Source organism: Lepidothrix coronata, unplaced genomic scaffold (genome assembly GCF_001604755.1).
Source record: "Lepidothrix coronata isolate B3197 unplaced genomic scaffold, Lepidothrix_coronata-1.0 Scaffold196, whole genome shotgun sequence".
Classification (NCBI taxonomy): domain Eukaryota; kingdom Metazoa; phylum Chordata; class Aves; order Passeriformes; family Pipridae; genus Lepidothrix; species Lepidothrix coronata.
Window position 1 is genome coordinate 536,998 of NW_016690376.1, and position 71,646 is coordinate 608,643.

At 47.5% G+C, this 71,646-nt stretch overlaps 1 protein-coding gene across 1 annotated transcript; it reads right to left on the bottom strand.

Moving 5' to 3' along the window:
• Positions 1-22,074: 22,074 nt before the first annotated feature.
• DACT1 (dishevelled binding antagonist of beta catenin 1) lies at positions 22,075-33,029 on the bottom strand. Its single transcript, XM_017831736.1, has 6 exons — positions 32,924-33,029; positions 32,250-32,557; positions 29,893-30,025; positions 28,131-28,286; positions 23,906-25,810; positions 22,075-23,423 (listed from the first exon to the last, which is right to left on the bottom strand). The coding sequence occupies exons 1-5, from the start codon at positions 33,027-33,029 to the stop codon at positions 23,952-23,954; spliced, it is 2,562 nt and encodes an 853-aa protein (XP_017687225.1). The 3' UTR covers positions 22,075-23,423; positions 23,906-23,951.
• Positions 33,030-71,646: the final 38,617 nt, after the last annotated feature.

Below are 71,646 nucleotides of genomic sequence, written 5' to 3' on the forward strand. Positions count from 1 at the left end.
CAGATTTAAAATGATGCCTGATAGGGGAGTTACAGAGTCGTGACTGACAAGGGCAGTACAGGGAGCATTGTTTGGGCTGTTGGAGCCTTCTGGCTCTCCACTGTTGTATTTTGATAGAGCTGCCCAACAAAGTCGGGCAGGACGTATGTCCTTCCCATCTTGGCGAGACTGAAAAGCAGCATCACGTGTGTGAGAGGCACCAGGTTCAGGCTTAGTCTGACTGTGAGCTTCTCCCCAGCTGAATCTGCAGTGTCTGACAAGGGCCAATGCTCCACGTCACGCTCTCCTCTTGCAAACAGCAAGAAGGTCGGGTGTGCTTTTTCCAGAAGGCTTCTTTCTCCAAAGCCACTATTTTTCCCGTCCTAAAAAGGTCTGACTTAGTCACCTCCCTCCGGTTTTCCATCACATAGTGGCAAAGCCTTTGAGGCTGAGCAGGACTTAGGAGTGACACAACACCATGATGGACTCTGCCACAGCACCTGAGCATGGCAAACTGCTGGGACCCAGCTCCCACATACTTATCACCACACTTTCTCTGGGGTTGGGCCCAAATTTAGCAGCAGAATAGACAGACACACAGACCGCAGACTAAAGACCTCAGATCCAGAAGCGCTGGCCACAGTCCACCTGAAATCTATGTCCTTTCTAATTCTCATGGATGTCAGAAAGATTTATGCAGAGAGATCTTATTTTACAGCCTCTGTCTTCTGGTGTGTTTGCTCTTTCAGCGCTCTGGCTTCAGAAGCTACTGCACCCTCCCCAAACCCTCTCTTACCCGTGCTGGAGGGCTGTAAATTGTAACAGCCTGCAATGCATTCAGCTATGGTCCTGTCCATCATCTGTGCGTGGCATTAACCCTCTGAAACTTGGTCACCCAGATCTGCATTTCCCAAGCTTTGAATCCTTATCCATTGCTAAAGCCCCTCAGACAGCCGAAGAATGAGGCGCGGATGGCAGCCGGCATTTCTAAAGAAAACTTGATGGCTTTCTGACACCCGACACATGCAATTCCCAACAGAGTTAATTGAAGCTAATTCCTCAAAGGCTGAGATGAGAATATCCCCATAAATTATGTTCCTGCTTCATTCCAGACATGGACGGCATGAATGCATTACACGCAATCCCCCAATTTACAGTATTAAAACAGGCAAGTCAATCAAGGAGGCTGAATAAAGTCACTTGAAAGCTGAAATTCATTTTCATCCTCGCTCCATCTGTACTGTAACTGGAAAGGTTGATTTTTGAGGGCATCTTTCATATTTCCATGCACAGCAGGACCCATTCAGTGAGAGAAGGGCCTCCTCTATGGATGCGACGTGTTGGGTACAGCAGGGATCCTTCTTGGGGGATTTTTCTGGGGTGCAAGTTTTCAAGGCCATTATTGGGGCAGCTCTCAGAGAAGCCTCTAGAGACCTCTGAGTTTCCAAGACAGAGAGAAAAACATCGTAGGACGAAGGGCTCCATGTCCCTGCTGTTGACGCAGAAAAGCCGGGGCTGGTTATCATAGAGGGCACACACAGAGATATGCACATATAAATCTAACCTATAACACTGCTACTGCCAATCTGCTCTCATTAATAGAGAGTTATTTTTAAGTCCTATGCTTTTTGGACACAGTCCTAATGACAAGTTATTTTTAAATGGCACTTTAAAAAAAAAAAACAAAAAAAACCAACAAAGGCACAATTTGTGTGCCATTCATGTCACTCTTCCAGGGTTTGAAATATCACTGAATTGTACTGGAGGGATTATGAAAATTAAAACCAGATTCAGTGAAAACTACCCAGCTTCTGTGCTGCTCAGAATCAGAAGGACTGAAAATACACTTCTGGGAACTTTTATTGCCTTGCAGAAGCTCTGGAGATGTAAAAGCTGGAAATTTCTTGAGTTGTGGTCTATACCCCGTTGGTTATATGTTGGAAGAGGCATGAGTGCTTCATGTCAAACACTGGGAAGATAAATACCCAGGTGAAGCAAAGGTGAAAAGCTTAGCCCCGATTAAATAGCAGCCCTGTGACAGAACTAGGATCTTCTCAGTTCCACCGTGGTTTAACCCCAAAGCCCTGCTATGACTTGGTATACACTACAGAATAAGACTTCAGTATCGTATGTCATGTTATAAATGAGCTGTAGGGCAACACTACTATATACTTTTTCATTTATAAGGTATTTTAGACATGCAGTATTTGGCAATTAATATTTGCACCAAGTTCAAGCCCAGCCATGGTGAACCTGCAGTAATTGTGGCTGGGATCCACAGGCTTCAAGGGCTCAGAGAGATCTGAACGACTGCCTTGCCTGACCTTCTGTACATGTATCACAGTTTCTGCCTCAAGCCCATAACTCCTGACTGAGCTATGACCCATCCCCAGGGAAATGCGCAGACTCAACATAAAGACTTAGAAGACGGAAAATCCAACTCGTCCTTGAATTGCTGTTCCAAGGTTAGCTGCCTTCCTTGCTCCGAGTCCTCCAGCTCTAATTGAGCTGACTCTCATTTCCCCTTTAACCTTTCCCGCTAACATGAAGCATCACCTCCCATTAGAAATTTTCCCCATACACAGGTCCTACAAGACCACAGTCAAGTCATCTCCTGACCTCTTGGATCAGTTAAACCAGGGGGGTTATTCCACAATAATATTTTCACTACTGGCCGCACTGTAGCTCGGTACATGCAGGGATGTTGCTGCTCTGTAATGAGTAGTGGTTACCACAGGTCAGCTGAGGTTGAGTAAATGTCCACATAAATGCCCTTTGCCCAGAGCTAGCACAGGATTGTCTCGATAACACAGCTCAAGAACAGCGATAAACTCATTTGTATTCTTTTCCTCTCGTCTAATTGCTTTGGAGAGAATAATTCATGAATGAAACGCCCGACTCAGGAAGTGTTACATGCATTGAGACAGCAGCCCAACTACATTTAAATAAAGTAATATTTACCCATAAGGAAATATAGTGGTGATTTAAACACAGTTTTTAATGATTAAATGGTAAAAATTGTGTTACCAGTTCAAATTCACAGAAAAGAACCGACTTCAGGGAAATTCATTTTCATTTCTATAAATGAAAGGTTGGGAAAATATTGTTCATCAATGATACATGAGCAATATAATGTTCTGTTCCTCTATTCTACCCAAGAGATCATGTTAATCCTTTTGATTTATGCACAGCTCCTTAACTAATACTGTAACAAATGGTATTGACAGTTGAACTCACTTCTGTAAGAAATTCATTGTATTTGCAGCACCCGCAGTAAGAAATGCCTTCACACTCCTGACAGCAGACCTAAGTAAAATTAAAGAGCTAAGAACAAAGGCTGTAGAAAAATCAGAAAGGCATAGCTGATTAGGAAGTGTGACTTGCTTATATGGGAGTAATTTTTGTATACATCTAAGGCAGTATAATGCACATACAAAAGGGAGGAGGGTGTCTTCAGTTTAAACACACGAATCTTCAATTCTTTGCTTCCCAATGCAGAGCTGCCTGAGCTACTGACCATCATACAGTGCTGGCTTTGAAAAGGTTGGCAAAGACCTGAATCAATTTAATCTTATTAAAATACAGAGCAGTTTAAAGATATTATCCCCAGTGGCTTACTGATGGCTCAATTGCTGCTACAATCTATGTAAAGGCTTCGAGTGATGAAACTCTATTAGTTCCTGCCTTGTCTCTCCTTTTCAAAACGGTTTCAGAGGTTACTGCTATCACTGGCTCATCAGTGCTCAAAGGAAATACTTTCAGAAGCAGAACTAGAAATGTCTCCTCTTGCATTACCAGTATGTAATTAGGGGAAAGCTGCATTCCTTTCAGCTGTACACACAGAGTCGCACAAAGCGTTTTCTAGAAATGGACTCAACTAAGGTCAGACAACAGCAATCAGCAATAACTCACTCAGGAGCATTCAAAGGAATTAATACTGATTACAGGTTATTTAGCCATTCTTCTTATTAAAAAAAAAAAAATAAAATGAGAAAAACCCCCTCTCTTGTTAAGAACAGAGCACCTGGCACGGCACAGCACTGCCAGCCTGCCACAAAGCGCCGGCGATTACACCCCTGCCGAGCGCGTGCAGCAAATCCACAGCATCAGCAATAGCTCAGGATGAGGCACCAGCCCAGAACCAAATTCATACCACTTAAATACCGACCTATGATTATTCTCAGGCAACAGCACCAAAAGCAGCCTAAGGTTTGATTACTAAATGAGCATTATGTCACGCAATTGCACGGCAATAATTATAATGGCCCTGAGCTGCCAGGGCTATGGCAACTTCCCGCTAAGCAACGTGCTTTAGGAAGAGAGAAAATATGGATTATATTGTAAAAAATGAACTCCTCTCCTGCTTGGGGAGTGCAGGAGAGGGAGAGGTGCCTGTGCTATGCACTACAGCTACTGTTCACTTGGTCTGGCGACACTGAGCTCACACGTGGTGGAAGCTCAGCAAGCACAATCAGAAGGGTAAATTGTCAGCTTTCATGATTTTGAAGTGTCTCCCAGGCAAACTACCTCGTAATGAAACCACACTCGCTCTCAGCTACACTCATAGCCCCACACAATGGGACCACCAGCAGCTCCAACCCGTGGTAGAGGCTTGGCTTTTGAAAGGCATTTCTTCAGTTGTCTTTCAACAAGTGCTCAGTAATTTGTGTCCGAACCCCACTATTTATTAAAGTTGGTTCAGGAAGGAGGATTCAATGCCTGCTTCAAATCAGTCCCCCTAGAAATGGTCATTTTGGCTCATAATGAAAACAAAGGATTCCCAGTGCTGGGAAGGCATAGCTCAAGTCAGAATAATCACCTGTGAGGTGATGAAAGAACAGGAGTTTTTCTGAGAAAAGTGGGGGATTTCCAGTCCAGCACAGTCATCATCTCTCTGCTCCATGGAAAGCTTTTTAGTCTGCAAGGAGAGGAACAGCTCAGCACAAACAGTAAAACAAGGAGCAGGGGGATTGGAACAAGATGATCTTTAAGGTCCTTTCCAACCCAAACCATTCCACGATTCTATGATTCTATGCTCGCTCCCAGCACATCATGACATTGTCTGGAAAACTTGCAGAGGAAGGTCCTGTTATAGAAAATGTTTATATTTTAGTGGATGGAAGAAAGAAAGTGTCAGCCACAGTGTTTACAAATAAAGAGTTGCCCAAAATATTTCACTCCTTCAGTTTTATTTTAAAAGGGCTGGGATGTTGCAGAGGGCATGTTGCTGTTTTTAAGGAATGCTACCTGTCCTGCAGAAATGCAAATGAAAATTTAAAAAGGAAGGGAGTGTGAAACAGTACTATCAGCCATCCGTGGGATTTCTCACATTGATTTTCCTCAGAGCTCAATAGTCAGAGAGGGAACAAACATGGACGGAGAAAATGGGGAGATATTTTATCAGCAAAAGTAAGCACAAGCAGCATATGGTGGGGAATCAGATGGTCTGAGGTGTGAAAGATGTGTCTGTGAAGCTAAGGACATCTGTGCTGGGGTCCACTGACCAGCCTGCAGGATGTGACACTCCCAAGTGAGGGGGAATGGCAGGAAATTAAGCCCAGAGAGTTTCCTGGCTACACCACCGTCACCTCCACACTCAGAGAATGACCTGAGCCAGATGTGGGCAGTCACCTTGGGATAACATCATGAGTTACCAGTGATACACAGTGGCAGGTAAAAGCAAAGCCATACCGGTGTCTTGTGAGATTTAAAAAAAAAAAAAAAAAGAGGGGTGGGGGGGAAATAGAGATTAATTGTGCTTCAGGTGGAAATATGCTTTGTGGAACTTCAGTAAAAGGGGTCTTTCTGTATGAGGGCTGCACTCTGCTCATCTCCCCATATTCCAGAAGCCTTAATGCATCTTCTTTGCTGATTTTCATTTGCATCTCAAGGTCAGCCTGTTCAAGTCTCTGCTGCCCCACTCACCCACGGGGTAATTCTGCAGTTAGTGTTCTGACTGCTTTACAGTCCCTAATAAAATTTAGATCATTCCCTTCCTTACCTCTGTGACAACATGGCAATCTTCAAAGGACTTTGCACAGTGTCATAGGACAGTTGCAGTGCCCAGCCAGACCTGGAGCTGGGATCACCCTCAGTGAGCTCAGCTGTGTGAGCAGCCCCCGGTTATTCTTCCCCTCTGCTGCCGCCCAGGGATGACCCTGCACTCCTGATTCTGCTTTTGCTACAGAGGAGTGTTTGAGAAAACAAGCTGTAGAGTGTCCCAGACCTCCCAGCTCTGGATCCCATGCCTTCCACAAAAATCTGGAATTTCCAGATGCGTTGTGACGCTGCTGCAACATCCTTTTGCAAGACAAGCGCCCAAACCCAGATCTGAGGCAGATCAAGGAATCTCCCTTGCACAGATGCCTCTTTCCAAACACCTAGTGCTATCGTCCAAGTCTTTCAACTGAGTCCAGCGTCCTCTTGGTGATTACCCAAGGCTTTGTTAGACATGCAAATGAGACACTCATCTCCGATCTCCTCAGATGAGGACTTCATGATGCGCTGCTGCCTTACAGTGACAATGAGAGACTGTTTTTTCCTCGTGCTGGAGACTTGCTGAGTGTGCACAGGAGGGCAAGAGCTCAGAAAGCAAGGTTTTGAGGAGCTGACAGCATTCCCAGGCGACAGCACACCAGTTCGCCTGTTCAGCGAAACCACCATGGAGAGCAGTGAGGAGCGGGCAGGCAGCCAGCAGAGCCTCCTGTGCTCGTCCTCACCTTCCTTTCATCCTGCAACCTCGCCTGCCCTCCTAAACAAAGCCATAGGCTTCAGTCTGAGGCTGGCTGCCTGTTCATTCATTATTCCTCTGGCCTCCAAAAAGAGCCTTCGGACACTGGTACAGCCCAGAGTAAGTGCAGTCACCACTTCAGAATCAGCATCTAACACACCCAGCAGTATCTCAAACACCGTATTCTCCCAATGCTTGTGCTAAGAACTAGTTTTCCAGTTAATTGCTGGGAAATGTTGGCGTTTTGAAACATGCTCCATAATGGATTATTGCAATCAAGTTATGGGCATGGCACTATTTAGTAGCATTTATCAAGTGTTGTGATTTCAAATAGGTTAAACATTATCAATGAATGAAGCAGGTTAGTTAATAGCCTGGACCCATTAAATAATCACTCTCTCTCTGTATTATTCATTCCCCTACACCAACATTTTGTGATTCTAAAACATTTTGTCAGGATGAAGGTATTCTGAAGGAATGGGAAAAGCAAGGATCAAGTGATAGAAGAGGGATTATAAGAAAAGAGTAAGAGCTCAGGGTAACTCAGGCAACTGGCAGCTCAAAGACTGCCAGATCCATTCAGGAAGTCCATTTTTGCAAAACGGCTTCCTGGGATAGTGCCTTCACAAGGGTAAACAGCACTGGAAAATCCACTGACCTGCCAGAAGCCAAGGATATGCAGCTCTGGCCCAAGGTGATGAGAGAGCCTGAAATCCCAGTTCTTCTGCATGGGCAGCAAGAACCCAGCAGCTCATTTCAGCCCTCAGCATGGCACAGCCTGGTCAGCACGGTGCTACACTACATTATATGCCATGATATATTATTAGTGTGGACTAATAATCCCTCCTTGATGCAGCTCTATCCTGCTCATTCCAGAGCCACCTTCAGCTCTCCAATGCACGGCATCACCTTGCTCCAAAAGACCGAGACCAAAATGCCAACACCTACAGAGTCCAGGATGGGCTCCCCCCTCCTGAATTTGAACATTATTTCCACATGCTGCTGTGTTTTGCTAAGCCATTCTGCTCACTTCCAGAAGGATCCCACGGGGTTCAGGAATTAGCCTGGGGCATGGGAAAGTTGAGCTTCATTCCTTGATCTGCCACAGAAACCCCAAGCGCCACTGGGCATATCACTCAGCACCTCCACTTGGGTCTCCTAACTGTAAAATAGGGATAGGAACCCTGTGAGGGTGTTGGCAAGGAGATAAAACGTATTACCATCTGGGAGGTGCTGTGATGCTGTGATAAGAGGGGCCATGCAAGAAACTTAGATAAACAGTCTTAATACTCTCGGATTTTTCGTGCTTTCTCTTCTGCAGCTGATGTACTCTGCGATTTCACACAGCCAGCTTGAGTCCTGTTTGCTCACAGCTTCCTGAGCATCAGAGGTTTCCAGCCCAAATCACAGTCCTTCCCTCGAATTGCAAAAGGTTGTGCTCTTCACAGTTTGCAGCCCGTGTTTTAAAGGGGATAAGCAGAAAACTCCATAATGCTTCGACACCGGTGGACCTAAGGGTTTACACTTGGAGCACGAGAACATCTATGTGTTGTTTCCCAGTGCAGTCCATTAACCACAACATTTACCCTCGGAGCACAACACCAACTCAAGCCTTTTCCAAAAATGCTACATCTCCAGTGATTGCAAGCTCTAGTTTGCCCATCAGCACTCCAGCAGACTTTTTATGAGCATGACAGAGAATTAGAGATAAGTCAGTCCCCAAAAAAACAAGAAAAAGAAAGCAAGAAAGCCAGTCCTGTAAATACTTTCTAGGATCAGTGGTTTAAGCTTTCATAGACAGGGAAGAACTAGGAGATGACATGAAGTCACTGCAGGAAGATGTAAACAATCCATGAAAAAAACATTGCATTTCAAAAGATAGTGCACTTCTAAGGCCACAGCATTCTAAACAGAATTATCTGATGCCAGCACTGTTTATTTGGTGTCTGAGGTCTCACATGCAGGGCAGCCACAGCTTATCAGAGAAAAGTTGTCACCCATTTAGAGAAAAGCTTTAAGCTAACAAATTCTTTCACTCTGGAGATACCAACCCCATGCGAGAATGGGGCTGGCCATACTCATTTTCCACTAGGGAAAACAGTTACCAGCATCACCACCTCCTTCCTCGGGATTAACACCAATCAAACAGCACAGGGAAGGAATGGGTGAGCCAAGCAGGAGCCCTGACATCAGTATTCCAGTTGTATCCCATGCGCTAAACACTTAATAGATTGAACAACTTCAAAGCAGCACATTACCAGGCTGAATTAACCCCCACTTGCACCCTATTAGAGGATGCTTAGGAGACTTAAGAAGCGCTCAGGCACAGTTCAGCAACACAGTTGTCACACCTGCCGAGGTACACTGCCCAAAAATCCAGCAAGAAAATGGCGTGAATGATTTTCTCAATGTCTGAAACGACTCGCTGATGGGCCAGTGTCATTCTGCAGGTTCAGAGGACATCAAATACCCTTCTGGCCCTTTGAGAACCTGTAAATTACAGCTAAATAAGCCCTAGTAGCCTGATCCTTGACATTAACTACAGAATTGTGACGACACAGAAAGAGTCAACTCGTGTTGCTCAGCATTTACCGTGTGCCAGCCAGGAGCATGCTCAGATAATCCTGTCTGAGTAGTTACAAAAACAGCAGAACTCGGGAGAAAAGGCTCCTGTGAAATTTGGCACCGTTCCATCTCGCCAGCTAAATGCTTCCATCTGATATTCAAAACAGGCAGGTGGAAAATTATCCAGAGACACACCATCATGTTCTGCCTGAACAAATGCATGAGGGACTCAAATACCACTTTGGACAGTAAGTCAATTTAAATCTGTTTTCCTATTGATCCTCCAGTTTTCCTGGAAGATGCACAGGCTGTTTTGCTGTGGAAAAGACCTATTTGTCTAAGGATTTGGAGGGGGGTGTTAATTCAGGTTTTCCTCCTCACTCTGGGTTTTAATACTGGATTTTAAAGGAAGTCCAGCCTGCTTCACCATGTCAACCTGTCGTTCTATTCCACCTGGCCTCCTGTGCAAATAAAATCACCCAGTGGGTTTGTAAGGTCTGCTCACAGCAGCATTATAACTAATTACCCACAGAAGCCATGACAATGCCAAGCAGAGCATGCTCAGAACTGTGTCTCACCTGACATCCAAAAAACGGTCACACATCACAAACACTGATCCCCAAGGTCGCCTCCTCTCGCAGCAAGGTGGCTTATGCTCAATACATCACATGTAGTTCTCACACAGTGTGTTCTCCAGACTCAATACACCACCAGCCCCACAGGTTGCAAAGAGTCAGTGATCACGTCAGTGCTTCTGACACTGCAATATCCAGTAGAAAGATGCATTAGGATTTATTGTAAACAAACAGGTTTTGGTACAAGGAGCCATATTTCAATTACTTAAACCCTAATGCCAAACTTGCTCTCTTTCAGAAGCAAGATAATACAGCACTGACATAGTATATTATCCTTGCTTTTCAGTAGCCACAGATAAGTATCATTATGTCACTGTGAAAAAATGCACTCAATTATCCTACGTTGTTATTACTTAATCTGTGTTTCAAAAAAAGCTTTAGACTGAAAAGATGTTAGATAAAGGCTAAGTATTGCAGATAAAGGCATTGCTTCACTGAATATATGCTGTAAAAGCATGAGCTGTGGTTGAACACATTTAAATGAACCAGGCTCCTCTCAGCACGTTCCTGTGCTGGCAGAGTCACAGCCACGACCGGCTGCTTGCACAAGAAGGTGGTTGGAGCCCTAAGAGCAAAATGCAGAGGTAGGCTGGGGAAGGAACCTGCTCCATGTGGGAGAGAGCCTTTGCAGAGACTTCCATTACCCTCCCCAACTCATGGAGACTGGGTCTCTGCTAAGGTCTGTCCAGGCACCACACACATGACCAAGCTGCCATGGTGCAACTGAAGGGGATGGTCCAGCCTGAGGCTTTCCCAAATGGGAAGAGGAGCTTTGTTCAGAGGAGTGTGCCCTCCAGACCCTCACTCTCTACACAGTCACCAGCAAGAGGCAGTGGGACTCTTACTTTGGATGCCCATGTTTGGATTACAGCTGCAACCCCGTGTCAGCGCTCTGCACTCTAATGGCCCCAGAAAACGTGTCTGGGACCCTGAACTGATGACAAATTGATTGAAACCAGATGCTGTGAAAAATGCCTTTTCCAAGTTCAATGGCACATGAGTGGTCTTAGCGTGCCCCCGGATAATCTGACTTCTGTGCCCCAGTCTGCTGCAATAAACTAATTGGGAGGTTAATATTTTGCCTGTGCGCTCTGAACTCCTTGGGGAAAGGAGCTTTTTAATTGCATACACAGCCCATGACCTGGTAGGTTCTAAATCTCAGTGGATGATGTGCAAAGTTATAGTGGGACCTCAGCTGAACACCCTGAGCTCATGTTACTGTCTGGATTAGCAAAACTTCAGACTATTACATCGTCTGCAGTCTTCAGGCATTGCTGGGAGTTTGGTTTCCCCACTGAGCTAAGCTCTTTTTTGGCTTACAAAAAAGACAAGCAAAACACCGCAGGTACAAAAGCACGGAAGGAAAAGCAGCATCAAGCTCTTGTTTGGCCAAGCCAGCAGATGCACAGTGGCAATATTGGCTTTGTAGAACAACAGAGGTGGCCAGGGCATGCATGCCCAGGTCTCACCACTTTGCAGACCTCATCATAATAAATATATTTACACTGGATATGCCTAATTAACACACCCTGCCAGACCCAACCTTGCGCTCTTCAGCTGCACATGCAGAGCAAGACCCCAATTTGGTCAGCTTGTGGTCCCCAAGGCAGATAAAAACGACCTCAAAAGCCAAGTTTGATCCGTGGACTGCCATCAGATGGTCCCTGGGAAGATGATTGATTGATCCTGTTTACCTTTGGCACAGCAAGGCATTTAACATCAAGTTGGGAGAAGCTTTGTAGTTGTTATTCTAATGGGCTCCAAGACAGAACTATTTGTTTTGGAGCGTGATAAAACTTTTCAGACCACTGGCTCCCCAGGCAAGGCTCCGAAAGTCTATCACACAACTAAATATGCTGTGCAGAGTATTACCGAGAAAACCTATCCCTGTTATATTTCCTTGTCAAAATTACAGAAAGCCCAACAAATCCTACAGCGTTCAGCTCACATCTTCTCGAAAAACCGGGGGAAGAAGCCTGCAGCAAAGGTTTGGAAGAGGAGAGGTTGAGAGCAGACTCTCCTGGTGACTAATGCGGCCGAGATAAGCATCTGGATGCTCCCTAAAACATACAGTATCACACGCAGATTAAAGGCTCCTTCCGAGATTTTGCAAGCAGCCAGTAACTCCTACCCAGCCATCTGCCCAGAAAGGGCCTCCGACTTGTCAACCAATCCATTTCCCCCAGTGCCACAGGCTGGGCGATACCGATCTCTGCTGTGTTTTCTTACGAGAGCTTTGATGTACAATCTCCTCCCCGCAGCGGCAGCCCCCTCTAGGGAACAAAGCCTGGCTCTAGCCAGACTCCTCACCAGTTGTCCAGGTATTAGGTTCTTTTTTCCAGCTTCGGGGCAGCCCTATCACTAACCTTTTCCTCTGACCTTTTGCGGGGAACCTTCTGCTCGTGGCCATCTGTGTCTTCCCCCTTTTCCTTTAAAGCATTCACCTGAGCGTTTGCAGCAATTACACGCACACTGGTTTGCATCAGTCACAAAAGCTGTAAGCCTCCAATTAACCACCTCATGCCTTTTAATGATACAACGCTAAACAAGGAAGAGAATTAGAGGGAACATCCTCAGAAGTGGTTTGCAGCAGGACAGAGCCGTCTTAATTATTGTTTGTATGAGGGTAGCACCTAGGAAACTCAGCTAGAGGCTGTGAAAACAAATAGAGAACTGGGGGAATTAATTTAACATGGAGAATTTATAGTCTATAGGACAAGACAGAGTAGGTGGATGAGGTGTAGCGTAATGAGGAGAACACAATGATTTTCTAAGGATCAGAATAACCTGTCAGCATCCTTTACTCATCCCTGCCAAGTTCCTGTATCCTCCCTCCTAGACACCACTTCAAGAGTGTGAATGCTGGCAGAGGGATCAACAGCAAAGGCAAGAGCTTCTTTGACTCCCAGAAGACCCACGCTGCCAGCGCAGGGGAACGCGCTGTCTCTGTCTTCAAAAGATAGCTGGAGATACTGCACCTGCTCGGAAGGTTTCGGGCAAAACAGCATTTCAGAGGAATTCACCAATTCAGCAAAATCTCAGCAAGGTGAGTCAATTTTGCCCAGGTTCCCATGAAACTCGCACAGGGCTCCAAACATCAGAAACCTGCTGAGTTTCCTGCCTGGTCACCCATCTGGTTCCTCCACCGTTCAGGTTTCCAGGGCCCCGGGGCAGCCTGCTGCCAAACAGGCTGCTTAGCAAAAGGGGATTTCACTGCTCCCACACCTCTCAGTTTGGGGTATGCCACATGTTGGACCATCTCAGGGAGGAAACACCAGAGCATCCACAGATGGAGAGCCCATGAAACCCAGTGAAGTGCTCCAGAGACCAGCTCCTGACACAACCCACAGCGCGAGCTGCTGCACTAATTCCCTTTTGCAGAATTTCTACCTGGTTGTGTTCTGCTCCACTTTGGCAGGAATGCAGCCTAATTTAATCAAGATTAAACTTTTTCCCAAAACAGAATCTTTTTTTAAAGACCATTCCTAGCAGACACCCTCGCAGGACAGCTGTAGCCAGTTCCCTCTCAACAGCACATCAGTCCAGTTCCAGCTGCTCTCAAGTCAGGGGCAGAGAGTTGTGTGTCCTGTACAGCCCACCACAAACACTGCAGGGATACACAAATCAGCCAAATCTACATTGTCTGCTCTGGAAGACAGATTGTATGAACTGTCTTACAGTCTCATGAGCTCCTCTTGGGAGGAGAACAAGGTAAAGTCTCTGTATTTACCCATCAGCTACTAGCAGAAATATTTGATCTGCCTGAGGACTGCACAGCTGATCTTGTGAGTGACTACAGCATCATGGGCTGACCCCAGGGCTCAGAACAGTTCATCAGATTCACAGACAAAGGAAATGGGGGGAAAAGAGGAGATTCACTTGGAAAAATCACTTCCTTAAATAACATTTTTTCTACGATTTGCTAGAAAATATGGGGGACAGATTTTGGAAAGACAGAGATGAGGCAATACCAAGACAAAAGAGACTGAAGGATACTTAAAGTATACGAGACATTTTTTGTTCTGCTTCATGTAGCACTGGACATTTCTTACTGCCCATGGACCAAATGACAGCAGCAGCAGCCACTGTGCACAGACACCTTTGCTTACCCTGTTCAGCCACCAATAGGCCCCACTGGGAGCCTAAATTTATTTATACTATGGGAAACATGTTTCCAGAAGTCTGTTGTTCCCAAGACATACCCACAATGTGTTGAGCAAGCACCAAGGCTTCTCCTTGGGATGCAGCCGGACGTGCTGTGAAAGCTGAGAGCTCCCAAGCACACCGTGGGGAAGTTCTCCTGGGAAACATCTGTGGGAGACACTGACACCAGCTGAAAGGTTATGTGGGGCTTGAGCAACAAACCATCTGTCAAGATCTGCTTATTAGGATGTTTACTTACAAAATTGGCCTTTTCGTCGGTGCACCAGGAGCAGTTTCTGGAAGCAGCCCTGACCACCAAGGAAACGGTCTAAGAATCCATCAACAGGAACAGGAGTGGATCCAGCAGCCAGAGGAATCAGTTTCTAGCACAGGGACCAGCTGCACTTTGTCCATTTTGCCATCTCTCCTAACTTAGATCAGTAAATTATTTTGGTTTTTAGATCAATATCAGTGAGGGGAGGGTCCTCTGGAAGGACAAAGGGCCTTTTGTTTCTCCCTTCCCCATGCAAGTGCATTGAGTCTCTGCTACACAGTAGGGATGGTGATCTATTATTTTCACTTTTGTTGTTTCCTGTCTGTATCATGATGCTTGTGGTTGAGTAGTTAATAAAGGGTGGAAACCCAACAGAAAGAAAAGTCAGTTCTCCACTGCCTTTTTTTTTTAATACGAAATTATTTGTTTATTTCATATTTTTGTGATGGATCCACAACTTTTACTTAGGCCAAAGACATAAGGGCTGTGCTCTGAAGTCATGAGGAGCACCCCCACAGCCAGATGACTTCAGATGAGAGTCAACAGGACAGAGGACGAAAGTCAGAAAATCTTGTTTTAGTGGCAAAGATGAGGGAAGGGAGGAAGGCTCAGAGCGCTCATATTACCATGTTCATGAGCCCAAGCAACCTACCCAGGGAGATGGTGGGCATCTGCAATGGGCCCAGAGGAAAACATGCTCTGAATCAAATGTCAGTGGTTGAGCCACAAAAGCCTCTCTCAGGGCTAAGACCATCCTTCAAAGGCAGCAAGTCTTACCATAGATCAACACAGGAAAAAGAAAGCAGCAGGGACCACAGCAGAGATCCCTATCTCCATGGCAGGGAAGGGGAGGGGAAAGAAAGGGAGCTTGTCATTCAACAGCAATAATAAACACTTCTGAGTGTGCTTCCTCCTCTCCCTGCAGGAGCATCTTCACCCTAAGCACTGATGGGCTTCAGGTGGGATCAGTCAGATCCAAACCTCTTAGTTCTGATATCCCTGTCAGAAAAACATCTTGGGGTAGCTGTGGATGGTGCAGATACAGAGCTGTTTCAGGGTATCCCACGGTGCTGAAGACAGTGATGTGTTACCTCAGCGTGTTTGTTGTTCCATACAAACCACTCAGAAGACACCTGTAAAAAATGAGTATGTTGCAGATGAGAAGAGGATCATATCTCTTCCTTTCAAGCAATTCACCATCAAGGAAAACACTACTGTGAAGTGTTTGACAGGAGAAACAAGCCAGAGCTTCACTTTCATTCAGCTCTTTGGCTTTAATGCCAAGCCACAATTTATCTCATGAAGGAGAAAAAAAAAGCAGTAAAGGAAACACTAACCAGGGTGAACACATTGCCTGCTGTGGCCTGGAGGCAGGAAGGTGGCTTCAGCAAAGGCAGGGGTCAGGATACCCAGGTCAATGGCTACCACTGCCTTTGACCTCACTGCCCACAGGTGGGATGGCTGCTCGCCTGACACAGCCAAGAGCTGCTCCTGTGGCTGGTGCCATGGCCTTTGCAAGCTGCTCCAACAGGATTTACAGACTGCTCTCTTATCAAACCTGATGGATTCCCTCTCCCACTCCTTTCCCAGCCCTTGGCCCGCACTGGGAGATACAGAACATGATCCAGCACTGAGGGCTGACCTTATGTCTAGAAAGAAAAGGACATCACCGTGATTCTGCTTTCCAAGACTCTGGATTTTCAGCAAACTCCTACTCTTTCCTGAGTTCACCTTCCCGAGAGGAGAGCAACTTCAGGAAATCGTGTCAGTCAGGAGTCCAGGAAAGAAAACTGTAATGTGATATAGGTCTAACCCACAGAAACGCTGGGAACGTCTCCTTTTACAGAGGGCCCTTCCAAAAGGAAACTGACCCACTGTAAATAACGTGTCTGGGAAGAGAAGACAAACCTTTAACCATTCCCTTGCCTCTACTGCTTGCTCAAACTGCAGCTTTCCTTGAAGTGAGGCAAAGTTACCCTCTCTGCACTTCCCAGCTCTATCCTCCGGCTCTGTGTAGCTCAGAGATCCCACTGTTTCGCTAATCCCACTACCTGAAACTGGGGTTAAAGTACAATTAGCCAGGCAGATGAATGAGTGGTGCTGCAGACCCTACAGATTTGGTGATTGTGCCTAGCCCTTCCTGCCTGCCTCATTTTCCCAAATCTACCTGGGCATCCAAGGGAAGGGAGTGAATATAGAAAGGGTCATTCTGTCTCTTCCCGAGCGTCATTCCCAGGGCTTACACAAAGTCCTGCTACTGATACAGAGCACAAAGCACATTCACTCATATATCTAAAGTGTTTTTAGCTCAGTGGCCTCAAATACAACAATTAACAAATGCATTTCTTCCTTTAAAAGCACTCCTTGCTATTACTACTTAAATCATGGACTCAAGGTGCTACTTCTCCCAAATTCAGATTAAGAGTTTTGAATCAAATTACACCATACAGGGTCTGGCTCTTAAGGGAGAGCAGGGAGTTCCTTCCAGCATTAGCCAAGAGGAGTCACTGGAACAGCTTGTACAAACACACATAGGACACTTGTAAAGCTTAGAGACCTTGAGCATTCCTGAGCATGTGTTTAATTCACCCCAAACACGACACACTCAAATCGTGGACTGAAATGCTTCACTGGGTAAGAATGGGCTTAATCACGTGCTTAAACACTTACTGCATGAGCACTTCAGAGATTAAGATTGATTAGGTCCTTCCCCTACCTGTACCTCATGCCTCCTTTCCTCATGAAAATCTCATTTCTGAAGGCTCAAGGCTCACAAGGAGATACAGGGAATTATTTTTCAACAGGCTGCAAGTTTTTCAGCTTCCTGCCCTTGACCACAGAAGACTTGACATTTTCTGGGGGGATAAAACAATTTTCTTACAAAGCCTGACGACATGAAACCCATCATGAGGTCAGAGTCTAAATCATAGAGGTTTTCCTTTAGTATAGTCACGAAAGTCTTAGTTCCCAGGACTTACAACTCCCTTAAAAAGAACAAAAGCCAGATTTTCAGAGCTTGGCTCAATGAAATGAAGGTAATAATGTTAATATACTTTATTGATCTTAAAGGAATACACATGGAAACAAAGGCCATTAATTGAGAGAAAGGCTCTGTTTACATTAGAGGTCACCCAGCACAAAAGGAGCAGATCCAAAGAGAGTTCCCCACAAGTACAATATACACAGTTCGAGTGTTTACTTTAGCCTAGACTAAGTCTGGTCCCCAATGTCATTTGGACCAGACTTGCCCATATTTTTTGACTGGAAGCTATTCCAGGGAGCCATCACTGGGTCAGATCCCCATGTCCCTGATCGGGTAGAAACACATTTGCTGTGTCCCTGGAGTGGACCACCCGGGTCAGTGTTCTCAAGGCATCTACCAAGTGTGCCCCAAAACTGCTCTGCTGTCCAAACCAGCACTCACCAAGTGGAGATGACCATGGGACTCACTCCCAGATTGCTCTGTTGCTCCAAGCCAAAGCACCAATGGAGACACAGTCAGATGGAGAGAAACGCTCTCCAAGGATAGCAAAGTCCCAAGGCAAGGAGCAGTGGAGGCATTCTTGTCCCTAGGATGGTTCATTTGGTTTGGAGTTCACCAGCTTCTTCTAGAGTTTATAAGCAACTGTAGGGTGTGAAATTGCTGCCCAACAGTGGCTCCCATGGTAGACTAATGTATGGACTGAAGTCATGAGGATCATCTATGGGCTGTGTCCATAACGGTGTTTGTAGGACAGGGAATGATGTTCACCATAACAAAGGACTTCAGCACAGGCTGCCCATGCAAAAGAGTGGATGAAATTGTGTCACAGGACGAGAGTGACCAGAAACACATGCCCACAGTCTGAACAAACACGTGTCAGCCAAGCGTGGAAAGTGAACTTCTTTGCAAAGCAATGCAAAACTTGCCTTCGGCAGCACTTGGGAGGGCAAAAGACTAATAAAGAGTGAGGAAATTCAGTTGCATAGACAACCCCCATCAGCTACTCCAAGATCATAGGAGCAGAGGAAATGGTCTGCTGTGTCAACAGGATGGTGCATCTCTTCCAGCTAATGGTAGTTCAACAACAAGAGGGAAAAACAATCTTGAGTGGGAGCACACAAGCCTGGCCACTATTTGCAGTCCATTCACCTCACACTCTTCCTGGCATCCACTATCATTGACTGGGGATGGTAGAGCACACCCATCCCTACCTTCTCTAACACCTCTGAACTTGCTGATATTACATCTGTCTCACTATTTCCTGTGGTAGCAGATTCCCTGCTGTGTAAAAAAGCACTTTCTAGTATCCCTTTTAAACAGATCCCCCACTGGTTTCTATATCTCCCCTCATTCCAGCACTGTGAGAATTTTTAACCTCTAAAGCCACTTGAAGAATCATGGAACAGTTAGGTTTGGAAAAGACCTCTAAGATCACTGAGTCTAATCGTTACCCCAGCACCATCATGTTCACTACTAAACCAAGTCCTCAAGCGCCACATCCACATATTTCTGGAACACTTCTAGGGACAGCGATTCCACCACTTCCCTGGGAAGCCTGTTCCAATGCAGAGAAAATTTTTCTCCTAAGTTCCAATCTAAACCTCTCCTGGTGCAACTTGAAGCTGTTTCCTCTTGTCCCATCACTTGTTTCTTGGGAGCAGAGCCTGACCCCCACCTGGCTACAGCCTCCTGTCAGGGAGTTGTAGAGAGCGAGAAGGTTCCCCCTAAGCCTCTTGTTTTCCAGGCTGAGCCCCCCCAGCTCCCTCAGCCACTTCTCATGAGACTTCTTCTCTAGTCCTTTCATCCTCTCTCGTCCTTCTCTGGACACGCTCCAGCACCAATTGTTTCTCACCACAGATCTCCATCTATAATGTTTAGTTAGGAAAAGAAACACCATGACATGCAAGCAGCCCCAGTGCAATACCTTAGAGGTTCAGGGAAATTCAGGAGAAAAGCAAGTTTGACAAACTGACCTGGGGTTTGTGATTTGTCTCCATCGGTTTCTGTGTCCCCTCCTACCATGGACAGGACATTGCAAAGAGCTGAGAATGGCTCTGTATTTCGTACCAGCAGCTCAGTGCTGTGTATTTTTGTTGGCTACTCCAAAGGTACATACTAGACACTGAAGTTAGCTATTAAAAATGCATTTAGCTGTTTCTGCTTCCTCAAAAATGTTCACGTCCTTGTTCCCTCCTGTGAGAAAAATCACATGCTGAGGGAGAGCCGTGCCCGTTGTGGTGAATCATCTGCCAAGTGGTGACCACAGCCAACCCAAGCCTTTGCTGCCCTTTGTGACAGAAAGAGATGCAGGTCCCTGAGGGATGGCTTTGCTGGCTGCCACCTGAGGAGCGCCACTTGAGCTGCCATTTGACCTTCCTCTGAGCCAACAAACAGATTTGGGATTACTGAAGGCACAGGACTGTCGTGGAGCATTTCTTTTCAGTCCTTATCCAGCAAAAACCCCAAACATAAGGAAACTAGAAAACTTGTAAGGGATGGATAGATTCCCTCTGAAGCCCCAGGACAGGGAAAGCTGCAGAGGGCTGGGACTTAAAGGCTCTCTGCAAACAGGGGCTGTGCCATGGAAGGCCAAAAACAGACCTGGGGGACTGAAGCTCATCACTTGTCCCCAGTTCTTGCAGGACTTGGTCAGATGCTTTAAGCACCTGAGCAACTGGCAGTGCTGATAGTGGCCTTGATCATTTAGAGGGTTCTGGAAAAAAGGAGGCAGAGTCCCTCAGAGGATTCTCTTTAATCCAGTCCAATTTACTGAGCTGAAACACGAGGCTGAAACACCTCTTCTTCCAGCCTCTCTTAGAAATACAGCTGAAGCAGGATCAGGCCACTCTATTTATGGGACTCTCCATTCCCCCCTTCCTTCAGACCCAGCTGTCTGAGCCCTTGCAGCACAGGCACGTTGGATTTCTCAGGACAAGTATGAGGTCCACAGCAGGGGCCTCACGCAGTTGGGACGTCTCGGCACGACGCCAGGGCCTCTCCCTGACCCTGCACGCACCAGACACAGCTTGATTGTTTATTTGCTGACCCACAGCTGGTGGCTGGGGCTGGGGAGCAGAAGACAGACCCAAAAAGCCTGCTGGAAGGCAGACAGCCCAGTGACACGCTCATCCCCTCAGAGTGTGATGCTGATTCCCGCAGCGGGAGCGATGGCGCTCCAGGTGTGCAGAAACACCGTGTTTCCTGAATCACAAGGAATCCAGCTAAAGGGGTCTGCTCGTGTTCCTTTCTGTGTCTGTGCTTTCCTGCACTCAGTTACATACGGAGCATAGGGATACCTAATCCCAAACTTCCCCACCACAACCTACCCCCACCTTGAAACAGGTCCCAGTGCAATGAAATGTTCCTGCTTCAGACTTCCAAAGGCAACCATAAACACCGGGGACGATTAAAATGTGAACATTATGAAAAATACACGGGCAAGGACTCCAGGCTGTGAAGCTGGAAAGCCAGGTAGCTTAAAGAAGTGCCAGATATTCAACTGGTCTCCAAGATCAGCAGATGTTTTTCAGCCAAACTTACTAACTCAGATGTGTTTCCTAAATCAGAACCAGAGACGAGAATGTGTGTTGTGCATTGGGACCATATCAAGTACTTTTCCAGCACTGTTAAGATCTGTTAATAAAAAAGAAATATGGAGGGGGTTGGGAGTAGATAGAAAAACCTGGGCCTGTCTAAAGGATTCTGGATGCTTACCTAAATCCTGTAAAAAAAGGAAAATTCCTTCCCCAAATTGAAAAGACTCAGATGCAATTAAGACAGAGATACCATCAGCCCATTTCCCAGTCTGGTATCAAGCTATTCAGCAAGAGAACTGCAGAATACAGTGGCTGCAGCTGATACAGCCTTAGTGATATTTAGGTGGTTATTTCGGTTTTTTTTACTCAATTATCTGAAAAGAAACCATTCAGCAGCTCACTTTTGAAAAGCAGCCTCCCTCACCTGGAACAAGGCAATCTGCTATAGCTGTGCAATTAAAACCTCATCCACTGGTTGCTTTGTCTCTCCACCAGTGGCTCCTTTACAGCCAGAGAGATGGAGTGCATGTCTGAGGATCCTCTCTGCAACTCTGCTACAACTTCGAGGAGATTTACAGGGATTTGCACATGTTTTTCTCGCTCAAAGAGAGATTATGTGGCATGATTAAGAGATATTCTAGGAAAGAAACTACTAGCTTCCACAAGACATTCCCTTTGTTTGCTATAACACCCATCAGTTATTCATGGGAATGCATTAAGCTGCTGCTTAGCCTTAGTAATGCCACATATAATAAACATTACTTCTTTCCCCTCTCTGTGGTGGTAGCCACTGTCCAGTAATTTCTGGATGAATTATTTCATACCATTATATAAATTTTTTATACATACATATATATATATACAAGCTGCCCTTCCATGTGTAAAGCAATAGGACAGTTATAAGCAGGTAAGGGGAGTTACAGCTTTTCCTGCATCATGGGAGATGGAAGTGCAAGGACTTTCTGGGTCACTGAATCCACAGGCTTGTGATGTACTTTAAAACACTCACAGAAACTGATATCTCTCTACTTAAAAAAAAAAAAAAAAGTATAAGACATTTTATAGGTAGGGATTTACTGCACTGCAGATTAAAAAATAGAATCTGCCTCTTGGAAAAAAAAAAAAAAAAAAAAAGTATAAGACATTTTATAGGTAGGGATTTACTGCACTGCAGATTAAAAAATAGAATCTGCCTCTTGGAAAAAGTGTTCCCATTGTCTCAAGAACTGCTGCCAGAGATGTTTAATTCCAGGTGGATCTCTCCTTCCTACATCTGCTATGCAAGGGAACCTGAGAAAAAAATCTGCTCTGCCTTTCAGGTAGGTGACAGCAGGAAGGATGCAGAGGAACCACAAAGGAAGGTTCTGCTCAGCAGAATCTTGCCATGGAATGGACAAGCTGCACACAAATCCCTGAAATCCATACCAGTCACAGCATCCACGCCAGTTGTATGTCCACCACTTCGTGGTTGCCAAAGCAGAAGATGAACCTGCAGAAACCAGCTCAACCTGCCAAAAACCTCCAGCCTTCCCACCAGGAAGCTGCACAGCTGTTGCTGTGAAGGGAAGCAGTGTGGCCTATGGATAGTTCCTTTCTCTTTTGCTGGCAGACTCACCTCCAGTCCTATGGGAATAAACTGAGACAGAGACCAGTGGGTGACACAATAGTCACTTCTTTCCATGACCTTGCCAGGGCTGTGATAGAGTCAGCTGCCACAGCTAAGGAGGTCACCACAGACCTGTGCTCTCCTCCACACAGCCCAGCTCCCAGAGCACAGAGCTCTTGGGGATTCATTTACTGGAGGTTTCAGAGGGACACCTGCTACGTTACACGGATCGATTTGGTTACAGAAACCAACCATCTGCCCCTGTGTTGTACCAACCAAAGTCTGGAAGCACCCAGACAGCGAGGAGGATTAATATTACACTTCCATCTGCTCCGCAACGTGAGCTGCCCATCAGCAACAACCTGAAGATGCCTCTGAGATCCTAAATCCTACCTTGCCCTTAGAAAAATGCAAGTTATGGGAAGAACAAGAGGAGCCATGACAATCCAATTCCCTCACAGCACAAGTCACATCCACAGCAACACTTTAAACTTGCTCTGTTTCCTGCATGGCTAAATGCAGGGAACATTAAGCCAGGTCACATCAGACACATTTAAGTGGTGACAACTCCAATATAAAACCATTGACTGGGTCTGCACCAACGTAACAAACTTTAAAAAGTATTAAAACAGACTGTTTATTACAGCATATGATGTGTTATATTAATTTACACAATGATATATATATATATATATATAAAAACAGCCATTGATGATGTACAGTAAATTGGACATCAACAGGAATATTAAAACTACTGATACTCATGCACGTGACATGCATATGGTTTTTTTTTTTCTTTTTCAAAAGCAGTTTTACACAATATAATGAAGTTACTAAGCCTTGGTCAGCTGCTCCAGCAGTTTACTCTGGACACCACCGCCGTCCGCAGCGGGACTCCCGGGAGATCAGAGCAGAGTGCACTCCAGAGAAGGCAGACAGATTGAACAGGAGCCCTTTTCTGGTGAGGGAAGGCTGGAGGAGGACAGGGGTGAGTTTTAAGAAGAGAATCAACAAGAAAAGGAAAAAAAAACACAGGCCAGAGTACCAGGAGGAAGAAGTTCAAGATGTGGCAACAGCAGCAGCAGAAAGGGACAAGCAAAAGCATGAAGACCACCCACACTCCCTCCCCCTTTTTCCCTAAAAACTTATGACCTTAAGCTGTCAATATCCTGTATAAGACCCAGAACTAGAAAAACTAGGCAAGGGAGATCCATACTCAGAAACATTAGCCTTTTTTCAAAGCCTTCTGACACCACACGCTGGAGGCTGTTCACCACTGAAATGGCAGTGTTATGTTGGGTTTTTGTTTTTTATAACGGTCTTTTATTTCCACGTAAAAGGCACTAGTATCCACCCAAGTTCTGAAGACAAGTGACATAATTTACCTTAAGTTTTAAATATTTGTATAAAAAAAAAAAAAATTCTGTGGAAATATGTACAAAAAAAAAAAGCACCTTGCTTCCGAAAGCAGAAGCAGATACATTCCACCAAGTCACCTCACTAGACGGTCGTCATGAGCTTCAGGGAGCCTGACCGAAAGCGGAGGATCTTCTTCTTGAGGTTATGGGAGGCTTTGATTTTGACAAAGGCCTTTGCTGCATTTTCATGCAGCTCCGGCGCTGTGACCGTTTGGATGGGGAGCGTCTGGACAAACTGGGACCAAATCAGGCCCCCGCTCTCGTCAGAGTCGCTGGTGGTCGTGCTCTCCCCTACGAACTCCACCTCGCTCAGGCTTGACTCGCTGTCTCCAAAGCAGTTCGTCGTGTAGTTGCTCTGCTCGTCCTCGCTCGTGTCCACCACGGTGGAGTGGAACAAGGACTCGCACTCTGCCGAGTACTCCGAGTCGCTGGCCACGTAGGCGTAGGGGCTGACGTAGGGCAGGGGCACCTGCGGGTAGACCCCCACGCCCTCCCGCCGGTTCCTCCTGGCCCTCCGCAGGGCCTCCTCGTAGGAAATCTCCGCCGACGACTTCCACCGGCGGTAGTCGGCGCGCTTGTGTTTCGGCTTGGCCACCACGACCTCTCGGCCGTGCCCGTGGGAGCGGAGGGCGGATCTGTGCAGGCCACCCTGCCGGCTGGGGGGGCCCGGCTCCAGCGGCAACCCGCTGCCTCTCTTCCCCCGGGACGAGGGCTTTTTCAGTTTCTTATTTGTATCCAACTCCTCGGGAAAGCGGCACTTCTTGCCCACCGGTTTGGTTTTCTCCCGCAAGGTCTGTGAGCTGTTTTCCAGCCCGTTGGCGAGGTGGGACCTGTGTTTCAACGCAGAGCTTTTCAAAATCTTGACGTTTCGGGTGCCTTTGTGAAGTTTCATGCTTTGCTGCTGGGCAGGGATGTACTGGGCGTTCACCAGCAGCCCGTCATCCAGGCTCTGCGAGGAAGAGCCCTCGCTTTTGAAATCCAGCGCAGGCCTCTCCTCGACAGCTGGCGACGAGGAGAGAGCTGCCTGCAAGCTGCTCTTCAGCAGGATCTTTTTGGGAGGCTGGCTGACCCTGTTCTCTGGCTGCAGCACCACGGGCTTCCCTGGGCTCTCTTTGGGAGACGCAGCGAAGAGCTGGCCGTTCTCCTTGGGGACATCCCCTGCTGTGGCCGCCACGCCGCGGTTGAGCTCCGGCGGTGCCGGTTTGACACCCCGTGGCAGGTGCTTGCTCTGAAGTTCCGTTGTTGTGCTGGGTGGGAAAGCTGCCGGCAAAGGTGCCTTCCTGCTCTCCAGCTGCTCGCCAGCTGGCTCCCTTGGCCTCTGCTTTAAGGGAGAGGGTGCTGTGTGGTCCAGAGCGGGGGTGCCACCGGGGGGCAAACACACCTGCTTGGAGCTCTTCAGGCTCACGACGTTGCCGTGAGCCACCACGGCTGCCGGCTGCCTGACACACATGCTTCCGTGCCTCAGGATCCCTTTGGTGGGATCGGCGTTGAGGCTCGTCCTGGGTTTGTTAGTCCTCACCGCGTGAGTCTTTTTCTGGACCAGGCTCAAGATGTAACTGTCTATCCTCTTGCTGGTGGAAGGGCAGGGTGCCGGCCAGGAGCTCTGCGGGAGGAAGGTGTTGGCGGATTGTCCCGAGTCCGTTTCCGACGGGGTGCAAACGTCGCTAATATCGCCACCGAGCCTCTCCTCTTCTCGCTGGGGGTTCTCAGTCACGGGGAGGAGGAACATGGGGCTCTGCACAGCCACAGCGTGGAGCGGGCTGGGGTACCGGTAGATGTCGTTCCCGTTTTTAGACACCAGATCGCACTGGTACTTGGGATGTACATCTGCAACGACATCGAGGGAATTTGAGTGCGGTGTGGACAAAGAGCGACAGACAGAGCCTGCGGTCTGGTCCTCATGCTGGCCTTCCTTATTATAGTCCATCCAGCCTATGAGATCTGAAAGGCATTTTAGAAGAGTTTAGAGAGCCTGCCAGGGACACCTGTGATACGTTTCTAACGTGCTGCCAAGGACACCGGTCCCATCTATGCACACGACGCAACGTTTTAACTACAGCAGCAGCAGTTTTGCAACCAAGGACATGCCATTCAAGTGATATAAAAGCAGCACTACTCCTCTGTGGGGCTCTTTGTAACTGCATCTACGTAGGAATTTGCTCCACTACGACCACATGATTGAAACAATAAAAATCACAGCCCTAATGAGAACTTTTACATTGGTTTCAAACCTCTGCCCAGGTTCTTATGAGCTTCCTATCTTACTTTTCAGCCCCACAGAAGTGTGCAAGGGTCTCTTACACGTTACACAGTCACCTGTAAAACTCACTGCAGGCCTCAGCACGTATGAACTTTGTATTTTACTTCGCTAAATCCAAAGAGAAACAAAAAAAAACATAGACAAGAGAACAATGAATTCTAACTTATTGACAAATTTAACTTCTGGATTCTTCCAAGCATGTCTTGGGTCAGGAAAAAAATCCAGATTTAATTTTATTATTGTTGTTATTATCATTATTACTATTATTATCGTAATAATTATAATAATGCTAATAATAATAACAGATGCTCCTTTTGAGCGATAAAGGGTTCGAGAATGGGAAACAGGCTCATCTTTTCACACAAGTACAAGGAGTGCAGGTCAATCCAGCTGACATCCTAGCCCTGGCTCTGCAAAGAGAGTTCTGCAAGAGAAATCCAGTGCGTTTCAGGATGCATGAGTCAGATTTAATGGCTAAGGCGCTTACTGGGGAGGTAAGAGACCTTAAGAACAGGGCTTCAACCCAAGCACCTAAGATTATTATTTTCTTAAGCTTAAGAAGTTGCCCTTGTCTGCTTGGGTAGGGGTACAATCTAAATGATCCCTCTAGATCTCTGCCAGTCCTGTTTTTCTACCCTTGGGCTGGAAACTTCAGCCAGGGTACTCAAATTTGAATGCTCAGCGCTCATCACTTATCTAAGGCTTATTTCAAAGAGGTCTCACAGGCGTTGATGAAAGCAGCTGACAGAGTTCCTGTGTGAGCAGGAGGGGAAGAACAGGGAAGTTAGGAGCATGAAGTTCCTCACGGTTTTCCCACTTTTCCTAAATTCTGTTGGAATCAGGAAATGTCGACAAAAAGGCTTCTTCGAAAACTGCCAGTTTTAGAAACTAAATGTGAGACAGTATGAATAACAAGAGGTTTAGGCTTTCATGACATATACATAAAAATACGTATTGCAATGCAATCAGCTGGAATTCCTTGCGTATGTTTTCCTTATTATGCATGGCCCATGAAGATCACATACATCTTTACAACAGGGAGCATTAAATTACCTCAAGCTGCTCAAAGGGTAACTTAAAGGACTTGTCAGCACCTCAGAATTAATGTATCCAAAGCTGTGTTCTCCCACTTCGGAATTAAAAGAGCATGAATGTACTTGATTCACAACAAATCACTGTAAGTTAACCTCAAAGAGCAGAGTGGAAATTGGAAATACCATGGTTGGAAGCATCCTCCACAGCCCAGAATGAGCTAAGGCTTTTGAATGAGTATGTCTGCAACCAATAATCCACAAAACAAAGGACAAAAGTCCTACTGAAGTGTCCTTTATGGACAGCAGGCAGAGGAGCCCTTCCTATTTAATCATCCCACACATCAAGGTCTGCATCTTCAGCCCAGTGTCTGAGGAAAGTCCACAACTCTCTGCCAAAGAGACAAAGGATATCTTCTCTGTTCATAATGTCTATTGGTCTACACTTTGTAAATGCAGGACACACCTCACCACGGTCACCTGGGGGTTGAGGACCATCAGCACTGACAAAAATGACTGCTACAAACAGACTGACATGCACCCTGACCCCTTAAAACCTGTAGCTACCTCCTTACTCTGTGACTGTAATGAGGATTTGGCTATGAGGTATCTTCAATTATTACAATTTACTAAAAATGCTTTTCCAGAGGAAACCACAAGAAATAAGCCGACTAATGGGTTTCTGTGAACAGGTACCACTGCCCTCTGCTGGGTAGAGCAGCTGTTATATCTCACAAGTTATTTCCATGTGTTTGGAGTGACATGTTCCCATGAAAGGCTGGAGCAGTGGAGGGCAAACAGTCCTGCCTTGTGACCCATGTACGTGAGAGGCACTGGAATCTTTTTAGAGCATAAAAGACGTCACATGAAAGGAAGAAGGGTTAATCCAACCCAGGTACTCCTGAGGCAGTATTTCCAAAGCCAAAGCCACCTCCTGGAGTATGATGTACTCGACCTGCTTTTACTATACCTGCAGATTTAGGGCGTCCATCTGAGATATTCAGTGTTGCCTCCAAAGGGCTGCAAAAGCAAGTGCTAGAATGGCAACTGGATAAACACTCACTGAAGACAGAGTTAGATGAATTGGAAAGCGATCCAGAGGCTCCATCACTCAGCTCATAAAACCCTATAAAAATAAGAGTTTGGATTTATGTTAGTTACGTCTACACAAAGTTACCATTTGTGTCCCCAGAAAGGCAGTCAAGCTCATGTTTGAGTTGGCTTCCTCTGTTGCAATTAGTTACGTGATTTCATTCAGTCACCCCAAAACCAGCCCCCAATTTAGTAATACCCTTATTGCCAAGAAGGATTCTGTTTAAAAGTAAAGCACTTAAAAGTAAAACAGCAGAAATTTTTAACTTTTTTTCTAACCTTTACAAGAGTGGGGGTTTTAACCTTTACAGGGATTTTCAGATTTTAGCAAGAAGGATCCAGGCTCTTTGACAGCCCACTCATTTAATAGTGTTACACTTCCAAGACAGACTCTCCAACTATTACTTGACTACAAAAGTGTTGGGCCCAGTGCTGTTCACTATTTTCCTCAAAGTTCTGGGGCTAAACGTAATATTTGTGGATGACAGGAAAGAAGAAAAATGGTAAATAATGTGCAGACACATAAAACTTAATTTCCTCGTAAATTGGGACTACTCAAGAAAAAATTACACACCACAAACAAAATTTAGATTGCACATTTAGGAACGAGGAATGCAGGGCATGCTTACAGAATGGGGATGCATCCTGGAAACAATAATCCTGGAAAGGGCTTAGTCAGCGTGGAAAAGCAGCTCAATCAAGCTTAATGATAAGGCAAAAAAAGCTAATGAGATTGTTGGATGTACAAAGAGACTAATGAACAGCAGCAGGGAAATGACTTCAGCAGTCCATACAGCACTGGTAAGAAAGACATTGGAATGGTGAGCCCAGTCCTTGAATCCAGCACGCTTAAAACAAAGCTAAAAAACTGGAAAGAGGCCATCAAGCTATTTAGGAGCTTGGAAAAATGCCTTAAAATGAATGACTTCATGAACTTGACCTGTTTAGCTCATCAAAAAAAAAAAAAAAACAAACCAGGAATTATACTGTATAGCACCTCCAAGAGGAGGAAAAGTTGTGCACTAGAGAGAAACCTTTCTTTAGGGGATAAAAGGATATTAAAAAAAAAAAAAATCAGTGCTGGAACAAGTCGAATTCAGATTCAAAATTAGCAATGGCTTTAACAATTGCAAGTTGGTGGATTCTCCACTTTTTAGCACTTTTAGAACAAGTCTAAATGCCTCCAGGAAAAGCTCCCCATAGTTAAATACCACTTACTGGCTTCAACACAGTTAGAATGACATGAAATTCAATACATGGGGGATCAAATTGTTTTATTCTATGTTCCCTTCTGGCTGTAGGATCAATTTTGACACATTTCCCCCTGCTGGTGGTGCTTCCTTTCACCTTTTTTTTTTCCTACAGTCTCCTTCCTAATATGCAGGACAATTAGAACTTCCTGAACTAATTTGAGGGTGCCCTTGCAAAAAAAAAAAAAAAAAACCTCAAGCACTAAAAATCTAATTAAGCTTGAGATGCCCCTTTTCAGCGGTAGATGAACTCTGTTAGTAGGAACTGATTATCAGAGTGTGAACATGCTGTAAACATTCACTGTTGTACTGCTGGAAACTACAGCATGAAAAACTACATCCAGTTTAATTCCAGATACCAAGGGAGGCTTCATTTTGCTGGGCCCTTACCTGAACTTGGACGACTGTCTGTCTCAAGGTGTTCATCTGTTGTTTTTTCCACGTCCAGGCGGAGGTCACTTATTTGCTTATCCAGCTCTTGTAACTGATTTAACAAGCCAGCATCCCTCCTCCTCAGGCAGTTCTGGAAAACAAGAAGACGACAAAGAACATCAGCTCCTTCAGGAGGTGTTCCAAAGACAGACTTCTCCATCTGAGCATTGTGGGAGTACCTTGTCAATATTCTGTTATTAAAAAAAAAACAACCCCCCGAACAAAGCCGTGAAATTTTAGATGATAAATACTTCAGCGAAGAATTATGCAGGCACTTCATCCCAGCCTCTTCCAGCCAGTTCTGCCTAAGGAGCACGCTCCACGATTTAGGAAGACCAACACGCTGTGCTGACCACAGCTGTAACAACAAAGCTGCCTTGTGTGGTGGGGGTCAAACCAGACCCGGGCACACGAAACGGGCTGGGCAGCTGTGCCAGCCCAACGGGGCACGTTCGCCACCACAGTGGTGTTAGTCAAAGATCACATCTGCTCACACAATGGGACGAAACAGCTCTGCCAACAAGTGCCTGTAGTGTGGGAACCGCCTTGTTCTGCTGCACATTATGAGCTTATAGTCTTGCCATACAGAGAGCAAGATTCCCAGGGCTGGGATCGCAGCCTTTTTATTAGTTTTGCAGTGCAGCAGGAAGGAAAAGTAATTCTTCCCCTTCTCCCACTATAATTGTGTAAAATTGCTGCGAGATGAATTTTTGGGCTATTTATGAAGGTAATTTGATGGCATAAAATAAGCAATAAGAAATGATTTTGCAAGGCACTCATTAACCCACGGTCAACACAATCAGTTTCCCCATGTGTATTATAATGCTGCTTATCCATCACCTGTTCAGCTTCATACCCTTTAATTGCTCTGGCTTTGGGGAAAGTGGAGGAGGCGGGAAGAAGGTTCATCTACTTTTGTTTCTTTGAGTGCATCATTTGATCGGCACACAGGGGGTGCTCTGATACACACAGTGCAAAGAGTTTTGATGCTTAGAGCTGGACTAGTTCTAAACCCGTTAAATCCAGGACAACCTTTCCCCTTGGGTGGGCCAGTCACAGAATCATAGAATCCTTGAATGGTTTGGGTTGGAATGGACCTTAAAGCTCATCTCGTTCCAACCCCCTGCTATGGGCAGGGACACCTTCCACTAGACCAGGTTGCTTCGAGCCCCGTCCAACCTGGCCTTGGGCAAAGGGAGAGCAAATGCAAAAAGCGCTGGCGAGGCTGGCTGAAGATGTGCTGGCATTTAAGACCATCCTCGGAGAACCCAAAGGGGCGATTCCAGGTCTTCCCCCACATTTCTGCGGGAGCCGGGGCTGGCTGGCAGCCAGGCTGGAGAAGGTGATGGGTTCAAGGGGTAACTTCGCTGCGCCACCTACTGCCACCAGCGCCCCCTCCCCCAGCAGCACTGCATCTGGTTCCAATCTCCAATGTCAAGTGCACAAATTAAAGTGCTACCACAAATCCCCGGGCTTTTTTGGTCTTTTTTTTTTTTTTTTTTTTGAGTAATGATTCCCTGGTCCTTCACTACGGCTCTCGGCCGCCAGCCAGCCCCTTCTCAGCAGAAAAATCATTAATTTTTATCTTTTGAAGAAGGAAACTATCCTAAATTAACTAAACCAAAAGGCTAATAGGAAATATTAAAAGGGAGCGGGGGGGGGGAAACAGCGGGGTGGGGAAAAGAAGAAATCAGTGAAATAAATCACGCAATCCAACTTCTCCCTGGGTGAAAGCAAATGCTGAGCCGCGCACAAAGAGCGCCAGGCACAGCTGTACGCTATTTTCATTGAAAAATGATCTGCCGCTTCATGCCGCCCTCCGCCTCTTCCCACACAAGCTCCAAAGCGCGTCCTTCAACAAAAGCATCCCTTCTTTACGAGCCCGATCCTGCCGGTGCCCGAGCGCTCGGAACCTCCGGTCGGGGCTGGGACGCGGGAGCTGGCTCCCAACTTCCATTCATGGCAACGGCAGCGCCTCTCTTGCCTTGAATGGAAGTGGGACCGCCGGTCTGGCTCCGGGAACCGAAGAGAACTGTGCGGCCACCGGCAAAACGCCGGTAAGACCCGTTCCCTCCCGAGCTGTCACCGGCCCGCCGCCTCCCCTGCGCCGTGACAGCGGGGTGGGGGCGCTCCCCGAGGGGGTCCCCGGCTGCTTCCTCGCCCTTCCACGGGCAGGACCCGCGGGTCACACCTACACGCGGGGCCGAGCGGCCGCGCATCCCTCGGCGTTCCTCTCCCGCATCCCCCGGCGCTCGCCACCCTCATCCCCCGGCGCTCCCCGCCCGCATCCCCCGGCGCCCCCCGCCCCCGCTCACCAGCTGCCTCCGCAGGAGGAGGATGTTCTCCTCCAGGAACTTCTCCTCCAGGCTGCGCGGCGGCGGCCCCTCTCCCGGCGCGTCCCCGCGGCCGCCCTGCGCCCCGGGCGCCGCTCCCGCCGGCCGCCGCAGCAGGAGGCTCTTCACCAGCAGCTCCTGGCGCTGCCGCAGGTACTCCAGCTCGCCCAGCCCGGCCAGCGTGGCCTCCAGCCGCTCCCGGGTGCGCTGCCGCTCCGCCTCCGCTTCGCCCTTCTCCCTCCAGCGCGCATCGGGCTCCCGCGGTGCCCCGGCGGGTCCCCCCGCTCCCGCTCCCGGTGCCGCTCCCGGTGCCGCTCCCGGTGCCGGCCCCGCCGCCGGCGCGGCGCCCGCGGGGCTCGGCTTCATGTCCGGGGAGGGGGCGGCCGCCGCTGACAGCGCTGCCCGCGGGGGGCCCGGCGCCGCTCAAAGCCCCGCTGCCGCCGCCGCTGCCGCCGCCGCCGGTCGCGAATGGTCCGCGGGGCGCCCGGCTCCCTCCCCGCCTGCCACCGCCCCGCGCCCGCCCACCGCCCGCCTCCAGCCCTCCTTCCCTCCCGCCTTCCTCCCCGCCCGGCGGAGGATGCACGCCCGAGATCGCCCTCCTTCTACTCCTCCTCGTCCTTCTCCTCCTTTTTCTCCTTCTCTCCTGCTCTTCTCACCTCCGTCGTCCGCTCGCCGCGGGAAGGTGGGGTGCGCGGGGGTGCAAACCACTGACCTCCCGAGAATCTGACCTCTGGAGCCTTGCACGGCGTATTCACAGGGCATCATAGAATCACGATGGAATTGTAATTGTAGAATCACAGAATGATTTGGGTTGGAAGGGACCTTAAAGACCATCCAGTTCCAACCCCCGTGCCACGGGCAGGGACACCTTTCACTAGTCCAGGTTGCTCCAAGCCCCATCCAACCTGGCCTTGAACACTTCCAGGGATGGAGCAGCCACAGCTTCTCTGGGCAACCTGTGTCAGCGCCTCGCGACTCTCACAGTCAAGAATTTCTTACTAATATCTGATCTAAACATGCCTTGTGTCAGTTTAAAGCCAAATGCTGCTTATACAGACCGACACATCCAAAACAGGAGCGTAAATGGTGCATCTGGGGAGAAAAGATCCTGTCATGAAGAGGTGAGGGCGTGTGGAGAGGGCAGGGAAAGGTGGGAAGCAGAGGAGAACATGACCATCCTTACGCCGGGGTGCTGACCACAGCACAGGCACCGGGATTAAAGCACCGGCGAGGTGTTGCTACAAAGCCCGTTTGAGTGAAGTAGCCAAAAAAAAGCCACAATGAAGTGAACTTCGTAGCAGCAGATAGACTAATTGCAGCAAGGGATCTGCAATTAGGTTTTCAATGGGCATGTGGTGGAAAGAGGCAGGGGGGTGGAATGCAGATGCCGAAGGGAAAAAAAAACAAAACGCACAGAAAAATGTTAGTATCAAAATAGAGCAAAAATTGAGTTGCAGACGTGTACTGAGGGGGAGAAATGGAAGAGGCAGAAACAGGCATTGAGGGAGCCCTTCACAACAACAAGGGGTTTGTTTGGGAAGATGTGAGCCCACCGTACAGCAGCTCTCATGGACATTATGAGCATAATGAAATGCTCTATCCCCTGTTCCTCAGAAGATTATGAGTGTTTGTGACAGGTCTCAGACGAAATTTGTCTCCCCAGTCCCATGCTGTTTTCAGCACACAATACATAGTGGCGTGTCGTACACCCACCTTACCTGCTGTAGGTGTTGGCCCTTGTCCTGAGAGCCCACAGCTGACAAAGATCCTCACTTCACAGTCTTCTTAAACCAATGTAAAATGCTTTCAATGAAGGAGATCCAATTCCTCTCGCATCTTGTAACCAGCCCTCGGTCCCTCCCAAATGTAGGTGAGAGCACATGCTCAGAGGATGGTTGAAGCTGAAGCCAACACTGTTTCTTTTTCCTTTGGATTTCTTCCCAGAGCTGCTTCACCCCAAGCCATGTCAGCACAGGGCATCTACGGTCTTCTTTTAGTTTGGATTGGGAGTGACTTTTTGAAGGGTCCCTCCAGATCATTCCAGCTGTGATTCGCATCACAGAGGGGTCTGAGAACAAACGAACTGAGCTGATTTGGGGGGGAAAGAAAAGCAGAAGAAGGGAGCACTCCTAAAGCACTCCAACCACCAATGGATGCTCACTAATGGACATTCAGTCTGTGGGATGAGAATACTACTAGCCCAAAGTAATGCCCTTGAAATCCATGCAGTGTGGATGCAGGTCCTCAGTGCAGCCCCTATGGCTTGGTAAATCCATACCTGCTTTGCTCTCCTGGCTCCTGATCTGCCAGCAAAAGGTGGAAGTGTGGCAGCACAGGAATAAGCAGCCAGAGAAGGCAAGGCCACTTCTTTGGGGAACAGTGTCACTCCTGCCAGATTCAAGAGCCCATGAAATTGGAGCCACAGAGCGAAGGGACAAACACTGAAAGGACAAGGGATGCCCCAAGGGCAAAGGTTTGCCTGAGGCTGCTAAGGAAAACTGGAAATAAAAAATAAGTCCCATACAGGACCACTGTCTCTCTACTCATTTTAATGTATCTGGGCCCATAAGAGGCCCAGAAGTAGGTTCAGCCCCTGCCCCACAACCTTTAGGCCATCCCTGCTGACCTAAAAATCGTCTCCATGGCTTTTGCTCCTACGTGGGGCTTGGCTCACAGCACCTCGGAGCATATTTGTGCTGAAAGCTGTATTGCAGTGCAGAGTTACTTTCCCAAACGGTTACCAGAAGCTCTCCAGATATGGAAGCAGAGGCTTCCACATTTTTCTTCACCCTTTCTAGCCAGGTTTTGCATATAGCTCTGTGCCTCGTGTGCATTTGTACACAAAGCTTCATGCAATATTTATGCAAAGCTACTTCAGCTCTTTCTGAGCTGTTGTGCACTGTACAGTGTAGGCATTGCTTCAAAAATAAAGAAAAATAAAGCTAAAGAAAATCTGTCTTAAGGTTCAGATTTTTTTGTTTTGCCACTTATCACCTGGTAGATTTCAGTCCAATTCCTCCCTCCCAAGTCACCTCTTCCACTCTGAGGAATGTAAGGTGCTGCTTGTCTCCTGGACTCCCTGCTGGCACTCCTGTGTTCATCCTTCACAGTGCATCAGTTCCAGGAAGGAAAAGAAACAAAAACTGCCACAGCAATTAACTCCCTACATCATGTGGAGAGGAGAACTCAGCTTCAACTGAACCAGGCTCACTGTGTGGACAGAATCAGCAAAGAGGAAGGGAAGGAGGATCTGATGAAGAGCCAGCCAGGTTTCTCCCCATAGAGGAAGGAATAAGGTGCCAGAGAAGCAGTGGGACAGCATGGGAAGAGATGTGTGAGTGAGCAGCCAGCAAGAAATGTCAGTTTATGAGAATAATAGAAGGAAAGCAAGGTGGGACCTAAGACAAAACAAGTGAGGGGAGGGCCACAGAGACTATTTGAGAGCCAGGATTTAGCTCAGCAGAGCATAGGTCATGGAGACAAGGGGAGGGAGAGCCTGGAAAGGCAGGGTGTGAAGGCAGTAGAAGGAGCAAAGAGAATGACCAAAAAATACAGACCCTTTAATTTACTCAGGAAAACAACAAAATAAAGAGCTCATAAGCAGTGAGAGAAAAAGTCCAGCAATAGGTGGTAGAATATGGATGAAAGACAGAGGCAAAAGAGGACAATAAGGTGAGGAGATGGAGGAAAGGGTGTCTTTGATAGGTATTGTCCTTAAGTAAAGCAGGTATTTCAAGCATAGAAAGAACAAGAGACTAAGACTGGTTTCTCCTCTCTCATTCACACCACAGTTGATCATCCCCATGAAAAACCAGTCTGAGACAAGAGGGAGGCCCCAATCCCCATATTAGCTCTGACTGGACAACCTCTGGAGGCCTCTATCTCAGCAAACCAAACATCTCAAAACTCTTAGCAAGGGCTGAGTAATAGGACTCTCAGATGAAAAAAGTCTCCAAGTCCAGAATTGTCTCCAACTCCTCTCCTGGCTTATGGCAACAGCTGAAGGACTTGCTCTTATAATCCTTTGTGAGGTTGCTATTCCTTCACTGAAATCCCTTCATCAGCTGAAATTCTCCCCAAACAAATAATCCCAGGTTCCCCATCCTAAACTCAAATGTAGCAAGAGGGGTTGCAGTGAGTTATCTGCAAGGAAGGAGAAGAGCTGATGACTGAGGAGCTCTGTTGCTAGGATGTTGTGAGAGATGTAATTCTGTCTGGTACAGAGGCGGTTATGAAATGGCTCATCTCTTATGATTATCCCGGCTCAGCTCTTATGATTATATTAAGTGGCAGAAATGCTGTGTTTCTTCACATTTCACATATAGGGAATGAAGAGATGGTCCCTGCCCCTCTGAGTTTACAAGACAAGAAAGACTAAGTGGCTGCCTCTGGTAATATAAAAAGGAGCTTTGAGAAAGTAGTGGTTGGCATGATAGACAGTGAATCCCAAACACTCAGGCAAGGGGAAAGAGTTTCTGACCCTCATCTTACCATTCCTTTCCTTCCTACTAGGAGTGAACCCCTGTATCCCAACTCATACATTTGTCTTTCCCTCTTCCACCCCTGCTGATCTTCCAATTCAGTTTAGATTAAACGAGGCCAACTAACACTTGTTGCTTTTCCAAGGTTCATTTCTGACCTGTCACACTAAAATGAGTGCCACAAATTGCAAGAATTGAGGAACATGACAATTCCCTGCTTGGAAAATGAAAGCAAACCCTTTCCTTGCTCATTGAAACACAGCCCATCGAATGCACAGTGACACGTCCACTTTGGGACCATGCTTAAGACCCACAGCTGCCACTACACCTCTGATACTTTATTTTAATCTATTCTAATGTTAATTTTCCGAGCATTTCTTAATTGCATTGGATAATATAACAGGGTATAAATCTTATCAGCAAATCAGCCTGGCAGCAGCTTGTGTTATCTTATTACCATGGTTACATTATTATTACAAGTGAACCTTGTGCTCATTACTAACCACAAGTAATTCCAGCAAACAAGCTAAACTGAAGCAAAATATCCTGGCTGGTGTTTCCATTTTTTGTCCAACAAAACTAATTTCTCTGGGTGCTAGGTAACAGCAGCATACCTACGATGTAGCCTCAGCCTTCTGCATTTATTTACTTGCATTTGGACAGCACTGAAACATTTCCGTGCTGTCAACAAGGTGCAGAGGCCAAATTCTTTAAAAGTGGGATAGGATCTTTCACACAAACTCACGATATTCAGATGACAAGCACTGCCCCAGCCTGTCAAAACATTAGTGTGTTTGTGGTGCTGCAGCAAAAACTGCAAGTGACTTCCACATTAGGGACCACTGACAGGTTGATTAGGTCCCTCGAGGGACCAGTTTCCCCTTGCTCTAATCTGCTCTGACTGTGGTCTCCCATCAAAAGACGCAGTTCCACCTGCCCTCCCCCCTCAGTGCCACTGCCCATGTGCCAGGTGAAGGGACAGACACTTCCCTTGGGGTCACTGCGATGATCTGACTCCTCCCACCTCCCCCAGGAAAGGGGAACATGCCCTGGATCCAGGCAGGACAGCGATGCCACCCCCTTCTCTGCTCCAGACTGTTTATTTGGGCATTTCCTACGTTTGGCTGTTCCTCTGCTGCAGGTCATTGTCCCAACAGCTGTGCAGGGACTGTGGTTGGAAAGCACATCTCTACTCTGGTCTGAGTTTAAAAAAAAATAACCTCTTCTTTCCTTTTTTGTTAACCCAGATATTTCAGTGATCCACTTTTAAGCATGAGCAGTTGCACTGGCACAACTAAGAAGGCAGAGCCGTGCAGGAATGAAGAGATGAGCAGGAAACCCTCCAGAAAAAACCTCCATCCAGAGGGAATGTGGCAGGAAGGATGGACTGTTTGCAAAGCAAGAAGTCACCCAGGAGGCCACAGAAGAGGATGCAGACAACAGCTGCTTGTGGGGAAGCAACATTAGAGCTTCTCCAGACATTCCTGTCACACTATGAGCCATGCAATGACATTCATTTCCTTTTTTGCAGCAGCAGCAGCCCATCTGTTGTGTTAGAGGGCTGATTTTGAATCACCCACTGCTGCCTCAAACACTGTGGTGCTCCCCAAGGCCACGAAAGACCCACTTCTTGCAGAACCTGTGGAGGGTTGGTGAGCCCCGAGCCCAGCGGGGTGTCGTCGTGATGCTCAGCAATGCCCACTGCCTGTCAGGTGTCAGACTGGCAAAGGCAATGCAAAGCTTACTTCTGGTCCCTAGATTAGGGAAGACCTGTGACAGAATTGGATGCAAAGGGTGGGAAGATGGAAAAGGCTCAGAAGCAACTTCATTGCTCTCTTCAACTGCCTGGCAGGAGGTTGTAGCCAGGTGGGGGTCGGCCTCGTTCTCCCAAGTAACAAGTGACAGGAGCAGAGGAAATGGCCTCAAGTTGCACCAGGGGAGGTTTAGATTGGATATTGGGAGAAATTTCTTCACTGAAAGGGCAGTCAGGCATTGGGACAGGCTGCCCAGGACAGGTAACATCCCTGGAAGTGTTCAAAAGTTGTGTGGATGTGGCACTTGGCGACATGGTTATTGGTGGCCTTGGCAGTGCTGGGTTGACAGTTGGACTTGATGACCTTAGAGGTCTTTTCCAACCTTAATCATTTTACAATTCTATGAAAGCCAGGCAAGATCAGCTCCATTTTAACGTCTGTTTCAAGGATAAGAGAGGGTTTGATAAGGACAACAGGGGGAGGGGGAACATGGAGTTAAACAAACCAGTGTCACTTATGATGTTCACAGCTGACAAGAAGCAGAGCTTGAAGCTACTGCCCTTGTTGTTCACCATAAAGAAACTTTACCAGCATTTTAGCAAATCACCTCGTACATCACACCCTAATGCTGACTGACCGGGGCTGCATTCCCTTCACAGGCTCACGGGCACTGCTCAAATGAAGTCAGAGCTGGACTATTCCAAGGGACTCTTTCTCACTTTCTTTTTTTCCTTCTCCCCATCACCAAGCGGATGATGTCAGTAGAGTTCTGCTGCAATTACTTTCAATTCATCCTTACCAATATCATGTCTGATGTTCTCGTACTTTGATTCCTTTTCTTCTCCTGGCCTGGCTTTCATATTTATGTTTTAAAATGCCTGACCTTTGGATACATGGACTTCTGTCGGAGGACAGAAATTGTGTGAACAATTTCTATTGCATTCCTGCGACCTTTGCCTTGGCATGGCTGGGTGCAGACAGTAAAAAATACTGCGCCACTAATATGGCTGCAGGCCTTGTGCCAAGGTGAAGGAGGAGTTCTTTTGGCAGGCAAACAAGTTTTATGGACACCTGCTGTGATCCAATTAGTACTGTACAACACAGTATGTTTTCCTTACGTATCCAATGTAACCTGGGGAAGAATCACATGTCTGTGTGTCACAAGCAGTATATAAGCTGTCTTCCCTCTAATAGAGTGGACATTTGCCAATCATAATGGTCTGTGAGCATCTGTCCTGTACCCCTCCGCCGATAGACTTCTACTTAGTTTAATGCCTCCTTGCACCAATGCTGCCAGATTTCATTCAGCACATCAGGCTGGGAACAGCCCTCACCAGCACGGACTTTGCAGAAGAATATCTATTAAACTGTGAAGACTCAGCCACTGGGAGTCAAAGAACAGATGAGATGGACTTAAAATACAGCTTGAGATTCAGACAGCCTGGGAAAAATTTCCAACAGAAGGAACTGGATCAGCCTGAGTAGGAGAAAGCTTCTCGTGCCCAACAGCCCCACCCTGGGGCTGAATCATTTCTCCTACCACACATCCATAATACTCCCAGCTCAGTGTTCAACCAGGACCACAGAGGTCCATGCTCGAAGCAAAGCCCTTCCCAGAAAAAGGACATAACTTGCAATACAATCTGCATTCAAACTGCCTGTGACAAAGGCAGAGGGGGCTGCAGTTGTGCTCTTTGCATGGCCTTGGGACCACTCAGCTGAAGCCAGACATGTGATGGGAACCTGGAGCTGGGCAGAAATACTCATGGGAAGGCTTTCCAAGCAGCCTTCCTGCACACGGTGGGAAGCTGAGCAAGATCAAACTGTGCCTGCAACACATTTTAGTTCATACAAACCTGACAGCAGCAGCAAGGACTTAATTTTTTTTTTCTCCTCCTCTTACAGCATTTAAACGAGTTCATTCAGTCTCAGCTGATGCTCACTGGGACAAAGGATCCTGTATATCAGCTGCACTGCCAGTGAAAAGTAGCCCTTGAAGATTAATCAGAGGCAACCTGCATGGATCTTGTTTGCACCAAACAGCACAATTCATGAACTGTCTTTTAATTTTCTGTTGTATGTGGGTAAGCTGAGGTGGGCTAAATAACTCAACCAAGGTCACAAGGCTTCAGTGGCAGAGGCAGAAGAGATCAGGTGGATTATTCCCTGTCATTTTGGGCTCACTCTTTGAAGCAGATGGTGTGTATAAAAGAGGAAGGTTTAAAAAGACCTTGTGGAAGTATGGAATTATTGGCCTGCAAGGTGCTCCTCAGTGCATCCCTTCGCTCTCACCATCTCACTCTCCCGTTCTTTGCACCGAAGAACTTCATTTTGCATTTAAGAACTTAGCCTAAAATATTCAGCTTTATCTCCACACATTGTCTCCCTGAAGGTTTTCCATACTCAGAGGGTTAACAGAAGTAACCTCTTTAGTGTACAACAACAACAACAACAACGGGTCAAGGAGTTGCTGAAAAAAAAACCAACAGAAACCTCTTTGCCTGAAATAATTCCTTTTCCACAGTTCTCAGGAGAACAAACACAGATCTCTTGCCGTTGCTTAAGGTCCGTGCCTGGAGGAAGGAAGGTGTCACTGGCTCCAGGCTTTGCATCAGTGAGTCCCATAAAAGCACACATCTGCAATATTGGACTCAATGATCCTGAAGGTCTTTTCCAACCTAAACAATCCTGTGGTTCTATGAAAGACTGGATCTGAATCCGGGTGCAAACCGACCCGCAAAGGTACCTGAATCTCTGCTGTTTTCATTGTTCCATCCTTTTTTGACTATTTAGCCTCTTATCAATCTTGGCTTAAGAGGGAATAACACTTTTTAATCTTAATGAAAGCTTTATCCTGGAAGAAAGAATTTTCTATCAGCTCAGGCATCTGCAAACCTGCAAGAGAAAAGAAGGGCATTTCAATTTCCAGAAATTATTGGCCCAAAACTTTGATCTGATTTTCACAGCTGAGCTGTTCATTCAGGGTACACTACATCCCTGTGTTAGCATTTGCTATATTAGCATCAGATGTGCAGACAGGAGCATTTTTTTAATTTTTTTGTTGGGTGTTGTTGTTTTTTTTTTTTTTTTTTTTTTTTTTTTAGAAAAATAGCCTGAAACAACAAGGCAGCACTGGGGAGGTTATTTCAATTCAAAAGATGTTGGCATTGCAAATCAAAGCTTCTCTCATATGGCACTCCTAGCCATGTCCTGGACCGACCCAGCAGTTTGCCTGCCTGTCCTTCCAGAGCTGGGACAGGGCACAGGGACACAGGACACAGGGAGAGCAGTGTCTGGTTTGTCCAGAGAAGGCCACTCCAATCCTGCAATTTCAACTTTGTCTTTCCTTCCAAAGGTAGTTTCTGGTAACCATTTGGGTGCCTCTGCCACAGGCTCACATTGTTGCCCAGAACTGTTCCCACTTTTCAGATGATTACCTCCCAGTGGCTCTCAGATTCCAACTGCTAGTCTCATGCATAATTTATTTCATTTTAAGCCTTTCCTCTGCGCATAAGTTTTCCATCTATTCCCATCCTGGCCTCAGACATTCTTTTACCTATAAAGCAGAAAAAGTGACTATTTTTCCCACTTCTTTCTGGAGTCTCATTCCTCTCAAACACTGCTTGCCAGTTCCAGCTCTTGTGTCACCAAAACACTGTTTCAGTGGATGAGGTTCACATCCATCAGCTTGCTGAAGGTTTTTGGGGACACCTTCTTTCCAGCAGCATCTGTGCTGGCTGAAAAGCTCACTGCCTGCAGCTACTCTCTGTTCCCTGCTGTTGGTGAGGGATCAGCCAGCTGTGTTCCTGTGATCCCTCCCTCACCCACATCACCCACAGGGAGCCAGCACAGCTCATGCTCACCCACTCCTTGTAACCAAAGCGGCTTCAGGGGCTCTCACAAGAAGGAGAAGCTGGTTACAAGCACCAAAAGAGGACATCAGAAGACCTGCAGTGGGCCTCTTCAGCTGGGCCAGCAAAACAGCATCACACCTCATCGAATCATAGAATCACAAAATGGCTTGGGTTGGAAGGGACCTCAAAAATCATCTTGTTCCAACCCCCCTGCCATGGGCAGGGACACCTTCCACTAGACCAAGTGACACTACAAAGTTGCTGCGGGTTTGTTTTATTTTTTTAATTTAAACATTTTGGTTATAACTGCCATTCTGTATTTAGGCCTTTAGCTTCAGACTTGCCCTAAAAACAGGGACAGCTCACATAGCAAGTGGACGTTTGATGAAGGAATCCTACGAGAATTTCTAGGTCCGAGCTACAGAGAAGGTTAACAGTCCCTGCTGGGATTGAAGAGGGTCCTGGAGACAAGCAAGCCCCCTGGGAAGCAATCCCAGTGTTACCATCCTGCCTTGGGATCACCAGTGCAAACTGCAGGACTTCTCCACGAGTTGTGCCAGAGCCTGGGTGAACTGTCCATAACTCCCAGTGCTCTCTTCATAGACACCTGATGATCAGGGACAAGTCATGCAGATGGTTTGGAATAGCAGTGAGAGCAGATTCAGAGGAACCAGCCTTCAAAGCAGGAATGCAGAGCTCAGCAGTCAAACATCCAGCAGTATCTGGATGCCACTTCTTTTCCAAATCCTTTCAGATGCAGCCTAAGGGGTTAGTATTGACTTTAAAAGCCCCAAGGCCCTGATTCAACAAAAACAACTAAGCACTTAATAACATTAAGCACGTGCTCAAGTCTCTTCCTCTTCAACAAAGCACTTAAGCACATACTTCACCCCTCTTAGATGGCCCAGACCCAAAACACTGAGTTCTCAGAATTTCTTCAATCTTTATTTAATTTTGGAGGGGGGATAGGAATTTGAACCTTGATCCACGTTTTGCAAAGGGTCCCTATTTGCAACTGAGTCAGGCTCCAGCTCCAGAACTACACACCCAAGTGCTGGCACATTCCTGTTTTGGATTAGGATCTGAATTTTTCAGCTTGTGCCTCACTCTGATCTGCACTTGTGTTCATTAAAGAGATGGAACTGCAGGCAGGGAGCTGTTAAACCATATTCTTCTGCAAGCTTTAAGTTGATGATGCTTTCCCCAGCTCCACCTAACTGAGGTGCAAAGCTGAGGCACCACCTCAGGGTACAGAGAGCGGATGCTCAGCCCAGGAGCGTGCAGGATTTGCAAAGCTCCTCCAGTTTGGCTGCTCCTCCGAAAATGTAAAGCCTCTGCGTCCCAGCTCCCAGAACCATGTGAAATCCTCACGTTTGGTTATTGTTAAAATACCATAGAACATCCACTCAGTGGTTGCAGGGGGAAAGTGCAAAGGGAGTGAGCCTGGTGTGCTGTGACCCCTCCTGGGGATGCAGCAGAGGAAAGGGGTGACAGCCAAGAGGGAGATCCTCGACCTTCCTCCAGGCTGTTGTTTCAAGCTTTCAGCAAACTGAGGCAAACATCATCACATTGCCTTGCATACATTTCTAAATGTCACTGCTTCCTCCAACACTTTCTTTTCTTCCTTTTCCCTTCTTTTTTTTTTTTTTTTAATTAGTTTTGATTTGTTTAAAACAAAAGCTGAGATCCTCCAGAGCAAAGCAACAGGCATCAGGAAAAGTAGCAAACAAATAAATCAAAACAAAAACATCTGGGCCACATGGCCAAATCCAAGCCTGCTTCCCATCTCACACCAGTGCCAGTTGCATCTCAGCTCGTGGAGCATAACTCTTCTCCTCTCTTGCTTTGACAAGGCAGCTCCAGGGCTGCTGGCAGGGCAGAACGAAGTAAGGAAATAAAAGGCCAGGCTTGTTCCAGGGAGGCTGAAAACAAATAGACTGCCAGTTGTCTGGGCGAGCAGAAGTGGTGCTCGGATGTCTGAGGCAGCAGGAGGAGCTGGGAGCTCCTCCATAGGCATTAACAATGGCCTGGAGGGGGAAGAAAATGAATCTGGTTAAAAAGAAAAGGCAGAATCCAAATTGCTGCATCATGGGGCTGCCAGTAAGAGCATCACTGGAGGGTGTATTTATTAAATGGTTACCAGCAGAACAAGAGGAGGAAGGAGCATCCAAGGGCTATAGGGCCCACAGGAGCTGTCACTTTGAGCAACAAAAGGCCCAGGGAACCAACAGGCCTTTCCTTGATGATCATGGCAGCAGGAACACCAGGAAAGTCAGAGCAGCTGGAGAGATCAGTTCCCTCAGGCCTCCCTCCACTGCTGCCGGGGTTCAACAGACATCCAGAGTCCTGGACATCTATCCATGCTCTTGTCCTTGCCAGGCAGCTAGACCTAAAGGGAGTCTGGCACAAAGACTAACAATGAGACCAGTAATGAGAAGAGGCAGGAATAGAAATTGCCTGGGGGACAATACCTGCCTCAAACCTGCCCTGTGAATGTGCTTTCCACTGTACCTACTCTGAGGGAAAGCACGTGGGCTGCAGACATGGAGCATCCTTCATTCCAGTGGCAGAGGAAGAGTAAATGCCCCATCTGACCAAGATGGAAGCAGGGATGGGGAGACCTGCTTGAGCTAAGACACAGAGATGAGAGCAGAGCTGGCACATGTACACGGATCTGACCAGTCACCATCTGGTGCTACTGCCACAAAATCAGGCTTCTTCACACCACTGGATGACAGTTAAACAGGGATCACTCTTGGGAAAGAGCAGACTTGGAAAACTGTAATAAAAAAGTAAATAAGTAAATCAACAGCTCCTCACAGCCCAGCAGTGCTGGGAGAGCCTGTCACGCTCAGCTGGGATGGGCTCAGCCCAGTGCTGTCAGCTGCATCTCTGTGTTTCAGGTGGTGATGCCAAGGCACTGGTCCAGCAAATGTTTTCCCAGCTTTGCAAATGGATGACATCCTGGTGCAACAAGCTCTCAGAGTTACCCCACGGCATTGCAAGAGACACCAGGCACTGCAGTGGATGAGGCAAGAGCTTTATCTCCCATGGACAGGTCCGTGAAGGCACTAACCACAGCATATTTGGAGGACCACAGTGTTGGGAAGGACTGGGGTGGCAAATGTTGGTACAATAACAAGGGTTTGGCTCCTGGGTGTCACTTAGTGCCCCAGAGGCCATTCCCTGTCCTTTCTCAGCCTCTTTGAAGCCAGAGCAAGATAAAAGGAACAGGCTCCCCAGGGAAGTGATCACAGCACCAAGCCTGCCAGAGTTCAAGAAGTGTTTGGACAACAGTCTCAGGCACACGGTGGGATTCTTGGGTTTGTCCTGTGCAGGGCCGGGACTTGATGATCCTTGTGGGTCCCTTCCAAATCAGGGTATTCTATGATTCTATGAAAAGTTGGGGAGAGGCTGGACCCAGCCCAAGAGCCACATCCAGACTGCAGGATACTGGCTGGATTGTGCTGGTCAGCTCAGACCTTCCCCACCTCTCCCCAGATCCCAGGTCATTTCCAGGTGGGTGCACCAACACCCAGTGTGGGGGTAACCCCGGGTTTACCACAACAGGGGCTTTTGCCAGCACTTCCAGCTTAATGCACAAAGCCCAGGTGATCCACACTGGCTTAGCCAAGAAACAGGGGAAAGCTCCAAAGGCTGTTACCCTCTCTTGCCTTTCCCAAACACCCCCAGCAGCTTTTCCAGGTGACCTTTTAACTGAAGTGACCAAAAAATATTTTTTCTTCTGGAAAAGGCTTATTTTCTATCCCACAGCTGCAGAGACCATTGGGAACCTGCAGCCCTCAGAGAGCACAGGATGGCTGCAGCAGCCACCCTGGGAGATTTATTGGGGCAGCCAGGTCTTGGTTTCCCTGGTCACCCTCTGAAGATTTACAGCCCCGTGCACTGAGAGTGAACAAAGACCTGCTGTTCCTCATCAGAGACCTTATGAATCTGTCTGTGGGGAGGAGGCTTCAAACCTAGATAACCTTTGCAGGGAGAAATGGCCATTCCTGGATGTAACACGAGAGATAGGCAGAAGGGAAAGCATCTGCAAGGCTCTGGGAAATCTCAGAAAACGAAGCTGGGAGGTTGCATTATTTGCAAGGGTGGAGAGGAAGGTTAGTCATGGGGCAGCAGGAGGAGGAAAGGAGGTTGGTAGCAGAGTTTGTTCATGTAAATTTGGCTTCTGGGCCAATTTTCTCTTGGATGTGATACAACTAAAAGCTGCTTCTGCACGGGATTCAAGTTCCAGCTTCTTCTGTCTACAGAGCACAGGGTGCCTTGAGACCTGCACCAGTAGGTTTTGAGTGGGCTACACAATTTGACATAGAGCTATGAGGCACCTACAGGCATTTTTTGGAGTACAAGGGCTGATAAACTTTCAAAGAGTTCTCTGGAGCCCGTGCACTTTGCCCTTCCATCTGTGCAAGGGCTCTGATCTCCCTGTAACCAGGAGCACTACCAGCAACACTTCTATCAGACTTCACCTCGGAGCTCTGACCTGTGTGGTTTTGCTCTCAGCTTGTCTTAAAAGACTGGCATAAGACTTGCACTCAGCCAAAGCTGGATTCTGCTAATGGATCTGACCATGAATCCCACACAGCTGTTTACTGTACCCTTTGTATTGGAGTCACCAATGAAGGAGGAAGGAGGGTAAACAATCATTACTATGCAGATTTCAAAGAGAGCTGCATCTGGGCCTTCAGTTTCTGCTTTGTTTGGTGACATCTTCACAGGACAAAGTGGAGCTTTTTGCCTTAACCCTTAAATTAGCAGGGGAAGTATGAATTTGTTGTGATACTAACTGTCATGTGCATTAAAAACAACAACAACAACGACAAAAAAAAGAGACAACCCCCCCCAAACAAACAGTAACACCATTCCTTGGGATTGAAGACGCTGCATCTCAGCAAGTGGCTTCCTGGAGGAATATATCCACAAAGGATTAAACTCCCTTTCTAATTAGAAGGGAATCTCTGAGACAAGCTTTTCCACAAAGGAAACAAAAAGGCAGCGCTGACACATCTAATGCATATATTAACACTAAAGACATGGAAATTAATTGGATTTATTACTCGTCACAGCTGCAAAAATGGCTCATTTCTAAGTTTATTTTACAGAGAGTGGCGGGAGGAGTGGGATTTAATAGTCATCTCAGTTAAGCTAATGAGCCAAAACTAATGGTCTCGTCTTGTTTGGAGAGGCCCCAGCTCAGTGGAGCACCTGAGCATGTGTGTGGCTCTCACCATGGTTTCCAAGGGATGCTTGGCATCTGCTGGAGTGTTTGCTGATGAGTGGGACTTGTACAGATGCTTCTGGTCTGCAAGGGAGAGGAAGCATCTTTCCCAAAGGCAGTCAAGATCGATGGGATGATCACTTGGGATCACCCCATGTTATCATTTCTGTCCAGAACAGAGGAACTGAGTTTCCAGAGGGAAAAAGACAACGAGAAACTCAGTGACATTTTTTTTTCCCCCGCATTAGTTTTCTGCTAATTTAACAAGCCCAGCTGTCTTTCCAAGGGGTCAGATCCACTCCAAAAGAAAGCCATAGTTACCTGGTGATGACTCCAGCAGGTACAACACTGAGACAGGAAGCCAGGAGCCCAGCTGCAGCTCAATACTGGCACCAATGTCCCTAAGTCACAGCCTCTCTCATGTTTTCTAAGCTGCATCACTTGAAAGGATGCTAAAAAGGTGCCTAAATGAGCTTTCAGAGATCCCTCCTCTCGTCTAGATGAGGAAAAGCAGAAGGTATTCAATGGGGAAAATAACCATGGAAGTGGCAAGGTGAGTGTTATTTGCAAAGCACTTATCTCACCCCTCCATGAGAGGATTTGGAGGATTTTGGTAGTTTCCTTCCCGAATTAGAAACCAATTTTCAGAGGCAAAGACAGACTGCCCTGGACAGGGAGGTGTTAGACTAACAACAAAAGGGAAAGGTGCGAAGAGGGAACAAATGGAAACTCATTTAGCACATAATGAAGGTGCTGAGAACAAAATTAGTCAAAGCAAAGAAGGAAGTGGAGAGAAATTCTTTCATCACTTATTCACCAAAGGTAGGTCCTGGCTAATAAACAGGAATATCTGTTGCACCAGCAAAAAATTTGGCCTAACTGGAAAGATGGAAACCTGGTGGGAATTTCATTGGAATGTTAAAATCATGGCTTTCAGGAAGGCTGAAGTGGGGATAAGACAGAGACCTGTTAGAAACGGGATCACGAGCATCCAGGTCATTGGAGTCAGTAGTACATGAATCTGAAAACTGATGGCTCAATCATCTAAAATAGAAAGTACAAATCAGACCAACCAGTGTCTGCAGTGGAGCACAAAATCAAACCCAAGAACCATCTGAACATCCCCCCGAGCAGCTGCCAAAGGCAAGGAGGGGGAAAAGGGCCAGATTGTCACGGGGAGAACTTCAAATGGAGTGAATTTTGCAGGAAAGCTGCTTCCAGCGTGGAGACAGTCTCTGTGTTTGTAAAAGATGACAGTGGTTATTTGCTACCTCAAAAGAAGTCACACATCCAACAGGGGAGAACTGTGTATCACACCCTTTTTCTTGGCAGATACAGAGAATTTGATCACAACACTGAAAACACACAGTAGCTGAGGTAGGAAGTGATTGCCACTCGGAAACATTTGTTAGGTGCAGATGGAATAAAATCAAACCCAGCCAGACATTGCCTTGCTGCTCTTACCAACCTGAAAACAATCATGAGCCAAATCAGTTCAGAGAAAAAATTTAAACAGATTAAAAAAAAAAAAGAAAAAAATGAACAAACAAAAAAACCCCAAGAATGACAATTGGGGAATATTGAAGGACATTTCTCTAAATTGACCAAAAGCCACAATCTGACAACAAGACTATTCCAGTGGTTAAAACAACAACCCCTTCCTCACTAAGAGGAGAATACAAATATCCTTTATGAAACAAATGGGGAACAGGGAAGCTGAAGGCAGTGAGCACAAATCAGAAGGCAGGATCTATAGAGCATCCATAGGGGAAACAAAAGGGTAAGGGACAGCCAAGAGAATTAGGGCAATTGCAGCATTTTCATTTTTTTTTTGGAGCACAGGGAAACTTCTTGTTTTCCATGCAGGGATAAATAGCCCTGCAGAAAAGGCAGCAGTGAAAAAGCACCAGTTTTGGTGTGTGTCCTCTAAAAATAGCCAGAGGGGAAGGTGACATCACATAGGGCTGACGACATACTTTTCGCCCCAGTGGTAATCATTAGACAGAGGTTAGATAATTTTAAATAAAGGGGTTTGTACAACCTGCAGCAATGCAGAACTGTCTGTGCTGCGCTTTTGCCTTCCAGTTTCCCATTGGTGCCTTGTTAACACAAGCAACTCTGGGAATTTCTGTGCCCAAAAACGTGTTAGGTAAGACTGGATAACAACAACATGGGTGCAACACCTAAAACACTGGGAGGAGCCTTACAGTAAATCTCTCCCCATCTCCACTATTAGTTATGAGCCAGCTGTACCACTGGCAAACAGATCTTTCCTGTCCTCCTAAGGAGCAGTGGGGTTGGCCTCCTGGATCCTGGAGATTAAATCTCAGGAGGAGCCCGTGCTGTTTGTTGCTGGACACTGCCCTTGGATCATCGAGAAGGACCAGGGTGGGACAGGATCTTGCTGACACTCCCCTACAGCTCCTGGGCTTGGGACTCACTGTGGGATAAAGAGTTTGCCTTTCCAGCTGGACACTCCCAAACCCACTTCATCTGGGTTCATTAACACATTGTTTATTGCCAATCCAGTTTGGAAACTCCATATAAATAATCCTCAGCCCCTTCCCTGCTATTCAACAGAGCTGCAGCCCTACAGGGAGCTCCCAAAACATCCTCAGTTGCTGGAAAGGCAGAGTTAGTCACTGAAACCTTTTACTGATGGAGGCAGATCCAGAGGATGGGTGAATCCAGGGCAGCTCATTGAGCACATGGCCAGGATTGCTTCCAGGAAAAGGCACCACTGTGCTCCCTATCTCCCTGACTGACCCCATGCCAACCTTCCCACGAGGAAATGGCAGATGTTCTTTTCAAGATGGAGCACTGATGCTTCATGGCACCGCTCTGTGATGGTGGCCATTCTGCTACTGACCCACAAAGCTGTCCCCATTCCCACTGCAGCTGGATGGAAATCAGCCCATGTAAACGTGTCCCACAGGCTACTGTTGGCTCAGCAGTCAACAGCTGAGCTGCTCCACTCATGGTAATGTGGAGAGGCATCACCAGTTGGCATTTTCAGCTTCCAGTGCCTTAAGAAAGGACAGAGGCACAGATCTGTGTATTCGTGCAGCCACAGTGAGACAAGTCTCTAAGCAGTGTCCATACACACCCACCTCCACTTTCCCAGAAAATGCTTGTTACACCACTACAAAAAATCCCCTCATTACTGACTATTAGTGAAAGCCTTGTCCCAGGAGCTGGGAAGGAGCAGGAAAGCTGAGGAGCCCAACCCAGCTCACCAGAGCCAGAGACATGAGGCGTGCAGGGCCAAGCAGGGATTGATGCAACGTGAGCAGTGAACAGACAAGACCTGGGCTGGTGAGAGAGGAGTCTAAATCCCATCAGTGTATGGCCAGGCCCTGGAAAAAAAAAACAACTTCAGGACAAAAAGAGAAGAGCAAAGCTTGTTCCACCATGAGCCCCACCATTTGAGTCCACCATAAACCCACCACACTCCCAGTGCTGCTGGCTGAAGTGTATCAGTCCTTATTAACCCAGACTGTTATTTAGCAAGGGAACAAGCCCATGGAATAACATACTCCAGATTCATTACTGTCAGCTCACTCGGAATTATGTGTATTAATGACCAGATTATATCTGTTTATATAATACAAATTACCACGGAGTGACTGCAGGCATTGAAACGCTCCTTGTCTGTTTGACACACATAAATAATGGAGGAGCTCACGCTGCATTTGGTACACATGACTAACCTTTTATCCCTGGCACCCCGGTGCAGGCTGGAGAAACGACTCTGGGTTTCAAATTCCTCGCTCCAGCTGTCATTAGCCCCGCAAAGCATGAGCGAATCGGCAGCTAATTGATGTCCTTGTTGGACATTATTTTATTAGTCAGGCCTGGTGAGCATCAAGTGGAATTTTAATGCCCTTCTATCCTTGGCTCCACGTGGCCCTAAGTGTTAAGGCTTGTAAATAATCAAGTGCACTCCGAGAGTTTTAGGGAAGGGGCAAATAAGTTATCCTGGGGGTTCGGGCTGCTCCGGGTGTTGGAACCTGGCAGAGATGAGATGAGTTCTCCATGGGGTGGAAGGAACAGCCCCGACCTTGGTCCCTCAGTGATGGTGGTTTATCAGCCAGCTCTGGGGTTCACATCATCCTTGGGTGTGGATGGCCCTCAGGGAAGCCGCCACGGGGAAAAGGGAGAAGCAGGAGCTTGCAAACAGCCCCGAGAGAAGGTTCAGAGGAAGGTTCAGCGGATAAAGCTGTGCCACACTGCCCGGTGCTCGTGGCCGCGCCGGGAATCCATCATCGCATCGAGCTGTCCCCAACATGTGGTGAGGAATAAAGGATTTTCACAACCTGCTGTGAGCTTCTGGCTTGTCTGAAAACCCACGTGCCGGGTCATGGAGAGGTTGGGGCTTAATGGCTCATCGGTGGGGGCCCTGAGCACCAACCCTGCGCTGGTCCTGAGCCCCTTTCGGCAGCAGGACCCCCCTGGGGGACCCAGGGCAAAGTCAGGCCCTTCTGTGAGCGTGGGCAGGAAGGTTTTGCTTTGACAGGCTGCAGGCAGAGCACGTTGCTTTGAAAATCCTGCCCTTTTCGCTTCTACTTCTTGCTTTAAAACCGGCTAAATGACCTGAAAGTGAGCACGGATTTGTAAATAAAAGAGCACAGATTTGTAAATCGGGGACCAAAAAAAAATATATTTTGGTGTGAAATTTTGGGAATTATTTCCTTTTTAAAATTTTTTCAATTTGTTTTTTTCTTTGTGATTTTTAACAGCATTGGGAAGTCCACCCTAAAGCCAGACCTCCTGAGCTCCTCCACACCATTCCCTCTTGATCTATTGGGACTCCTCCTCTTCCTTTCCATCCAGTACCCATCTCTCTGTAACCCCTGTGGGACAGGAATTGTCTCTTCCTACATGAGTACTCTGCATTTGTTCTCAAACAGAGCCTCTGGGGCGACAGCATGAAGGAAAAAAATAAATAATTTAAAATAAAACCTTTGTCAATCTCCTGGGATCCCTACTCCAGCCCTGCTTACGTTCTGCAAGGGCTTTCCAGGACCTGAGTGAAAATGAACAGGAAACTTGGGCACACCAGGCTATTCATACATTAGGCAATAATTATAATGTATATTAACTGCCTGGGTGTTGAAAGAGTCCCAGCATGAGACTGCTTCCCTAATAGGAGACAGGAGTGATAAAAGACAGTAATAGATTGCCTTTCAGATGTGGAATTAAAAGCAGCAACTCATTAGATTATTTTTTTTTTTCACAGCCTCTAATCGCAAGTAGCTTCTTTTCAAGTCAGATTTCCATTTCCAAGGCTGAGCTCTGCAACACAAACAGAAATTAAAGAGGATGGGGGGATCCTATTCCGAGCTCTCCAGCACCACAGGAACAGGGAGTAACTGCACTGAGCTCAGCAGTGCTCCCAGCCCGAGCAGGAGCAGGAGCCAGCCCACCTAGGCAGCCTTCTGAAGAGACCAGCATCAAAAGATCAGGATTTGGCAGCTTTTTTTTTTTTTTTATCCTTTAAATGCTAGCTGCAGCCCCTAAATTTCCTTTTTTAAGAGATAGCCTAAGAAGATAAAGCTTTTGAATTAGAACAATCAAACAAAAAAATTAAGTTACTTCAAAGCAGTGGCAGAAATTCTCAAAAAACTGACATTTCCACTTACTGATCCAGTTTGTCTCTAGCAGAGGATGCTTTCCAGACAGTTTTGGCTGCTGTTTTTAAGAGAAAAGTGTAGAAAGCAGGAGAAGAAAGAGCTGGATTTTAGCTGAGCTGGGAAGCACAGTAAATAACATTCATTAGGTTCTCCTGGACAGTTTTAATGACTCAGAGTTTTAAATCGTTCATTCACCATCTTTACAGGCCAAAATATAGGAAGGTTTCAAACTCAAATCCTTTGGCAGGAGTTGCACAATCCATAAAACATCTGAAGGGTGGGAGTACAGGGGGGGAGGAAAGAAGGTATAAAACCAGGCTGGAAATGGTGTTGCTGGTCAAATTTCACCTAAATCAGCCACAAAGTCTGATTTTATCTGTATTGATGGCACCTAAAAATAAAGGAGTCCAGAGGTCCTCTGTCTTCCCACCCCCAGAGCCAGAACCAGCACAACCATGTGCACATTTTGGCTGCCAGGCCTGGGTAAACCAGGTTTCACCTCCTGCATTTAGAGTAGCCGAGCTCTTAAACACAGATGGAGACTTGGATCCGGCAGCACAAAAGCTGCATTTTTTTTTTCCACTGTGCTGTCCACCTACCCTGGATGGGAAATAAACTCTTCAGCAGATGGGGGTTTACACAAGATTCATGCACAAAGCCAGGCCTGGGGGTTAGGGCTAGCTTAGGGCTCCCAAAGTGGCACAGTCCATGTCCCCTGGGAGTGATCCCGCTGTGCTCTCCCGAGCACGGTGCCAGCACTGCTGTCCTGCCAAGCAGGGGGGCTCAGGCAGCTGTGATTTGTCTGTGCCCTGGGATGCTGGAGGAATTGAAGGCAAAGCCCTGCAGCTTGGTCACAGCTCTCCTCAAGGAGTATGGGGATGCAGGGAGCAGCTGGGAGCTTTTCTGGAATCCTGGGGTTGGTTTTGGGTGCACCCCTATGGCATGTAGTCACAACCACCTCCTGGGAAGTCCACCCCCCTGCCCAACTCACTGAGTTGAGGCTGGTTTTATGGTGGTTTTGTCCTGCCCTCAGCATGCTCTGATGCCAGTTAAAGGGAGTTTTCAGGGTGGTTTAGTGCCTGAATGTGGAGAAATGTGAAGCCCATCCCCAGATCCCAGCAGGGCCATCGCCCACCGGAGCCCTTCTGGCTGATGGGAGATGGGAGTTCACACAGTGCAGACTTTGCAGCAGCAGCAAGTGGTGACATGGACCAGGTGACACGGACCAGGTGACACCAGCTCTGCCACCAGCCAGAGCTCCCCAGGCCGAGCCACAGTGTCACAGCCAAACCTGGAGCAATCCCTGGATCCCAGGGGCGCTGGCACAGGTGGCAAAGGGTCGGCAACTGGGGGTAGAGACCTGGTGTGACTGGGCTGGGCTGTTCCCAGAGAAGGGATTGCTCCCACAAACCCAATTGCAGCACCTGGCAGGGAGGGAAGAGGGAGAGAGCAGGATCTGGCCTGCAAGGGATGGAGCAATCGTGGCGGGGCACTAAAGGCAGCATTGGTTGGCCCAGGGGCTGTTTACAGGCATCTCCCTGTCCTCTGGGACACACACACACAGGGCAAGGCTCCTTGGGAAAAGCACCCTGTGGAGGAGATTTTTAAGGAAAACCTTCAGCCTTTTGGGAACTGGAGTTGGGCAGGGGTGCTGCAGAAGCACCAGCTCATCTGGGGGTGGCCGAAGCCGAGATGACTTTTGTCATTTTGGTATGAAAGCTCTTGGGGTAAGCGAGGTCAGGGCCCAGATCTCACCATCCGTGGTGTGAATCGGGAGTGGACCCACAGCCATCCATCCACAGGGACACAATTCACCCAGAGGTGATGAGGAGCAGGGAAGATGCTCTTCATTACGTCAGTTTGACGAACATGGTGTTGTGGTTTGGAGGCATCCAAGAGAGCCCTGCGAGGGGAAGGGAGAGAACGCTCAGCATTTCCCGTTTATCAGCCGGAATCACCTCCTCCATCTGCACTGTCAGACAAGAAGGAGTTTGCAGGAAGGCTCTGTGGTCTGGGCAGGAAAGGGATTTCGTCCCTATCACCCCACACCGCAGCACATCAGGCCCTGCCGATGGTTTCCCTGGATCAGACGTGGACCAGGATTGCAGCCGTGTGCGTTTAATTGCAGCAGCATCACAGCCCTGCGGATTATCCAGCGCCCTCACCAGCTGGATATCAAACCTGGAGTCAAAACCAAAAGCCCACAAATCCAGAGCCTCTTGCCACACTCCAGCTTGGCTCCGCTCCCCAGCTCCGTTCATTCCTCCGGAGACAAAAGGCTCAAGCCCTCTGACTGTTTACTTCACAGAAATAGGATCAGGGCCTAAAAGTAGCCATCAACTCCCCTCCAAAAAAATCCCCGTGGATTAATTTTTGTTGCTAAACACTCTCCCCCTGCTCTCCCTTCCTCCCAGTATCCTGTTGCATGAAGAGCTTGAGCACAAAAAAATGCACAGCTGAAAATGAAGCACCCCCCCGAGAAAACCAGGAAGCCAACCCAGTAGTGAGCCTTTCCCTTTGCTGCTCCATGTGCTAAATCCATTGGAGATGAGCAGTGCAGACCAAAAAACCCCAGGACTTCCCACTCTCTCTCTCTTTTATGATTACCCAAGCCCACCACAGGCAATAAAATCCTGCAGCCACATCAACGAAATTAGATCAATTCCACAGCTACACGACCGCTTTAAACCTTATCAAATTACTCCTCATCCTAAGGATCCTGGGGAATAGCTCTTTGCAGGGAGAGCACGAAAGGAGACAGAATTGAATTAAAGATTCATTCAAATTAAAAGGCTCCATTTTAAAAGAGGCAGGGCCAAGCCAGAAGGAGCTGAGAAAAGTATTTTTTAATGAGCTCGGTGGCAGGAGTGTCTTTAATAATAGATCTGATGGGGGGGACCCTGTGACTCAGCAGCACACGAGGCATTTCCCTCCACGCCACGAAAAACCAAATCTCACAGGTGTCCCCAAGCACAGGTGGTGGGAAGGCTCCCTTTGAGAACAAATTGAGCCTGAGATTAAATTGCAGTGACCACAAGAAAAATGTGGTGTCCATCATATGGACAGGCTTGATGATGCTGAGCCAATAGCACAGGGGAGAAAGCACTCAAGATAATAGTTATGAAAGAAAATTAATAATTCTACAGTAAGGCGAGACCCCAGTACTCAGCTGTGCTCCTGCTAGTCCAGATTTGAAAACAAAGTCAGCAGGAGAATCATGGAATCACAGAATGGTCTGGCTTGGAAGGGACCTTAAACATCATCTGGTTCCAACCCCCTGCCATGGGCAGGGACACCTTCCACTAGACCAGGTTGCCCCAAGCCCCATCCAACCTGGCCTGGAACACTTCCAGGGATGGGACAGCCACAGTTTCTCTGGGCAACCTGTGTCAGGGCCTCACCACCCTCATAGGGAAGAATTTCTTCCTAAAATCTAATCTAAACCTGCCCTCTGTCAGTTTAAAGCTGTTCCCCCTTTTTCTGTCACTCCAGGCCCTGGTCCAAAGTCCCTCTCCAGCTTTCTTGGAGCCCCTTTAGGCACTGGAAGGGGCTCTAAGGCCTCTCTGAAGCCTTCCCTTCTCCAGGCTGAACAGCCCCATCTCTCTCAGCCTGTCTCCACAGCAGAGGTGCTCCAGCCCTTGGAGCATCTTTGCTCCAGCAGGTCTCTGTGCTTCTTATGTTCGGGGTCCCAGAGTTGGATGTAGTGCTCCAAGCTTTTTCTTAGCTTAATACACCCATCCACAGCCATGGCAGAACTCCCCCATTCCCAGGACAGAGATGCTGGGCTCTAATTTAGCTGTTATTCGTAAAGTAATGGCAAAATCCCAGGACTTCAGGTAGGGGCTCTTCCCAAACCCTATCTGTTCATTCAAATGGGTTGCCACACTGTTCACTGTGAAATGCTTGTACCAGGAGCTGTGTTGGGGTGAATTCTGAGGCCGTGGTTCCGCAGAGGAGACCCCACTTCCAGCAGCAGGGAAGTCTTCCAAGGCAGCAGGGAAATTGCAGACCTTCAACCTGACTTTGGAATGCCTTCCAGTTTGGGGTAAGGGAGGGAGGAGTTTGAGGTGAGGGGGTGACGTGGGACTGTGCCCTTGGATAGTCTTAGAGAGTCTTGGGGCAGCACCTATATATAGATACACATATAAATACATCCATACATATGCATATGTGTGACACACTGCAATCAGTCTGTCTGCAGCTGCTGACAGGGGCAGGACAATCCTTCCCTAAGAGGGAAAACCAAGCCAGACTCCGTAGAGAAAAGAGAGGAGGATACTGAACTCAATGAGGATAATTAAGTTAAAAAAAGAGTGACCTGCAGCTGGAGGTGCTGGGGCACAAATTGCTTTTCTTTTTTAACCCTGTTCCCCCCTCCCTGCCTCTGTCTGACCAAGCTCTTGCCTGTTCTTGCTGCCAGCTCGCTTTCCTGCAGCCTGTTGCGCTTTTCCAGTGCCTGGGAATCTCCTACAAAGCCTCTGGATGGCCGGGGCAGGGGGGTGATGAGTTTGATGGTGCTGCTGGCAGGCGGCTGCAGCGCTGCCAGGGAGGAAGCCAGCTATGGAAAACAACACAGTTGCAGACTTTGCTTGAGCCCCAAAGCCCTCCCTCTCTTCCCTCCCACAACTGTTCCCATAAATCTCACCTCTGGCTCACAGAGAGTGCCTGTCTCCTCTGGCTGCCCCCCTCCTCACTCCCCTGCTGGCCCGGAAAGGGAGATGGATGATAATGAGTTGGGATACAGCCCTTGCTGTTTTGGGATGCAATATTGGACAGTAAGTTTGGATGCAATTGAGTGAAAAAAGCCTGGAGAGCCGCAGAATGAGCTGCAGTGATGGAGCTGAAGGTGCCTCTGATAACTTTAATAAATCTGAGAGTGTCTGCCACCCCCTGCCCCATCCCCAGCAGGGACTGCCCGTGGCAAAGGGCCCCGGTGGAGGGGCTGGTGTTGGGAAGCATCCTCTGGGCAGGCTCTGAAGTGCTTCAAAACAGGACCCTGCTCCCTGCGTGGGTTAGAAACAAGTGGTTTGGTCACTATTTTTTCTCTCAGGGGCTATTTCCCTGCCTTGCCTTGCTGTGTGGTGTGGTGTGGCTGCTCTCAGAGCTGGACAAGGAGGGGGTCTGAGGAGTGTGAGGGCACTGGAGTGCTCAGTCCTGACATGGGGGAGGGAGAGGTATCACCTATCACCCCCCAGCCCTGGCTGTCAGCTCAGAGTCCCCTCACCACGAGTTTAAACTAAATTCTTTATTCAAAACTTTTCCTTGCAATGGATGCATTCTTGCTTGAAAAAAACCAACACTAAAACCAGGATACAAGGTTAGGTGGTGATAGAACAAGTGGCAATGGCTCTAAAGTCATCCTGAATCCCTCAGGATGACTTTCAGGTCACTGAAGGTTCAGCATCCAACCAGAGCCTCAAGGAGCACCTCCCCCTGCTGATTCCTCAATTTCCCAGCATGACCATCTACTGAATCCTTGAGCTAAAGGTGATTTTTGTACTTGTTTAAGACATTTTTGTCCTCAGCAAAGCACTGCTTAGGGCTCCCCAGTGGGGAATAGTCATATCCCACAAGCTGGAATAGCCTATTCCCATGTGCTGGAATTGCTGCACTCTAGAAACACATTTTTAAATGCTTTGGCTGCTGGATGGCAAATGCCCTCAACCCCCACTTGGGACAGGTCCCTTGGAAAGCAATTTCTGATGAATTTTGGTTTTTAATTAGAATGTGGCCACATAAAAAGTTATAAAGAGGCCTCTAGGGTGTTGTGATTTCTTTTTTTTTTTTTTTTTTTTTTTTACTTTTTTTTTCAGCTGCACTGTGGGGAAAAAGGCCTTACTTTAAACCACAAGAAGGAATCAAGAGGGCTCTGGCAGGTGGCTCAGGTACATCACTCTGGCCTTCACTCCCCCAAAAGCCCCACCCTGCCCCTGCCATGGCCACGCAGCCCCCACCTCCCCTCCTGCAAAGGATCTGCTGCAGCTTGACTTCCACTCAAGGATGGTTTCAAAAGGCTCAGTTTAGCAGCAGATGCAGGAACATGATCAGTCACTGGGATGGTGTGGCTGCACTGCCACTGATATGGCCCTGACTGAAGAGAGACTTTGCCAGGAGTTAACTGTTGGGAAGAGCTCCAGGAGAGCAGCCCAAGCGCGTTTTTCCATTGCTGCTTGCAGACGTGTCACTGGAGGTTCTGCAAAATTTCTCCCAGCATTTTCATTTTCTCTTTTTATAGGCTCATAACCACTTAAAAACACTTCTTTTGGAGGAGCAGGGGTCCTCCAAAAAAGGGAAGGTAATAGTTATGAGAGAGAATTAATAATTCTACGATATGATGAGACCCCTGGTACTGGGCTGTGCTCCTGCCCAGGCAAGATTTGAAAACAAAGTCAGCAGGAGAATCATGGTATCACAGAATGGGTTGGAGGGGACCTTAAAGATCATCCTGTTCCAGGCCCTTGCCATGGGCAGGGACACCTTCCACTATCCCAGGTTGCTCCAAGCCCCATCCAACCTGGCCTTGGACACTTCCAGGGATGGGGCAGCCTCAGCTTCTCTGGGCAACCTGTGCCAGGGCCTCACCACCCTCACAGGGAAGAATTTCTCCCTAATATCTCACATAAACCTGCCCTCTTTCAGCCTAAAGCCATTCCCCCTTGTGAACTGAGCAAAGCACCTGGACTTACAGATGATGGAGGCAGAAATCTTTCCTCGCTGGATCTCTTTGGAGAAACACACACAATAAATATGATCTACACAGCACCTCACATGCTTAACAAAAGGCAGGCAACAGTTCAGCAGTTCCTCTGCTCCTGAAGGTGGAAAATCTGCTTGGCTACACTCGCCCCCTTCCCGAGTTGTTGGCACATCCCAAAGAGAGCATGATATTCCCGTGTTTCACGGGAGCAGCTTAATATAACAGACAGACCGAGAAATCAAGGAGCAGCACAAAAGCAGTAAATACCAACCACGTGCTGAGCCAATTAGTGAAACAAGAGAAAACCAATTCAGCCTTGGGTTTTCACTCAGAGGCAGGAATGTCTCTGCTGCAGCCTGGGAAGTTCTTGGGCGTTGGCAGCTCTCTGGATTCACCTCGTGTAAACTCGGCAGAGAGATGAAAAATACCTTCCTGCTCCAGGCAAAGCTGCTGAGAAGCTGCAAAGTGGCTGAAAGAGCAGTCTGAAGGCAGATTAATGTGGGTATTGATGGAATAGCCAGAGCAGCCAAACAAACTCAGCTGGACGCGTGAGCAGATCGATGGGGATACATGAGCAGCCCCAGCCTGGAGAGTTAGTGAGAGCTTTGGAAATGCTGGGCTGCCTGGGCCAGGAGCAGCACTTAGGAAACGGGGCTGGGATCAAGGCTGATCTGATCTCCTCGCTGTGTGAGGAGGAACCTGACACAAAAGTCAGAGCACCCAAACTGCCACGGCACTTGGAAGGCACTCGGATGGCAGAGAGTGGAGGGAGCACCACAATATCCTGCAAAAGGCGCACACAACAGCAGGAACAGAGGGGTTTGTGCCAGGATCTCTCATCCCTGATGGAGGGATGTCTTCTAAGTTGGCATTTTAGTTCAATTCCTGAGCTTCTACACAGGGAAGTCAATGTTTAATGCCCCAAGCAGCAGATCTGTTTTGCCTTCATTGACCCATAACCAAATAAAAGGATTTAAATCAGCTCTTACACAAAGCTCCTGTATCACTGTCACTGCTTCTTGGCTGCAGGACCCATGGCTCCCTGCAATCCTCTTTGCAAACACAAGGCACCAGGAACAGGCTCTGCTGCTGCACAAAGCTCATGAGAAACCTGCTCCTCTCAGTGGGAACATCAAGCCCAGCTAGTAAAAAATAAACTCTTTTAGTTCATACAGACATTCTGGCATTGCAGCCAGTCTTCCTCAGTAAGAGCAAATGTAACACCACTGACTTCAATGCCCCTTGCTGAAGAACAGGCTTTGAAACTCCTCTTGATGCTGCTGTCCATGCATCCATCAGCCTCAAAAACGGGGACATTTGGGATTTAAAGGAGGTTGTGCTGCACCAGTGAACTGCAGATCCTGTCCACAGAGGACAGAGCAGCCCAACCTGACCTGAGGGGACATGGGAAGCCAGAGTGAAGGAAGGCTGGGGCTGGTCTGAGCACCCCAATGCTGAGTGAAGTGCTTGGGGAGCACCAGGGTGGGAGGACAGAAGTGATGGAGAGCAGTAGCAAAATAGGCTCAGCTGGGCACCTCATATGGCCTTGCAAGAGCCAGCATTTATCCCTGCACAGGCATCTGGGCTGGCAGGGAATGGTGACACAGCACTGGCATCAGCTCCCAGTAAAGCAGAGGCTGCAGGAGATCCCTCATTCTCCAGCCAGCAGGGAAGTTTTCACATCTAGGGATCTGCTCTGTTTAAGGCTCTCCTAATGGTCCCCTCTGACTGTTTTCCCAGCCTGTTGCCCTCTCACCTGCAGCAGGGAGAAGAGCAGGACCTTGTGGCTGCCTTGCCATTCCCGTGCTGGCTCTGCCAGGCTGGGAGGTTGGCAGCTCCTGTCTATCCACGGCCTCTCCTGGCTGAAATCAACAGACAGGGGGGCTTTTCAACCCCCTCTTGCTTTTGGAAACCCTGGGTCACACCCCAGCTGAGAGCCAGCGTCATTCCCAGATATCCATCAGCTCCTGGAGCTGCCGCGTCTCAGTGTGATCCCGCTGGCTCATCCAGGAGCTGCTCCACTGAGCTGATCCATCACATCTCTAGTATACTTGATCAGGAGCTCTGAAACTCAAAATACTGTTTTAAAAAGTTGTTTTCAAATGGACAAGGATATTCCCACTGGGACCTGAAGACAGACTGGCCTCCATCCCTGCTGGGCAGGGCGATGTGCAGCCACATGGATCTGTACAGTACAGGGAGCAACGAGGGTGCTGTGGGCAGGAAATAGTCATGGAATCATGGAATTGTTAAGGCTGGAAAAGACCTGTATGATCACCAAGTCCAGCCTTTAACCCAGCACTGCCAAGCTCAGCACTAGACCACATCCCCAAGTGCCAAATCTACACGTATTTTAAATCCCTCCAGGGATGTGACTCCACCACTGTCATGGGCAGCCAGTTCCAGTGCTTGACAACCCCTTCCATGAAGAAATTTCCCCTGGTAGCCAAACTAAACCTCCCCTGATGGAACCTGAGGTTGTTTTCTCTGGTCCTCTCACTTGTTACTGGGAGAAGAGACCAACTCCCACCTTGCTCCCACCTCCTTTCAGGCAGCTGTAGAGGGATAGTTTGCTCCATCCTCTGACAAAGCAAACCCAGGGATTTTCAATCGTTCCCCATGACCTCTGGCGATGCCTGAAGGATGCAGGAAAGGATCAGAGTATGCCAGCAGGGTGATGGGAGCAGGAGGTCCTTTTGCAACCACTTCTCAGCTCAGCTGGAGTGGACGGTTGTGGGGCTTTGGCACGTTCATCCTTTGGACATCACCTGTTAGAGGTGAACAGGGACCAGAGCACACCTCCCTCCTCACCCTCTGCTTCCACCCACCACCACCATCAGGAACAAATCCCTCAGCAGGGTCAGCAACAGAGGACAGGAAGTAAAATGAGAAATTATTTTATTTCATCTCTGCTGCAAGCACCAGGAACCCGTGTGTAAGCTGGCTTTGCAGCAACAGCACCTCTAGAGCAGCATTTCCTGGCTGAGCAAGAAAGCCTTCTGCTAAGTAATAAACAAAAGACAGATTAAAAACTGCCTATTTCTTATTGAAACCCCCAAATTCCTAATTTCTCCAGGCGCTCACTGCCCAGAGACAGAGCACATAATACATCCACACATCCCAGCACTGAGGGCTGAAATCCTACACCCATCGGGTTTGTCTGAGGGAGGAAGAGTTATCAGCTTAAAGATCAGCAAGATTTAAGAACTAGTAGAGGATTTCTCACAGGGGTTTTTACACTCATCTGCTTTATGTACTGAACTGGGATTTACTTTGAGTTGTCACTATTTGGGCTCTGAGGAGGAAACACACGGAGTCCTTCTACGTTTCTCATTCACTGAGACATCTGAGCCTGTGCCTAAATTTACCCAAGAGAACGGGCTCACTGAAGCTGGTACAAATATTCATAGGCTTAAATGTAGGCATGTGTTTTAAATATCTTGTGAAATTGAGGCTTGGGCACAGTAAACCAAAATACTTTCTGTTTCTAAGCTTGTCCCCAGCCCTGCTCCTCTCAGAGCTTCTTTCACGTCCCTCAAAACCTTTGCACTTAAATTTTCCATTTGGTGTGGATACTGTGTCAGTTTTACTAGTGGCACCAGCCACCCAAACAATCCAAATACTCCCAGGGACAAAGGCATGGAAAAACAGCGTTTGATCAGGTGTTGGGGCTAGATCAGAAATATGTGTATTACCTTTACCCTAACCCTAAACTATGCAATATCTGAGCACTGTTTTCATAGAATTATGGAATATCCTGAGTTGGAAGGGACCCACAAGGATCACTGAGTCCAACTCCTGTCCCTGCACAGGACACCCCAACAATCCCCCATGTGCCTGAGAGCCTTATCCAAACATTCCTTGAACTCTGTCAGGCTTAGGGCCATGACTACTTCCCTGGGGACCCTGTGAATGAAACCACCCTCTGAATGAAAAACTTTTTCCTCATATCCAAATCCAAACCTCTTCCTAGTATCAGAAAACCTTTATCCTAATATCCATATATTTCATTTGCCATGCGAAAGTATCACAGTTAAAATATCATCACAGGAAACACCTTTTGAAAAAAAACAAACAACAAAACAGTCTTCTCCCTAACAAAGACACCTAGTAAGACACAGAAATAGCTGTAAAAATAACAGTCTGTCCTGCACCCATCTAATTTTGTCCCATGTTGCCGGTGGTGGCCACAGTGCAGGAAAAATCCAGTCTGTGACAACTGTCTCCCGTTTGCTGAAAACCATCTGAATTCCCAACTAATTTCTTTATATGAGAACTGTCCTTCTAAGCCATCTCATAGCTCACAAAATGCTCTTGCAGAGAGGAATGGGGAAGGAACATTTTAAAGGCTTTGCAAGAGGACCACGTGCCCCGCCTGGAAACCCAGATCAGTTCTGCTTCTGTTTAAGAGCAGCATTCCCAGGTTGCATTTCCAAGAAGTTTTTGGTTTTACAGCTGTCATGACAGCAATTTTCTCAGCTTTGCGAGGTTCCCTCATATCCTGTTCGAACTGGCTTATCTCTGTTTAGGAGTGATGTTCCTACACGGCGTTTTTCAGGAACAGATGTTCCAGTTGATCCCGCATCGCAGCGCTCAACGTATTTCACGGCCCCATTTTGAAACAATTAGCCTGTCACTGCTGAAAGAAACCTAATGCTTGGCTACTTGTTTGCTTTTGAAATAAAATAAAAAAAAAAATCAGGAGTAACCTATGATTTATGCTTTTTCTAAATATGCCAAGATGCTCTAAATTTACAGTTCATTAAAATGGCAGCGCGTCCCGGTTCAGCTGCTGGTCCCAAGATTTGTTATCTGGAGAAACAAATCTTTGGGCAAGGCAGCTGGCAAAGAGTTCCTCCAGTCCCACAAGTGGAAAAAAAAAAAAAGTAAAAAAAAAAGTAAGGACAATCTTTATTTACACAAATTAAAAGCTAATGGATTAGTGAGGAGTGTTTAGAGCAGTGGCATCTGTAGCTTTTGGACCAGAGGCTGCTGTCAACACACACAATTTACTGTGGAATACAAGGCAGCCTAATTAATAAGTCCTTAATGGAATCCTAGAATCCTAGAATGGTTTGGGTTGGAAGGAACCTTAAAGCCCATCTAGCTCCAACCCTGGGACAGCTTCCACTAGCCCAGGTTGCTCCAAGCTCCATCCAACCTGGTTTTGAACACTTCCAGGGAAGGGACATCCACAGCTTCTCTAGGCAGATGCTCTGGAGAAGATTGCAAACACCCAACAGAGCACCACATACTCATGTTTGGGATTCCAGTTGTCTGCAGACAACGGCTTGGGCACCATCCAGGCACAGATCCAGTGAATCACAAGATGCACTAATTGGCTTTGGTGCCATAAAAGCCAAAGGAGCCACATGTAGATTTATATCAGTGAAGAATTTGATCCCCAACATTAAGTAGCATAATACCCACAAAAAAGGAACTTGCAGGCCACTGTAATAAAATTATCTCCCTTTGATCTCATCGAGATTCCTCCAGCCTATTTCCACTTGGAGAAAGTGATCTCATGGTCATACAGATCCAGACCAAAAGGACTGAGCACCCAGCACAGAGCCCATATGCCACCAACACACCCCTCCTACTCATCTCTACCTGCTTTGCACCTTCCCTAGTGTGATTTGTAACCTTGTGTACCTTTGTAACCTGCTTCTTGTCATTTCCCTTTTTCCTCTGAGCAGCCTGGTCTAGTGGAAGGTGTCCCTGTCCGTGGCAGGGGGGTTGGAACGAGATGATCTTTAAGATCCCTTCCAACCCAACCCATCCTGTGATTCCCTGTATCTCCCTTCTCTTCAGAGTGCACACACAGAGAGGGATGGGGGTGGATGAGCCGAGCCCGAGCTGGCAGCCCCAGGGCTGACATTTCCTGGCCAGCACAGGGTGCAGTAACAAGGAAAACGGCAACAACTGAGTTTCCAGCATGGAGCAGCTGCCAGGCCACGTGTCCCTGCTGACACATGGCCTGGCAAGGACAGGTCCAGTCTGCCAGGACCAGGCTGAGCAGGAAAAGCATCTCCAGGAGCAGGCTGAGAGCCCAGGCAGGAAGAGGATCTCTGGTGACAGCTCAATAGTGGCAGACGGAGATAGGAGACGAGCTGAGGGTCAGGAGAGGCCTTGCAACAACCACGAGCTTCAATTAACTGAAAATAGCAGAGGCTGCCTGAAATAAAGCTCCTTCTCATATCAGCTGACACTCAAGGCAACTGCATTTTTGACCATCAAAGCAAAAACAGAAAGCTTTTGCTCTCTGCGATTGCTCACAGCCCTTCGCTGGGAAGCCATTCTGGCACTCACAATTTTAGGGAGAGAAATGCTTTCTCAGGCTCCTGGAAGGACCACACAGCACAGACACACCAGAGCCATTCCCAGGTATTATACACGTGTATCAGATGCAAAACTCATAAGTGTATTTTAGTCTCAAGCAAGGAGTAGCTGAACTGAAGGGCAAGAGTGGAGCAGTGAAACGCTTGCAGGGACCATTCCAAGCCACTGCTAATTCCAAATACACATTTAGCATTCAACACTCCTCAAAGAAAAGCTGGAAGATGAGGTCTGCTCACTTAGAGGGTCTCAGGCCAACGTTGCTATTGGAAAATGACCCTTGGGGTGGTGAGTTCATCTCTCCCACCCCTGATCCCTGACACCCAGGGATGCTGAAGGGAAAGACCCGCCTTACCCCGAAGGAGGAGTCTCCAAGAGCAGAGGTGACTCATATCCTAGAGAGCCTGCTCCAAAAACCACAGGGGGGTGCAGAGGGATAGCAGAGTTGTGGACATCTTCACTGTCCAGCAAACTGAATCCCACCCTCAGCAGAGACACAGCCATATGCCCCCTGTGACCTTTTACATACACAGAAATAGCTGTTTTGCACTGAAAGGCAAAGTGTGGATCCAGCACTTATCCCCCCTGGAATATTCCTACAAGGTTTATCACCGATTACAGTGATTTTGGCTCCCAGCACCCCCCCAGGCTGGCCTTTCTGCCTCTGGGTTCTTGCACATACCCGGGGGTGCAGCAGGCAGGGACTGGATTACCAGGGTTATAACTCTTGGCTGTGCACTTCTAACTATGGCGAGGCACTGGCAGAGCCCAGCCACTACTTCACCTCCATGTAAACACGATTATTTTAAATGAACTCCAGACGAGGTTTAACTGTAAAAACATCTCCAGTTTTTGCAGCATTTTTAAGTGTTCGGCTCCGAGTCGTTTTCGTTACGGCGAGAACTTTCCCTTTCTTCAGCTTACAAAGAGTATTTTCAGAATTAATGATGCCCAACACCCCCCTCAACTGTAACATGAAAGTCACAAGTCTGAAAGTTAAGCTGCAGCGGGATTTCATGGTCAGGATTTTCCCTTTCTCACCATTCCTTTCCTTACAAACAGGAATGCTTTCTGCTTTCAGAGCCAAGCCGAGGAGAAGTGAAAACAGTAAGAGGTATTCACTTGGCTGCGTTTCTTTCAGTGTTTCTGGTGGAGGGTTCCCATTACAGCTTGCAAGGAGAAGTGGCAGAGGAACACAGTGTGTACATGGGGAGGGCTGTACTTTCTCTGAACAGACACGCTTCCAGGAGGCGGCAGATTAAAGAGCTGCTGGTACTTCAGACAGAGAAAAATAACATCTTGCCAGTTGTGTTTATTTGTAGGGCCCCGTGATTTATGCCTTCCCATTTGTAGAGGGGCTGAGAGGAATGGAATCACGTGGGCTCTGTTTAGATAATCCCTGAGGAAATTCGGAGCACATCAAGCGGGGAGAGATAGGGTTTGTTCTTGGAGATGAGAGAGACTGGGAAATGGCAGGGAGATGTGAGATTTCCTCAGGATTCTGGAATGAAGTTCAAGGCTCTGATTTTCTGAGAAGATGGAGTGTGGGTTGTGAGAATGAAGCAATTAAGATAACAACACAAATAGTTCAGGTAGGCAGGGATGAACAGTCCTTTGCTGTTATTTACTGGCCCAGTGCAGAGAAAAACAAGTAGAGTTACTCCCTCAAGGATCTTTACCTGTCAAACAGTACAAGGAAAAGATGCAAAACTGTTGCTACAAGCATGAAAGGGGAATCTGTCACCCTCTGACTCACACTCCTGGTCTTTGTTTCCCTTAAGGATGCCTCTTTATGGTGTGCTCCCCACCTCATCCCTCTGCACCCTTCTGGATTTAGCAGGACTTACAGAAACCAGCTGCCATAGTCCCTAAAAAGGTCTGTAAGAACCTAAACAAAACCCCTGGCATTCCCAGCCCTGAAAAACATCCTTATGACAGTTAGAGAAGGCAAGAATGTGACTGCTTTTAAAAAAAAAACACTTACAGCAAAGATGGCTTTAGCTAATTGATCTGGGGAAACAAAACAGCAAAAGACCAGGTTGGATGGGGCTTGGAGCAACCTGGTCTAGTGAAAGGTGTCCCTGCCTGTGGCAGAGGGTTTGGAGCTTCAAGGGGTGGTCTTCAAGGTGCCTTCCAACCCAAACCATTCTATGATTCTGCGATTCAAAACAAAATCAGCTGTTCAAAGATGCAACAGCACAGAACAGGAAATCCTCCTCAGTCCTGAGCTGCAAGGCTTAAGGGCCAGAGGAATCCCTGACTCTGCAGCACCTGGCACTGCACTGCCTGGAAAGCTGCTTTAAACACTTGGCATTAACAGACCCAAGTGCTCTTTCAGCAGATGCTGGGTTTCACAGCAGGTCCCACGTTTGATCCGTGGCTCGGTGCCTGCTGCTCTGCCATAGGTGCTGATTAAGGGAACGCAGCAGGGAAGGAGCCGTGACTGCAGCATGGGAAGGGAGGATGGTATTTATGTGACAGGATGCTGAATGCCCTTCTCCAAGGGCACATCATGCAGGAGGAGCACAATTTCCAAGGCTGTCAGAATAAAAAGAAGGGGGTAAAAAAACCGACAGGATGCCACTCAGCCAGCAAAATCCTCTGTCACTGCAAGAAGCATCTTCCAGAACCTATTAAAAATAAGCTCTACAGTCCTCGTTTCAGTGGCAAGATTTTTCCATGGTGATCAAACATCCAGCTGTCCAGGTGATAACAGGCTGCAGGGGAAGTACAACTGTACCTATATTAAGGAACAGGCAGCAACCAGGGGAGACTTTTTCATCTGACAGTAAGAAATTGGAGTGCTGAGATGGTAGAGCAGGGAACGACCTCACTGTGCCCCTGCATGGGGTGGGGGGGGCTCTGCCTGCAGCCAGTTCAGGGCAATATGAAGTGTGAGCAACCCTAATTTGCAGGGCTGGGCACCCCTACCAGGAAAAGACAGAGCTGAGACAGTGGTCTGAAGAGTCCAAGCTGCTGCTTTGCCTGCCCAGGGCAGGCAGGACGAAGACCAGCATTGCCTTCCTCCCAAACCTCCCCCCCGGCAGCTGGTCAGGCTTCCAGCTCACTGGCAAAGTAGATGACAAACAGCAAGATTGCTACCTCCTAACTGGCTTTAGTTTTTTGGGTTTTAGTGAAGTTCTTTGTTTAGCAGCTGCTCACCTCTTCAGATGACGGATTTTTGCATTTCTTTTTCCTTCCCAGCTATTTTTCTGGGAACTGCACTAGACCTGCAACTACAATGGCAACTACACAGGCAAGAATCCCACTGGCTTCTAGTTCAAGGCATTTCAGGGGCTTCACATCCCCCTTCAAGGTCCTCAACAACTTCAGTGCAGGATCTATCAGCCTGGAAGACTTATGGGTCTTTGGGATGAAGTCTGATCAGAATGATGATGATTCTCTGCCCCAAGATTTACAAAGAGGGTGAAAAAGCACCTTTTCCCAAAATGGCCCTTTCTTGGACTGGAAACATTGGGGAATGACCTCCTCCATGATCAAGGCACCTCACAGTCTTCTGATCCCACTTCTGATTTCATTTTTCTCTCACTTTCTGGATTTTACCTAAATGTAAACAACCCCTGAACTAAAGGAGTCCACTTTCTGTGCTCACCTCTCAAGGCAGAGAATGAGAGCAAAAGACAAAAGCAGGCTTCACATTCTACCTAAAATCTGACAAAATCTCTAGACATGGACATAGGATTGTGAGTTTGTGTCATTGCCATCAGAGGAGCAGAGCCCAGGCCAGCCCACTGCTGGTCACAGCTCAGCAGTGACACTTCCATAATTTTACTTGGGATTTCTGGAAAAATCTTCTGTTGCAGTTCCCTCACCTGGCTCAGGGACACCACAGCAGTGAGATTTGGGTAAATGATCTGGCCAGCAAAGAAGCAAAATCCCATCCAAATCCTGGAAGGCTGGGGAAGGCACGAGCGCACAACTATAATAATGAATATTTTGAGGTAACTTATGAAAGACACGACTCTAAATCAGGAATGCAGCAGAAAAAGGGGAATAAAAAAGAGATCTCCATAGGAACAATCCTGCCAACCAGGCAAATATCTCAATGTTTATACAGTAGCTTTCAATTCCACACACAAAATACCCTTGGCCGCCTGTGGAAAGGATGAACTTCCAATGTCGTATCAATCCCGTAGGATACAATCCTGCCTTCAACGCTTGTGCCAAGTGTTAACAGGGAGCTGTTAAACAGCTGCAGGGTTCCAGCTCTTCAGTGGCTCCTTTTCAGACCAGGATCCAGCAACATTTTTGCACATGTGTCATTTTACACATCTGAGTGCTCAATCCACGGGGATTAGGTTGGCACACACATCTTTGCTCCGTCAGGACAGAAACCTTATCCTGCAGTGATTTGTAAAGCACCTGGGAAGGTCAGAGCATGTTTTTAGCAGTTAATTTTGACAACCTCCATCTCTGAGCTATGAACAGGAAGAACAAAAACCTCGCTCTATCCTATTTCCCACAATTCAGATAAGACGAAGCGTGCACATGAAGTTTTCCGCTTCCTACGCTGAAAACCAAGATAAGCTGAGCAGGGAAGGGTGACACCAGCACCACACGAACTCCAGCTTGTGGCTGGAGTCCTCTCCCAGAGCCAGGGCTGGCCTGGGAGCTGGGATCTCCACCTGTGCCAGGAATCTTATGATGTTCCTCTAGACCAACCCATTCTCTTTATCGCTGCCACCCTCACCGTAACAGCAGCTCTTTTATCTTCGGGAAGGGGAGAGGAGGGAAGAAACCCCTGGATTTCTGAGCACCTCACTTCCAAACTGCCGGATTTTTTCCTAATCAAAGTCAGAAAAAAATTCTCTGCAAATATAAAAGCTTCTGGCATTTCAGCTTTGTGCTCTCCTACTCTGCCAGTGCAATCCACGAACAAACACTCTCGTTCTACTGCTTTCCCAAAGTGAGCCACCAGCAAACCTCACCAGGAATTCAGTCAAGTCAAAAAATTAAGGCAGGGTTTTGGTTTCCATGCTTACAATCCTGAAATCCAGCAACACCCTCACTACCCTCCCCACCACCCCTCTGCTGCTGAGATTTAATTGAAAAATAGAGCTGTACAGAGGTGGGTTTTTTTAATACTTTTCCTGGATGGAATTCTATTTGATGCTGTTAAGCTTTGATGACATACCCCAATGACTTGCTTGGAAGGAATCCATTCAGCAAGCTTGCAAATCACGCTGTTTCAGTTCTCTGAGTGCCCATGAGAAATGTGCATTTTCAATCATAAAAGCTGTAGAAACAAAATGGAACTTGGAGAGGCAGACAGACAAATTCCTTATCAAGGCTTGGCTGTGCTCAGAGAACATGTGCTTACCATTTCCAGCTCCGGAAAACTACTTACAGGAATCTGAAATCCAA

What these genes read in the sequence shown, in the direction of transcription:
- DACT1 (XM_017831736.1), bottom strand. Translation starts at nt 33,029, where the DNA reads ATGCCCTGTGAATACGCCGTGCAAGGCTCCAGAGGTCAGATTCTCGGG. An exon ending in GCGGCGAGCGGACGACGGAG is followed by an intron (nt 32,558 to 32,923) that starts GTGAGAAGAGCA and finishes CGGCACCGGGAG; the next exon opens with CGGGAGCGGGGGGACCCGCC. An exon ending in TGGACGCCCTAAATCTGCAG is followed by an intron (nt 25,811 to 28,130) that starts GTATAGTAAAAG and finishes AATGCCTTTCAG; the next exon opens with ATCTCATAGGCTGGATGGAC.